The following is a 52,739-nucleotide window of genomic DNA, read 5'->3' on the forward strand; positions in this document are numbered from 1 at the left end:
CTTCAGAAGGAAATTTACCTCATTCCCAATCCGAACTAAAACCCATCTCAATGTCGGTGCCCACAAGGTTATTCTGCTTTCAACAAGGTATGGTAGTATTAAGTCAAGACATAATATGCCAATGAGCTTAGTGCAAACTAATGTCAGTAGAATGAAAGGCATAGCTTCATTAGCATTCCAACAATGGAAGGAAACTACCCAACCAAATAACCCAAGGTCGAGACCTTTCCTAGGTCGAGACCCTTTACTGCCTCAGGCAGGGTCACCAAGGTGTTTTAAGGCTTTGAAAGCATAGCCATGCCAGATTAAAAAGTATCAGACACGATAAACCGAGTCAGGTTATCATGGTATCTTAATAAACCCAATTCAGTACACAAGTGGTATGACCTACATAGTAATCAGATTTTCCTTATGTTCCTTCCTTTACTAAGAATTCAGCAAAATGTCAGTAAAAAAAACTATATCCAACAAGTATACCGCATCAGCCAGGCATGTTACTAAAAAACCAACATGCATACCTCATCAGCCACTAATGTAGACTACTGAGCTCTATTTGTTATCTTCATAAGTAAATTTACCGCATTCCCAATTCGAACTAAAACCCATCTCAATGTCAATGCTCACAAGGTTATTCTGCTTTCAGCAAGGTAAGGTTAGTATTAAGTCAAGACATTATTAGCCAATGAGCTTAGTGCAAACTAATGTCAGTAGAATGAAAAGCATAGCTTCATTAACATTCCAGTAATAGAAGAAAATTACCCAACCAATCAACACAAGGTCAAGCCCTTATACTTAGGTCTAGACCCTTTACCGCCTCAGGCAAGGTCCACAGAAGTATTCAAAATTTTGAAAGCATAAACATGCCAGCCTAAAGAAAATGTCCAGCTTTTGACATTGAACAACCCATCAATTTATCATGGTATCCCAAAAAACAAATTCAATAGATAGAATGGTAGTACGTGCATAATGACCAAGTTTTACTAAATATTCATGCCTATCCAGCATGCCTTTTAGGATTTTTTAATATAATGATGTCACCCATCCAATCCTTATTGAATAATACCAAATAGATATAGTTTCCAACCTTTAAAGCCGTAAGTTTCCATCATCATATCAGTTTATACCAGAATCGCCCATCAAAACTGCAAGCAGGCCGATGCATATTACTACACATTGCAACATTTATTTTTAGGCATTAATATAATTACTCTCTCTTACAAATTTCTTTTATATATATGAAACCATACAAACCCAAGAAAAGCCACTACCAACAAATGTCCAGCATGTAAACCGTATCAGCCAAGAATGTATTATCCTGAGCTAGATTAGTTAGTTTACGCAGGAAGTTTTGCTCAAACTAAATTCATCCTTATATCAATATGTGCCTTGTTATCATGCTTTAAGCAAGGTAAGGTTAGCATAGGTTGAGACCTAGGTATCAAATGAGTTTAGAGTAAAGCAATGTCAATGGTTGGAAGAATCGGTTTCACTAGCATACCAGCAAAGGAGATCCAACAGAAGGAAATTTCCTAGCTAATCATCACAAGGTCGAGATCCTATGCTTAGGTCGAGTCCCTACAATGGCTCATGCAAGGTCTATATGAGAGTTTGATAGTAAGCATTCAACTAAGGGACCATCACCTTCCAGCAAGGAGCCAATATAATACCATCTGGTTATTAATTCAACCCAAAACGTAGCCCCATATCAGCACCATAACCAGTTTCGGTCCAGAAAGCCATGTAAAGTAAGCTTTTTAGATCTAGACTAAGGAGTCAAATGAAACCAGCCTGTTTAGTAAGAAGTAAACAAAGATATATCCATTATCAATGTCATATATTTGAAAAAGCCCAGGAGTTTTATACCTAAAGTCGAGCTTATGTAACAACCCTTAGAACTTTAGCAAAAAGCCAGTACAAACCATATCCTTAGCATACTAGTATTTGAAGAAAAATACTCGGCCAAACAACCCAAGGTTGAGACCTTATCCTAGGTTGAGACCCTTTACTGCCTCATGCAGGGTCACCAAGGTGTTTTAAGCCTTTGAAAGCATAGCCATGCCAGATTAAAAAGTATCCAACACTATAAACCGAGTCAGGTTATCATGGTATCTTAAGAAACCCAATTCAGTAAACAAATGGTATGACATGCATAGTGATAAGATTTTTCTTAAGTTCTTTCCTTTACTAAGAATCTAGCAAAATGTAAGTAAAAAACTATATCTAGTAAGTATACCGCATCAACCAGGCATGTTACTAAACAACCAGCATGCATACCTCATCAGCCACTAATGTATACTATTGAGCTCTATCTGTTATCTTCAGAAGAAAATTTACCTCATTCCCAATCCGAACTAAAACCCATCTCAATGTCAGTGCCCACAAGGTTATTCTGCTTTCAGCAAGGTATGGTTAGTATTAAGTCAAGACATTATTAGCCAATGAGCTTAGTGCAAACTAATGTCAGTAGAATGAAAGGAATAGCTTCATTATCATTCCAGCAATGGAAGGAAATTACCCAACCAAATAACCCAAGGTCGAGACCTTTCCTGGGTCGAGACCCTTTATTGCCTCAGACAGGGTCACCAAGGTGTTTTAAGGCTTTGAAAGCATAGCCATGCCAAATTAAAGAGTATCATACACGATAAACCGAGTCGGGTTATCATGGCAACTTAAGAAACCCAATTCAGTACACAAATGGTATGACCTGCATAGTAATAAGATTTTCCTTATGTTCCTTCCTTGACTAAGAATCCAGCAAAATGTTAGTAAAAAACTATATCCAGCAAGTATACCGCATCAGCCAGGCATGTTACTAAAAAACCAGCATGCATACCTCATCAGTCACTAATGTATACTATTGAGCTCTATCTCTTATCTTCAGAAGGAAATTTACCACATTCCCAATCCGAACTAAAACCCATCTCAATGTCAGTGCTCACAAGGTTATTCAGCTTTCAACAAGGTAAGGTTAGTATTAATTCAAGACATTATTAGCCAATGAGCTTAGTGCAAACTAATGTCAGTAGAATGAAAAGCATAGCTTCATTAACATTCCAGCAATAGAAGAAAATTACCCAACCAATCAACACAAGGTCAAGCCCTTATACTTAGGTCTAGACCCTTTACCGCCTCAGGCAAGGTCCACAGAAGTATTCAAAATTTTGAAAGCATAAACATGCCAGCCTAAAGAAAATGTCCAGCTTTTGACATTGAACAGCCCATCAATTTATCATGGTATCCCAAAAACCAAATTCAATAGACAGAATGGTAGTACGTGCATAATGACCAAGTTTTACTAAATATTCATGCCTATCCAGCATGCCTTTTAGGATTTTTTAATATCATGATGTCACCCATCCAATCCTTATTGAATAATACCAAATAGATATAGTTTCCAGCCTTATCCGTAAGTTTCCATCATCATATCAGTTTATACCAGAATCGCCCATCAAAACTGCAAGCAGGCCAATGCATATTACTACACATTGCAACATGAAATGTTTTCAAACTTCCAAGTACCATTTTGAATCTTAACTCATCAAGCAAAGGAACTTGACGTGAGAAGAAGAAGAATCCAAAGGGTGGACTTCCAGGACCTGTTGTTTTTCCTTCCCTTTTGCCATTGTATAACACACTCCAATTACAATTACTCAGGCAACTAACCCTCAGTTATCGACAAAGAATACACACGCATACCCGAGCTTGCTAAGTGAGGGAGACCCTCACCTTTATAGCCTTTTGTGGATCCGGCTGAGATTTTGAAGCCCTAAATACAATCCAGTGGCTCACCATCGGCCATGCATTCAGTGGAAGAAGCTTGCCATAAATGGCCATGTGCACAACCAGCAAATTCCCTCCATAAACGTGATGATACCCGACTGCTCCGCCCAAAGTTCACGCACTACAAAGAAAGTACCATATCGACTGATACTTGTAATGAGTCATACCATATTCCCCAATTTTAGTGATGTCTATCGAGTGAAAACAAAAACCTTTAAGGATTTTTTTTGCATGGCTTCATAACAAGGAAGCAATATTTCCTGCCAAGGGAAATCATATCATGCCCCTAAGTCAATATTCTCTGGGATTTGTGTGTGTGTGTGTGTGTGTGTGTGTGTGTGTGTGTGTGTGTGTGTGTGTGTGTGTGTGTGTGTGTGTGTGTGTGTGTGTGTGTGTGTGTGTGTGTGTGTGTGTGTGTGTGTGTGTGTGTGTGTGTGTGTGTGTGTGTGTGCACGCACGCACGTGCGCGTGCGTGTGTGTGTGTGTGTGTGTGTGTGTGTGTGTGTGTGTGTGTGTGTGTGTGTGTGTGTGTGTGTGTGTGTGTGTGTGTGTGTGTGTGTGTGTGTGTGTGTGTGTGTGTGTGTGTGTGTGTGTGTGAGAGAGAGAGAGAGAGAGAGAGAGTGGCAACAAAAGAAAGAAGAGGAGAAAATGAAGAATGCACATGTAGTTGGTTTACAAGATCCTTACAGTGTAAGGTAGTAGGCCATTAACAACGGTCAATTTTTCAACCACTCTTAGCACAATTTAGTACTTTTGAAACTTGTGATAGTGGTCGCGTGTACAATTCTACGTTCCACACACTATTGAGCTTAGCAAATGTTGGCTTATCTGAAGGTGTGTATCTTTTTTTTGTCTTGTGCACGTAGCTTCTCACTAGTGGCCATTGTTACTTGCACATTGCCCATGCCTTTTGTTAGGTTATAAATGCCTCAAGTTCAACATAGTATGCCTCTTGAAGATCCAATTTTTTTCAATGATCAAAATCACATTGCATTGTGGAGAAAAAGTGTGTTGGTAGGCCAAAAGCATGTCAAAGCCTAGAAAGCAATAGTAGTGACTCTATTAGACTTTATTGCTCACTTTATTACTGATACTTGTAGCAATTTCTCCTAGGAAGCTTAAATGCTCTTTTTAAACCTCAATTAGAGACCATGATTGTCAACATTTTGAGTCGTGTTTTCCTTTTAAGAGAAATGGCTCTATTGCTGGAATTAGGGTTGCAGAGAAACGCACACAGACGAAGACGCAAGAAGCTCAAGGCACACAACTGAGAGTGTATTACTTAGTGTGCAATGGAAAGATAGATAGCCCTAGAATGAATGGGCATATATACAATGCACGGGGGAAAAAACCTTCTAAAGAGGGAAAAAATGCCTCGATGGTCCTAGTGTGTTCACACACATCACTACCACATGTATATGGTAACAAATCCCCCTGGAGTGATGCGGTTAATGAGAGTTGGCACATGAGTAAAGGGAAGTGCCATGCCCTGAGGACATGATCAGTCCACAAAGGGGAGTAGGCCCAAAGCTTTGCGAAAAGTTATGAGCTTCTCAGGAGACAATGCCTTTGTTAAAAGATCTGCAAGGTTGTCTTGTGTTGGCACATAAGCCAATCTATCCTGCTGAGAGCCTCTCCTTGACATAGTGGTAATGCACCTCAATGTGCTTTGTGCGAGCATGAAAAACTGGGTTCCTTGCAAGGCCAAAGCACTCTAATTGTGAGTGTAGATAGTGTTGGCAGTGTCATGTCCAACACACAGGACACAATCAACCGTAGCTGTGAAGACTGCCCTGTACTCAGCCTCACAACTCAAAGTGGCAACATTAGGTTTCTTCTTGCTCAACCATGATATACATGAACTGCCAAGCATGGAACAAAAACCACTTATGAACACTCACGTATCAAAACAACCAGCCCAATCTAAGTTCGAAAAAGCATGTAAGTCTGGCGGCAATGATCCCCCCTTGGGATAAAACAAGCCAAGATGTAAAGTGCCACTAAGGTAGCGAAAAATCCTCTTGACAGCCTACCAATGCTTAGACCCTAGGCTATGTATAAATTTGATGATCTGTGAGAATGCAAACTGAATATCTGGCCTCATGTTTCATACATAAATGAGGCAGCCAACAGCAGTTTGGTAAAGCGTAATATTAGCAGGATCGCCAGCATCATGTAGACTCAACTTCAAACCTGTTTCCATGGGAGTGGCAATAGGTTTGCAATCCTCAAGTCCAAACTTACATAGCAATGTCTATATGTAACTTTTCTGCCACAAGGCAATACCACCATCACACCGCTTAAACTCTATGCCCAAATAATGATGTAACAGCCCCAAATCTTTCATCTTGAAAGTAGCATTCAAATCAGCCTTAAATTCAGCAATATGTCTCTCATTGGGACCAGTGATCAGAAAATCGTCCACATAAAGAACAACAATGAGAAGTACATAGCCCTCACGCTTGACATACAATGTGATTTCTCTTACATCTGCACACTTTGTCCTCTTGTCTTTTCTTAACAAAACCACGAGGCTGCTTTACATAAACTTCCTCAAATATGTCACCATTCAAGAAAGCAGTAACAATGTCTGATTGAAGTACATCCCAACCAAAATGAGCTACCAATGCACAAAGAAAACGTACGACAAGTGGGAGAAAATTCTCTTCACAATCTATGCCTTTTTGTTGTGCATAACCCTTTGCAACAAGTCGAGCCTTATGGCGATCAATCTCACCATCCGGCTCGCGTTTTAACTTGTAAACCCACTTTGTACGAATGGCCTTTTTTCCAAGAGGCAAATCACATAAAGTCCATGAGTCATTTTCTATAGGTGCATCATATTCTGATTGCATGGCAGCCATCCAATTTTTTGAATTTTGTGCTTCATCAAAAAGACAGAGGGTCCTCAACATCATGCAACCTAGACACGGCCAAAGCATAACAGTTTAAAGCATAAGATGCATGGCAAGAGCGTGAACAAGTACGACTAGACAAAGGTGCATCCAATTTACTGTCATGCAAAGTATGCACCAGCCATTTTGGAATACCTCTAGCCTGCTCATTTTCAGCCCTTTCCTCATCAAGTACATCATGTACATCTACATCAAAATAGGTTGATCTGTAACATTTTTGAAAACCCCCATAGGCTGTACATTTGCCTCATTGAATTTACATTCGAACTTCCACCACTGAAAAGAGGTAGCAAAGTGTCATAAATGTCCTGTGAGCTTACATTATTGTCTCTAGTACATGACAGCAATGACAGAACAAAATCTTCCACAAACACTACATCGCGTGAAACCAAAATACGCTTTGTTTGCGGATGATACAATCTGTAACCTTTGCTAACAATGTTAGGAAATAAGACATAGCTAAATAGATAATTGAGTAGATTACTTAATGGAGAGAGACAGATTTATATACACGAGATTATAGAGTAGAGAGAGAGAGAGAGAGTACACACGATATACGTGGTTCACCCAATGTGGGCTACGTCCACGGGAAAGCAGCCACTCAATGGCTTTAGTACTTCAAAACAAGAAGTAGTTTACAAAGGGATTATACCCCTAATGGAGCTCCCGCCTTGCTTCACTCTCACCACCTCACACTCACCTTGTTGCATCAACTTCACACTATGAAATGTGTGTAGAAATGGCCTCCTTTTATAGGCCAAAAGGGCTGCCCTCTCTTATGAGAGACAGCCATGTGTAGCCGCCCTTGTGCGAATAAGTCCAAATCGGACCCTCCAATCTGCCCATGTGTGGCCACCCTTGAGAAGACAAGTCCGCTTTTGAATTCAGCCACCGGCCATTGAATTCGGCCACCGGCCACCGGCCATTGACTTTCGACCACCGGCCATCGGCCATTGACTACCGGCCACCGGCCAACCGATCGGTTGTTTTCCGACCACTTTCCGGCTGCCGTCCGGCCATAATATTCCGGCGAAAAAGAATATTTCGGCGAAAAAAAAGTCTCGGGGGCCTCCGCTCCCGAGGCCTTTAAAGTTGCCCCTGATTCTTGTCCGTGAAAATTTTGGTTTCCGGTGAGTGATTTTCCTTCACGCACGATGGCTTCTCCTCATAATGGGGGCCTTACAAATGTGTGCTTTTACCACAGAAAATTACAAGGGTAAATCAGGCTCCATACTTAACAATCTCCCACTTGGAGACTGATCTCCAAACCAAACCTGTGACTGCTTTCCATTCTGGATTCTTATCCTTGAATGCCGATTGAAGATGAGCAAAAGCTCAACTTCTCCTTGTTGACCACCTTTGTAAACATGTCTGCAGGATTTTCACTTGTATGCACCTTTCCTAGCTTTAGTTGTCCCTCTTCCAAAAGAGTGCGTATGAAGTGATATCTCACCTCAATGTGCTTTGTCCTTGAATGAAAGGCTGAGTTCTTCGCAAGATGGATAGCGCTTTGGCTATCACTGTACAAGACACAATTTTCTTGTTTGAATCCAAGCTCTTCTAAGAATCTGTGAAGCCACAGAATTTCTTTGCTTGCCTCCGTCATTGCTACATACTCTGCTTCCGTGGTAGAAAGTGAAACCACTTTCTGCAGCTTTGAAGCCCAGCTTACTGCTGTGCCTCCAACCGTGAACACATAGCCAGTAGTTCTCCTTCGAGTATCTTTGTCACCTGCCATATCTGCATCAGCATACCCTTCTAGAAAAATATCAGTTCCTCCAAAATACAAAGCATTTGTTGTTGTCCCTTTTAGATACCTAAGTATCCACTTCACAGCTTGCCAATGCTCTTTACCTGGGTTGTCCATGAACCTACTCACAACTCCCACTGCATGTGCAATGTCTGGCCTTGTCCAGACCATAGCATACATTAGAGAACCTACCGCTGCAGCATATGGAACTTTAGACATATAGGCTATCTCCTCTTGTGTCTTTGGACACATATCCTTCGTTAGTTTAAAATGACCATCCAAAGGTGTAGAAACTGGTTTTGCATTTTGCATTGCAAAACTTTCTAGTACCTTCTTGATGTAATCTTCTTGAGATAGCTTTATTGTCTTCTTCGTCCTGTCCCTTGATATTTTCATACCAAGTATCCTCTTTGCAGCACCTAAATCTTTCATTGAAAAAGATTTGGACAGCTCCTCTTTTAGGTCTTTGATGTCCTGCATGTTAGCACTTGCAATCAACATGTCATCAACATACAACATTAGGATGATGAATTTCCCATCTCCCAAATTCTCCGTGTAGACGCAGTGATCCGAGTTGCATCTTGTGAATCCATGATCCAACATCCATCGATCAAACTTCAAGTACCATTATCTTGATGCTTGCTTTAAACCATACAAGCTCTTCTTTAATCTGCAAACCATTTTCTCCTTATCTTTTACTTCATACCCCTTTGGTTGAAGCATGTAGATTTCCTCCTCTAAGTCACCGTGAGGAAATTCCGTATTTACATCCATTTGCTCGAGATTTAGATCATGAGCAGCCACAAGGCTTAAGACAAGCCTAATTGAGTTCATTTTTACAACAGGAGAAAATATTTCATTGAAGTCAATACCTTTCTTTTGAGAAAAACCTTTTACCACAAGCCTAGACTTGTACCTTTTCTTCCCACCTTCTTCTTCCTTTAGCTTGTACACCCATTTGTTTTGAAGTGCCCGCTTACCTTTAGGCAACTCAACCAACTCCCATGTTTGGTTGCGATGTAGTGAGTCCATCTCCACTTGCATGCTCTTCATCCATTCTTCTTTGGATTCATGTTGCATAGCTTCTTCATATGATTCCGGCTCTCCAGAATCTGAGATCAAGAGATGGTTGAAGGAAGGAACAAACCTTTCTGGAGGTCTACTTGCTCTTGTAGATCTTCGGGGAATAGGTTGAGGCTCCTCATTTGGTTGACGTTGTTGCACATTGTCACCGTTTGCAGTCCTTGAGTCTTCACCGTCCTCAAGCTCCATGTACTCATCACCTGTTTCTTTTGTTTGTTTTCTTTCCAAGTAATCTTTGTACATATTTTGTTCGTTAAAAATTACATCCCTACTCCTTAAGATTTTACCATCTTCAGGATTCCATAGGAGATACCCAAAGTCTCCTTCTCCATAGCCAATGAAGAAACACTTTTTGAACTTTGCATCTAACTTTGATCTTAGGCTTCTATCTATGTGCATGAAAGCCTCACACCCAAACACTTTGATAAATGCATAATTCACCGGTTTACCTGTCCATGCCTCTTCTGGAACTCCCCCATCCAATGCCGTTGAGGGTGACCGATTGATTAAGTACACAGACGTACTTACAGCTTCCGCCCAAAGCTCAAGCGGTAGGCCTGCATGTAGCCGCATGCTTCGTGCTCGTTCCATGATTGTCCTGTTCATCCTTTCCGAAATCCCATTTTGTTGAGGTGTCCTTGGGGTTGTCCTTTGCCTCTGAATGCCATTGCTAGCACAAAAGCTTTCAAAAGCATGCCTGCAATATTCGCCTCCATTGTCGGATCTGAGGCATTTAACCTTGGTACCTGTTTCATTCTCCACAAAGGCTTTCCACCTTTGAAATATGGAAAATACATCGGATTTATTCTTCATGACATAAACCCATGTTTTTCTAGTCGCATCGTCTATGAATGTTACATAGTACAATGAGCCACCAAGTGATGGTGTACTTGTAGGACCCCAAACATCAGAATGAACCAACTCAAGTTTTTTATTTTTTCTTTCATTTCCTGATTTTTGAAATTTTACCCTCTTTTGTTTACCATAAACACAATCTTCACAGAACTCTAAGTCCACTTCTTTCAAACCTGGTAGAAGCTTCTTTGTTTGAAGGATTTGCATTCCTTTGGCACTTATATGCCCAAGTCGGTAGTGCCACACCGCACTGTCAACTTCTGTAGTTGCTGCACAAGCTGAAGGTTGCGTGCTAACAGTACACAAGTAAAGTGTACCAACTTTTTCACCCTTGGCAACCACCAAAGATCCCTTTGAGATCTTCCAATGTTTGTTTCCGAATGCAATGTTGTGACCTTCATCGTCCAATTGTCCTGTAGAGATCAAATTTTTGCGAAGAGAAGGAACATGCCTAACATCTTTAAGCTTCCATTCATTTCCGTTAGAAGTTTTGACAGAAACTGTACCTTTGCCGACAATCTCACAAGCTTCATCATCTCCCAAGTATACATACCCAAAATTACCTTTGGTGTAGTCTTGGAAATGTTGCTTGTGTGGTGTCGCATGGAATGAAGCCCTGGAATCTACTATCCAGGAATTAGACACATTGTCTAATGAGAGAATTAGAGCATCTTGCTCTACTTTACCTGCCACATTGACCTCCGATGTTGGCTTGTTGTCTTGAGACTCTGTCTCCTTCTTCTTCTTGGACCAGCAATCCTTCTTGACGTGGCCCTTCTTGCCGCAGTTCCAACATTCAAGAACTGACTTTGTGCGTGACTTGCTCCGCCTTGAGCGATCACGACCCTTTTGGTTTTTGAACCTCTCCTTAAGCCTTCCTCTTGTTTCCACTGATAGTGCAGCACTTGATGATTCTCCTGTGCTTCTCCTTCGCATTTCCTCGCTTAGGAGAACACCCACAACATCATCAAACTTAAGAGTATTTGTGCCAGAGATAGAATTACTTACAGCCATCACAAGGTTGTCCCAATTATCCGGTAGAGATGATAGTATAAGAAGAGCTCGCACTTCGTCATCGAAATTGATTTTCACTGATCGAAGTTGACTTATGTTTGTGTTAAAGTCATTTAGGTGTTCTGCAATTGAACCATTCTCTGCCATCTTTAGATTGAACAAGCGCTTCATAAGAAATACCTTATTGGATGCCGATGGTTTCTTGTAGAAGTCGTCAAGTGACTTCATCAAGTCCTCCGTGGTCTTCATCTCCAAAACATTGAAGGCCACCGTTGATGCCAACCTTAACCGGATTGTTCCCAGTGCCTTTCGATCAAGGACAATCCATGCTTCATATGCCATTGTTGCGGGCTTCTTCGCAAGACCGCCTAGTGGCAAATAGAGGTCCTTCTGGTAGAGATAGTCTTCATCTGCATCTTCCAATGTTGGTAGTTTTTGCCGTTGAACTTCTCAATCTTGAGCTTCCCTTCCTCCGCCATAACTCCCACTCAATTCAAGGAATCCTTTCCTTGAGATAATTTAGCTACGAGCAAACCTTGCTCTGATACCAGTTGTTAGGAAATAAGACGTAGCTAAATAGATAATTGAGTAGATTACTTAATGGAGAGAGACAGATTTATATACACGAGATTATAGAGTAGAGAGAGAGAGAGAGAGTACACACGATATACGTGGTTCACCCAATGTGGGCTACGTCCATGGGAAAGCAGCCACTCAATGGCTTTAGTACTTCAAAACAAGAAGTAGTTTACAAAGGGATTATACCCCTAATGGAGCTCCCGCCTTGCTTCACTCTCACCACCTCACACTCACCTTGTTTCATCAACTTCACACTATGAAATGTGTGTAGAAATGGCCTCCTTTTATAGGCCAAAAGGGCTGCCCTCTCTTATGAGAGACAGCCATGTGTAGCCTCCCTTGTGCGAATAAGTCCAAATCAGACCCTCCAATCTGCCCATGTGTGGCCGCCCTTGAGAAGACAAGTCCGCTTTTGAATTCAGCCACCGGCCATTGACTTCCGGCCACCGGCCATTGACTTCCGACCACCGGCCATCGGCCATTGACTACCGGCCACCGGCCAACCGACCGGTTGTTTTCCGACCACTTTCCGGCCGCCGTCCGGCCATAATATTCCGGCGAAAAAGAATATTTCGGCGAAAAAAAAGTCTCGGGGGCCTTCGCCCCCGAGGCCTTTAAAGTTGCCCCTGATTTTCCTTCACGCACGACGGCTTCTCCTCATAATGGGGGCCTTACAAATGTGAGCTTTTACCATAGAAAATTACAAGGGTAAATCAGGCTCCATACTTCACAAACAGCACTATAACCAACAAAAATACATTTGACAGCCTTATCATCCAATTTTCTGTGATTTGTTTGTGGCACCAAAGCATATGCCAAACAGCGAAAAACTCAATAGAAGGTTTTATATCATGCCATGCTTCATATGGAGTAATAGAATGTAAAGCTTTTGTAGGACACCTATTAAGTACATAAGTGGCACCCATGATGGCCTCAAGCCAAAAACAATGCGGCAAAGCTTGACTTTTGACCGTACATCGTGCCATTTTCGTAAGTGACCTATTTTTTCTCAGCAACACCATTTTATTGAGGCGTATAAGGCACTGTACATTGGTGTTTTATCCCACGACTAGCCAGAAATGCATTTAATTCATGAGACATATACTCCACCCCTTGATCGGAACGGAGGGTGCCCATAGTATATTTCGAGACATTTTCAGCTATAGGTAGAAATTGTTTGAAGCACATAAAAACTTCGAACTTCGCTTTAAGCTGAAATACCCATGCATGCCTGAAGTAATCATCAATGAAAGTCACGAAGTATAGGTAATTGCCCAAGGACGGAGTTTGCATGGGCCCACAAACATCACTATGCACAAGCTACAACCTGCATGTGGCCCTAACTGAACCATCCTTTGGAAACTTAGAACATTGCATTTTACCCAGAATACAGCCTTCACAAACATGTTTGGCATGTGCTTCAAGATGCGGCAAAGAAGCAACCATATCCGATTTGTGCAAACGCAGCAAACTTGCGAAATTCAGATGACCAAAATGTGCATGCCAAAGTTTTTGCATCTAAAATATCCCTTGAATCTGCAACTGCATTTGGAAAATTTCTCCACACTTGTCATACAAAGTGAGCTTATACAGCCCACGACACAAAAGGCCAGATGCAACAATTTCATCACCAAAACTGAGATCATGAATTGTACATCTATCATCCACAAATTTGACTACAAGTCCAAGTCTAGCAAGTGTGGATATAGACAAGAGATTCTTCTTGATCCCAGGTACATAAAGTGCATCAAGAAGTGTGAAGGAACTGGCACTTGCATTAGTAAGCACAATCTTTCCAACTCCCTAAACCGGATAAGAGGCATTGTTGGCACAAGTGACTGAATCCCCCCATGAGGGATAGACTCAAGAGAGGTGAACAATTCACGATGTGAGGTAATATGCTTTGTAGCACCACTGTCAAAATACCACACATGTGAATCTGCAGCAACCTACATGCATGCATCATGGAGAATATGATTGTAAGTGCACTCTGCATTAAAAGCCTATTCTGCATCAACAATAGCATCATAGTCTCCTTTCACAGAAGACTGAACAATGGCTGCATTTGTAGTGGAACTAGCATTTGCATTGGAACCACCCTCTTTCTTCTTGGCCTCTTTGGCCTTCAACTTAGAACACTACTTGATCAAGTGATCATTAGCTTTACAATAATGGCAATGCATCTTATTTTTGCCCTTATCACCACAATTTCCAGACGAATTGCTGTCAACGAAAGCATTAGGAACAGAAGTTTTGCCACTCGCAGCAGAACCATAAGAAGTGGCTGCATTGTTGTTACCACCCTTTCTTTGAGAAGCAATAAAAGGCTATTTAACTACATGCTGCTTAGTCCTGTTTTTTCTGGAAAGTGACTCTTGCAACAACAATGTGCATAATGCATCAAACTTGACAACTTCAGGATTTCCTTGGGTCATAAGTCTCCAAGTACTAGCAAAAGTCTGGTAAGGCATCAAGAACAGTCTGCACAAGGGAACTGTCTGAAATGACTTCACTTGCAAAAATTAGTTGCTCGTTGATATCCTTGACACAAGCAAGGAAAGTGTCCATATCATCTTCCTTATGCATAATCTTTGATTCCAACTCTTTACGCAGCAAAGCAATTTTAGCCTCATTGTGGCTTGCATAAAGACCTGCTAGAATATCCCAAGCCTGTTTTGCAGATTTTGTTGAACGAATGTGAGGAACAATGGAGCGCTTCATAGACAACGCAATCAATGCATGAGCTTGCGCATCCTTTACATCCCAACGAGTTTTTTCTACCGTAGGCAAAACAACTCTAATAGCAGCAATCCTTGCAGCAAGACCTACAACATCCTCAACATCGCCTACATCCTCAGAAGTAGGACGTACATCAATGCCTTGCACAATATTCTAGACACCCTTTGACACAAGAACATGTTGCATCATATAAGCTCAACCTATAATGCTCACACTCTCTAAATGCTCACACTCAACCTATAATGCTCACACTCTCTAAATCAAGACTAAAGGTACTCAAATTGCTACAGAACTCATAGGGCACACTCTACTTACCAAGAGGTCACTACCCTATAGACTCTAACCCGATATCTAGCATGTAACCACTTCGTACAGCACAATGTATGCAGAAAAATAGTGTATTACAGGTTATCATTTTTCATCACGTATGGTCCTAACATGTAGCTCTACTCACCGTGAATCCATCGATATAAAGAACTCGAAACAAACACATGGTGTCGTACTGTGGCACGTACATAGTGTGAAATAAAAACATTCACCTCACTTTTGACACTTCTCGATGCATGGAAAAGAAAAGAAATAATGTACATATTGTGATATATACTAAAGCGACTACTGCAGTCGCTATCATGTAGATACCTATTCGGGGAATCGTGGCCCTGGATGTGGTGTCTTTGTGCGCTCTCCTACTTGATAAGATTCTTAATTTGGTTTCACAATTTACATGTTCCAATTGTTTCATGGTGACACACTCATTTTGCCTATAAAGTCTAATGCAGGCAAAAACTCTCGAAATTAGCAGCCAACTAATGTCGTTGCAAAATTGCATGGAAAGTGACCCACAATGATATATTGATGAAAAATGATGCAAATCTATGTTTTTTATGCTTATACAAGTGATTCCACAAATTTACGTATTTTTTTTACTCCATTTGGGATCTTTCGCATCAAAAATTGCATTTTTTGGATCAAAAATGAGCTGAAAATGACCTAGTTTTGGTCCAAAGTGGAAAAATGGCCCAAAAATTGACACATCAGCTCATATTGCCATGGGGAAGACAGAGAGGGCTGATTTTTACAAAAAAAAACTGCAATTTTCTTCTATTGTGCAGCAATAGCTTCCATGGTTGCCCAATCTTTTTTGTGTTGCAGTCCCGCCTCTTTGCAATCTTGTATCTGAGCTTGTGAGGGAGTGAATTCGGGTTTCCCCTTATCAAAATGGTGTGTGGGCTTCAACTTAGAAGCTCTTAAATCTCTACAAAATCAGAAAATCATCACCGTGAAGGTGGAAGCTCGTGCATTCCTTTCAACTGTTTGAAGGTACGACTATGTAATTGGGGGCGAGGCTACATGATACCATGAAAGAGATTTGGGTTTTGATTGAGATTTGTGCTTGTATGAACATTGAGATTTCATGGCTAAAACTTAAGTGTTTTTAAATTGTCTTTTTAAGTGAAATTGAATGTGATAGGGTGATCCTCTCATCATAATCTCAACTACGAAAACAAGCAAATTCCATGCACAATAGGACAGAGGGTTTGTGACTTTGATGTCACAAACGCTCTTAGATTTTCAGTCATCCTTAAAAAGAGGATTGGTGATTTTACATAAACACTTTTTCTTAAAGTGTTTGTGACTCTCATCATGAACTCTCACAGCCAGAGGTCCTGCCACCTTCCCAGCTAGACTGCACTCATTCCGACATTTTTGGTGAACCCGACGCGAAGCAGCTGGGGTGAGGATTTGTGATGAAGTAAATTTGGATGTAGATGATGTGATTTTAGAAAGGGATAGAAAATAGAGTCAAACAAAATTCAGCTAACCAAAGTGATGTAGATGGAAGAAACAGTGGGGATTGCATTGGGTGCAGTGTATGAGAAATGTAATGTCTTTGAGGGTTATGACCCAAGAGGCTTTCTTGAGTGCTATGCAATGGAGATGAGGGTTCAAGAGGTTCCTGAAAGATTGATGATTATGTCCTTTCAACAGTTGGTGGCTCCAGATTTCTATCAACAAGTACAAGAGATTGCAAAGGTATGTGGAGACAACTAGGATTCTTTTCCAAATTCTTTTACACAAGAAACCTTGGGCTTTATGGAATGGGAAATGGAGCGCATTGCTTCTACAAAAGTGGATGTTGTGCATGATGTTAAAAGTAACAAGTTGATACAAGTAGCATGTTGTACAATTAATCACAATAAAATCAAGGAAAGCTGGAAGCTATAATAGATGAGTGCCTTCTACAAGACAAAACATTCTTACATGCAAAAGATGAGGATGTAGTCAAAGTTGTTTATGCAAAACTTGGTGTTTCAGTTTTGGCACATGATCATTGTGCTTCCTTGTGTGATGCTATGGAGTTTGCACATAGACCTATGGTTGAAGATACTATGGATGGTACTCAATCTGCAAAAGATGCTTATGTGAGCTCAATTTTTATTGGGGATTCATTGGAATGGATTCCTTTTTGTGATGCTTATTATGGTGCTTTTTGTGAATTGGTTATGCAAAAATTGTCATGTTGTGAAGAAAAGGATGATAAAGATGTTGTAAAGCATGTGGTAGAGCATGGATCTAGCCAAGCAGATGTAAACATGCAAAATGGTATGACCCAGGATGACATAGAGTATTGTGATTTGGAAGTTGGTTCATGCTTCAAAGAGGTTCACAAATCTCCAAATGAAGGTAATACTTTTTGTGATTCCAATGCTCTTCGATGTGATACACATGCTTGTGGATTGGTGGATGAGATGTATCTCAAAGTTGTATGCTCTTGTTTAGAGGGGATGCAAGTTGATATGCAACCACCCACTCCTACTAATAGTGGAAGGGTTAAGATGATGAAATGGAGAAAAAAAATTGACTTCTATCTTTGTGAAGCATACTGATATTTGTGAGATTGAAGTACAAAGGTACTTGAAACAAGGTGTGATGGTAGAGAAAAAGTGTGAATGGAATATGGCCTATGTGCATACCACATGTGATGATGATCCACTACAACATGGGATATGCTCTCAAGAGGGTCCCATTGAAGAGGATGTTATGTATCTATTGGATGAATCTTTGGATGGTTTCCATGTCACATACAACAAGGGATTTAAAATATATCAATCATGTCATGAATTGGGACAACAAGAACAAGAGGACATGGAGCTTATGGGGAGCTTATGGCTCTTATAGATGATGCTTTGGACGAATTTCAAGCTTCTTATGATAGGGGTTTCCAAAAGTACGATGAGGTATGTGACCTACAGAAAGAAGGAGATGAGCATGAGGTAGATCTTATGATATTCTTGGATGAGGTCCTACATGATTTCATGCCTACAAGAGAAGTTATGCATGTAGCTTATGAGGCACCAAATGAGGTAATGGATAAAATGGAGCTTGATGATTCAAGAATGAATGATGAATTTTTGGATACTAGAGGGACTGAGGCAAACTCACCACAAATTCATATGTGGAACTTCTTGATGTTACCATATGACCCAGGAGGATATTATAATGATTATGGTCTTTGTTGGTGTAATTATATCCCCTTTGATAGAGGGAAATGCTTTTATGTTCTTGATGTATGTCCCTGTAACTTTATGCCTATCAATCCAGGGAATGCATTATTATCATATGGTTGTGCTCTTATAACAAAAATATTGTATGCTTTCCTTTTGATCCAAGTGGGAACTATGTGCTTATTGTGTCTCTCATTGGATGTCTACAATCGAGGTGTATACAAACAAAGAAGCAATCAAGTTGGCACATCCCAGAGGATGTGCAAGTTCAGAGGGGGTGGATGTCGTACCATGGCACGTGCATAGTGTGAAATAAAAATATTCACCTCACTTTTGACACTTCTCAATGCATGGAAAGAAAAGCATTAATATACATATTGTGATATATACTAAAACGACTATTGCAATCGCTATCATGTACGTACCTATCCGAGGAATCGTGGCCCTGGATGTGGTGTCTTTGCGTGATTTCTACCTGATAAGATGATTAATTTGGTTTGAGATTTAAGGCCAATGACCATAACGAACCATAACCATAACTTAAAACTATAACCATAACCGACCAGTACGAAGTACGAAGAAAACACTAGACAAGTACGAAGCGTCGATATTTTGGCGCCTTCATAAATTGGTTGACGTGCCAACTTCCTCAACATGTCTTCAGGAGATAGGCGTACGGCTTCTGGTGCTGCTTCGTTAGCGTTCTCCTCGCTTGTCTAGAAGAAGGCATCCAGCATCTCCTCCATGCTGTCGTCTTCTGTCTGTGAGTCCTTTTCTGCTTCCATCCTTAGCTCTATATTGGTCGGACCTTCACGCATAATCCTTTTTCTCTCTCTCTCTCGCATGTAGGTGCTATGTCGCAAAAATCAATGTCCGTTCCGTAAGAGTCGTATCGTAGATTCTGTACGGTTTCTTTAGCAAACTCTCCATACTTGTGTACATGCTCATTACATATCCTACGCTTGCGCAGGCTTTGATGCTTGCAGAGCGTGCACGAGCATGCAATCTTTTCCTCCATGTTAGTTGATGATGTTGCCATCTACAATGATTATGAATGTTGTTTTAATATATATACTCCTCACAATGTAAACTACCTCGTATTCTCTAGTCTTGCCCAATCTTCGTACACCTCGGTCCAGAGGTGTACGGAGATCAGGACCACCGGGTCAAAATCTCGTCTTTATTGATCAAATCCTATATGGATAGACACATACGTGCACTCCCAGGTGTACATGGCACTGCATGTAGCGGGCAAAACCCCTTTGCCTCTTTTAGTTCCATAGTTTCTTCAACATCCTACGGCTACCTACCGCTTGTGTAGTTGACGTTAATTCAAACCCATTGACCTACGGCTTGGCATACACGCTCTTGACATTCCCTAAAGACTACCTAATCGTCTACGGATGGTTTCAGAAGGCATAGAAGCCATTTCCTAAGTTCGTTTGCGTTTTTCCGTAGAAAAACGCAACCGGATTTGACCTACGGCTTGTGTATTTGGCGTTTCTTCTATCTGTTTGACCTATGGCTTTCCATACGCGCTCTTGACATTGCCTAAAGACTACCTAATCATCTACGGATGGTTTCAGAAGGCATAGAAGCCATTTCCGAAGTCCGTTTGCGTTTTTCCGTAGAAAAACGCAACCGTATTTGACCTACGGCTTGTGTATTTGGCGTTTCTTTGATCCGTTTGACCTACAGCTTGCCATACGCGCTCTTGACATTGCCTAAAGACTACCTATTCGTCTACGGATGGTTTCAGAAGGCATAGAAGCCATTTCCAAAGTCCGTTTGCATTTTTTCGTAGAAAAACGCAACCGGATTTGACCTACGGCTTGTGTATTTGGCGTTTCTTCTATCCGTTTGACCTATGGCTTGCCATACGCGCTCTTGACATTCCCTAAAGACTACATAATCGTCTACAGATGGTTTCAAAAGGCATAGAAAACATTTCCGAAGTCCGTTTGCGTTTTTCCGTAGAAAAATGCAACCGGATTTGACCTACGGCTTGTGTATTTGGCGTTTCTTCTATCCGTTTGATCTACGGCTTTCCATTCATGCTCTTGACATGGCCTAAAGACTACCTAATCTTCTACGGATGATTTCAGAAGACATAGAAGCCATTTCCGAAGTCCGTTTGCGTTTTTTCGTAGAAAAACGCAACCAAATTTGACCTACGGCTTGTATATTTGGCGTTTCTTTGATCCGTTTGACCTACGGCTTGCCATACGCACTCTTGAAATTGCCTAAAGACTACTTAATCGTCTACGGATGGTTTCAGAAGGCATAGAAGCCATTTCCGAAATCCGTTTGCGTTTTTCCGTAGAAAACCGCAACCGGATTTGACCTACGGATTGTGTATTTGGCGTTTCTTTGATCCGTTTGACTTACAGCTTGCCATACGCGCTCTTGACATTGCCTAAAGACTACCTATTCATCTACGGATGGTTTCAGAAGACATAGAAGCCATTTCCGAAGTACGTTTGCATTCTTCCGTAGAAAAACGCAACCGGATTTGACCTACGGCTTGTGTATTTGGCATTTCTTCTATCCGTTTGACCTATGGCTTGCCATACGCGCTCTTGACATTGCCTAAAGACTACATAATCGTCTACGGATGGTTTCAAAAGGCATAGAAGACATTTCCGAAGTCCGTTTGCGTTTTTCCGTAGAAAAACGCAACCGGATTTGACCTACGGCTTGTGTATTTGGCGTTTCTTCTATCCGTTTGACCTACGGCTTGCCATACGTGCTCTTGACATGGCCTAAAGACTACCTAATCGTCTACGGATGGTTTCAGAAGACATAGAAACCATTTTCGAAGTCCGTTTACGTTTTTTCGTAGAAAAACGGAACCAAATTTGACCTACGGCTTGTATATTTGGTGTTTCTTTGATCCGTTTGATCTACGGCTTGCCATATGCGCTCTTGGAATTGCCTAAAGACTACCTAATCGTCTACAGATGGTTTCAGAAGGCATAGAAGCCATTTTCGAAGTCCGTTTGCGTTTTTCCGTAGAAAAACACAACCGGATTTGACCTACGGATTGTGTATTTGGCGTTTCTTTGATCCGTTTGACCTACAGCTTGCCATACGCGCTCTTGACATTGCCTAAAGACTACCTATTCTTCTACGGATGGTTTCAGAAGGCATAGAAGCCATTTCCGAAGTCCGTTTGCATTTTTCCGTAGAAAAACGCAACCGGATTTGACCAACGGCTTGTGTATTTGGCGTTTCTTCTATTCGTTTGACCTACGGCTTGCCATACCCGCTCTTGACATTGCCTAAAGACTACCTAATCGTCTACGGATGGTTTCAAAAGGTATATAAGCCATTTCCGAAGTTTGTTTGCGTTTTTCCGTAGAAAAACGCAACCGGATTTGACCTACGGCTTGTGTATTTGGCGTTTCTTTGATCCGTTTGACCTACGGCTTGCCATACGCGCTCTTGACATTGCCTAAAGACTACCTAATCGTCTATGGATGGTTTCAGAAGGCATAGAAGCCATTTCCGAAGTTTGTTTGCATTTTTTCGTAAAAAAACGCAACCGAATTTGACCTACGGCTTGTGTATCTGATGTTTCTTTGATCCGTTTGACCTACGGCCTGCCATATGCGCTCTTGACATTGCCTTAAGACTACCTAATCATCTAGTGATGGTTTCAGAAGGCATAGAAGCCATTTACGAAGTCCGTTTGCGTTTTTCCGTAGAAAAACGCAACCGGATTTGACCTACAGCTTGTGTATTTGGCGTTTCTTTGATCCGTTTTACCTAAGGCTTGCCATACGCGCTCTTGACATTGCCTAAAGACTACCTAATCGTTTACAGATGGTTTCAGAAGGCATAGAAGAAATTTCCGAAGTCCGTTTGCGTTTTTTCGTAGAAAAACGCAACCGGATTTGACCTACAGCTTGTGTATTTGGCGTTTCTTTGATCCGTTTGACCTACGGCTTGCCATACGCGCTCATGAAATTTCTTAAAGACTACCTTATCGTCTACGAATGGTTTCAGAAGGCATAGAAGCCATTTCCGAAGTCCGTTTGTGTTTTCCGTAGAAAAATGCAACCTGATTTTACCTACGGCTTGTGTATTTGGTGTTTATTCTATCCGTTTGACCTACGGCTTGCCATACGCGCTCTTGACATTACCTAAAGACTACAGACTTCGAAAATGGCTTCTATGCCTTCTGAAACCATCCGTACAAAAACGCAACCGAATTTGATCTACGGCTTATGTATTTGGCGTTTCTTCAATCCGTTAGACCTACGGCTTGTCATACGCGCTCATGACATTGCCTAAAGACTACCTAATCGTTTATGAATGGTTTCAGAAGGCATGGAAGCAATTTCCGAAGTCCGTTTGCATTTTTCCGTAGAAAAACGCAACTGGATTTGACCAACGGCTTGTGTATTTGGCGTATTTTCTACCTGTTTGACCTACGGCTTGCCATACGCGCTATTGACATTGCCTAAACACTACCTAATCGTCTACGGATAGTTTTCGAAGGCATAGAAGCCATTTTCGAAGTCTGTTTGCGTTTTTTCATAGAAAACGCAACCGGATTTGACCTAAGGTTTGTGTATTTGACGTTAATTCAAACCCATTGACCTACGGCTTGCCATGCGTGCTCTTGACATTGCTTAAAGACTACCTAATCATCTACGGATGGTTTCAGAAGGCATAGAAGCCATTTTCGAAGTCCGTTTGCGTTTTTTCGTAGAAAAACGCAACCAGATTTGACCTTCGGCTTGTGTATTTGACATTAATTCAAACCCATTGACCTACGGCTTGCCATACGCGCTATTGACATTGCCTAAAAACTACCTAATCGTCTACGGATGGTTTCAGAAGGCATAGAAGCCATTTTCGAAGTCCATTTGTGTTTTTCCGTAGAAAAACGCAATCGGATTTGTCCTACGGCTTGTGTATTTGGCGTTTATTCAAACCCATTGACCTACGGCTTGCCAAACGCGCTATTGACATTGCCTAAAGACTACCTAATCGTCTACGGATGGTTTCAGAAGGCATAGAAGCCATTTTCGAAGTCTGTTTGCGTTTTTCCGTAGAAAAACGCAATCGGATTTGACTTACGGCTTGTGTATTGGACGTTAATTCAAACCCATTGACCTACGACTTTCCATACGCGCTATTTACATTGCTTAAAGACTACCTAATCATCTACGGATGGTTTCAAAAGGCATAGAAGCCATTTCCAAAGTCCGTTTGCGTTTTTCCGTAGAAAAACTCAACCGGAGTTAATCTACGGCTTGTGTATTTGGCGTTTCTTTGATCCGTTTGACCTACGGCTTGCCATAGGCGCTCTTGACATTGCCAAAAGACTACCTAATCGTCTACGGATGGTTTCAAAAGGCATAGAAGCCATTTCCGAAGTCCGTTTGTGTTTTTCCGTAGAAAAACGCAACCGGATTTGACCTACGGCTTGTGTATTTGTTGTTTCTTTTATCCGTTTGACCTACGGCTTGCCATACGCGCTATTGACATTGCCTAAAGACTACCTAATCATCTACGGATGGTTTCAAAAGGCATAGAAGCCATTTTCAAAGTCCGTTTGCGTTTTTTCGTAGAAAAATGCAACCAAATTTGACCTACGGCTTGTGTATTTGCTGTTTCTTCTATCCGTTTGACCAACGGCTTGCCATACGCGCTATTGACATTTCCAAAGGACTACCTAATCATCTACGGATGGTTTTAGAAGGCATAGAAGCCATTTCCAAAGTCCGTTTACGTTTTTCCATAGAAAAACGCAACTGGATTTGACCTACGGCTTGTGTATTTGACGTTTCTTCTATCCGTTAGACCTACGGCTTGCCATACGTGCTCTTGACATTGCCTAAAGACTACCTAATCGTCTATGGATTGTTTCAGAAGGCATAGAAACCATTTCCGAAGTCCGTTTGTATTTTTCCGTAGAAAAACGCAATCGGATTTGACCTACGGCTTGTGTATTTGGCGTTTCTTCTATCCGTTAGACCTACGGCTTGCCATACGCGCTCTTGACATTGTCTAAAGACTACCTCATCGTCTACGGATGGTTTCAGAAGGCATAAAAGCCATTTCCGAAGTCCGTTTGTGTTTTTTCGTAGAAAAACGCAACCGGATTTGACCTACGGCTTGTGTATTTGGCATTTCTTTGATCTGTTTGACCTACGGCTTGCCATACGCGCTCTTGACATTGCCTAAAGACTACCTAATCGTCTACGGATGGTTTTAGAAGGCATAGAAGCCATTTTCGAAGTCCGTTTGCGTTTTTCCGTAGAAAAACGCAATCGGATTTCACCAACGGCTTGTGTATTTGGCGTTTATTCTATCTGTTTGACCTACGGCTTGCCATACGCGCTATTGACATTGCCTAAAGACTACCTAATCGTCCAAGGATGGTTTCAGAAGGCATAGAAGCCATTTCCGAAGTCCATTTGCGTTTTTTCGTAGAAAAACGCAACCGGATTTGACCTACGGCTTGTGTATTTGGCGTTTCTTTGATCCGTTTGACGTACGGCTTACCATACGCGCTCTATACATTGCCTAAAGACTACCTTATCGTCTACGGATGGTTTCAGAAGGCATAGAAAACATTTTCGAAGTCCGTTTGCGTTTTTCCGTAGAAAAACGCAACCGGATTTGACCTACGGCTTGTGTATTTGACGTTTCTTCTATCCGTTTGACCTACGGCTTGCCATACGCGCTATTGACATTGCCTAAAGACTACCTAATCGTCTACGGATGGTTTCAGAAGGCATAGAAGCCATTTCTGAAGTCCGTTTGCATTTTTCCGTTAAAAAACACAACCGGATTTGACCTACGGCTTGTGTATTTGGCGTTTCTTCTATCCGTTTGACCTACAGCTTTCCATACGCGCTCTGGACATTGCCTAAAGACTACCTAGTCATCTACGGATGGTTTCAGAAGGCATAGAAGCCATTTCCGAAGTCCATTTACGTTTTTTCGTAGAAAAACGCAACCAGATTTGACCTACGGCTTGTGTATTTGACGTTAATTCAAACCCATTGACCTACGGCTTGCAATACGCGCTATTGACATTGCTTTAAGACTACCTTATAATGAACTACGGATGGTTTCAGCTAGCTGTTTTTGCTGCTTAGTCCACACCCAGTAGTTTAGGATTCCATAATATGTTATTTTGTCATTTTGTTATTCTAACCTAGTATCAGTCTACCACATTGTAACTTTCTGATCTCATGGGTCACTTTGGCCTTTTGAAGAGTTAACATAATATTTTATTTCATTTCTTTCTTTAATTTTAATTTTTTACGCAAACCATAACGCTCTCTCTCTCTCTCTCTCTCTCTCTCTCTCTCTCTCTCTCTCTCTCTCTCTCTCTCTCTCTCTCTCTCTCTCTCTCTCTCTCTCTCTAGTTTTAATTTCCTACGCACATTTTTCGCTCTCTTTAATTTCCTACACGTACACACACTTCTCTCTCTCTCTCTCTCTCTCTCTCTCTCTCTCTCTCTCTCTCTCTCTCTCTCTCTCTCTCTCTCTTTAATTTCCTACACGCACGCACACTTCTCTCTTTCTCTCTCTTTCCTACACACACACACTTCTCTCTCTCTCTTTCCTACACACACACACCGCTCTCTATCTCTCTCTTTAATTTCCTACACGCACACACACTTCTCTCTTTCTCTCTCTATCTCTCTCTTTCCTACACACACACACTTCTCTCTCTCTCTCTCTCTCTCTCTCTCTCTCTCTCTCTCTCTCTCTCTCTCTCTCTCTCTCTCTCTCTCTTTTCTACACACACACACCGCTCTCTCTCTCTTTCTCTTTCTTACACACACACACACCGCTCTCTCTCTCTCTTTCCTACACAAACACACACACACACACCGCTCTCTCTCTCTCTCTCTTTCCTACATATACACACACACACCACTCTCTCTCTCTCTCTTTCTCTTTCCTACACACACACCGCTCTCTCTCTCTCTTTCCTACACAAACACACACACACACACTGCTCTCTCTCTCTCTTTCCTACATACACACACACACCGCTCTCTCTCTATCTCTTTCCTACACACACACACACGATGTGGGGAGAGAGAGAGAGAGAGGGGTTAGGGGGCGGAAGAGTGCCATAATACCTCGCAGCAGGTTTCGGCCAAGATCTGAGAACGCGCGCGTTGAGGGCGAAAATGGCCCCTTCGCGCGGGTTCGGCTTTTTTTTTCCCCAAATTACTTCCGTCGATACCTGCGTCGATATACGTGTGGGAAAAATGACCTTTCGACGCGTATATCCACGGTCATATCGACGGGCATATCGACGCGTATATCGATGGACGGTAAGTACATCGATATGAACGTGGAAAGGCACGGGCGTCGATATATAAAGCGTCGATAACTTTGGGTTATGTTCTAGTGTGAGGAAGTGAATTAGGGTTTCTTCTTATCAAAATGGTGTGTGGGCTTCAACTTAGAAGCTCTTAAATCTCTCAAAAATCAAAAAATTGTCGCCGTGAAGGTGGAAGCTCGTGCATTCTTTCAACTGTTTGATTTTACGACTATGTGATTGGGGGCGAGGCTACATGATACCATGAATGAGGTTTGGGTTTTGATCGAAATTTGTGCTTGTATGAGCATTGAGGTTTCATGGCTGAAACTTTATAGTGTTTTTAAATGGTCTTTTTCATTGAAATTGAATGTGATTTGGTGATCCTCTCATCATAATCTCAACTACGAAAACAAGCAAATTCCATGCATCATAGGAAAGAGGATTTGTGACTTTGTTGTCACGAACGCTCTTAGATTTTCAGTCATCCTTAGAAAGAGGGTAGGTGATTTTACCTAAGTGCTTTTTCTTCGAGTGTTTCTGACTCTCATCATGAACTCTCACAGCCAAAGTTCATGCACCTTCCCAGCTAGAGACCGCACTCATGCTAACGACGATCTGCAAGAAAACTCACTCAGAAGCTCGTGGGAGCTCGCCTTGCGACGCAGCCGAAACTTCGCAAGCTTGGCGTTGGAGCATAGCCCTCATCATTGTGAATTTTTTGGTGGTGTCGGCTTTGCAATGGATACTCTGTAATACGCATAGCAAAGGGATAAGACCTCTCTCTCTCTCTCTCTCTCTCTCTCTCTCTCTCTCTCTCTCTCTCTCTCTCTCTCTCTCTCTCTCTCTCTCTCAGTCTCTCAGTTACGCAGACACGGCATAGTGAATGCAATAGTCTGATTAATTTGAAAGTTGTTTTAGGCCGGTGACAAAAATTGGCTTATAGGCAATCCTCTTTAGAGGCTCGTTCCCACCAAAAATGATCTCTTACCCTTCACAAAATTTCCTTGCTTCTCATCAAATTAAATAACACAAAAGTGGTGTAGCTTTCTTGTGTTCGGTTGTCTACACTCCCCCACTCCATGTCCATGTTGTCCTTGACATGACGGGTCTTTGTCTTTGTAGGCTCTTCAGTTAAATCTTTGCTTGATAGAATCTTGGTGGCTTAATCATCTTCAAGTATGATTCATATCTTATATTGCTGATGCTCACCGTTGGCCCAAAAACATTTCTTTTGTGAGTGAAAAAGCCTATATAAAATTCCTCTTCACAGGCCTGAATGTGATAGCTTGGTAGGAACATCAATCTTTGGTAGAAATGATGTAGCACTTGTGACGATGGTTGGGTGGAGAGGTTGTAAGCTAGCTTGAGGAGGGTGTTGCCCGTTGACAGTAGAATTGAGTCCGTAGCTTTATGCGGCGTGAACACTTTGATGCAGGCTAACAATGTTTTGCATATTTTTCTAAGCATTACACATGTCAAGTCAGAAGAGCCAATGAAAAGCTTAATGGTGCCCGTGAGCGTTTTCACCATATAAGTTCCACTTGTCCTCTCTCCTTCTTTGGGTGGTGGAAGCTTAGGATAATTAAGCCAATTGGGATGTTTCTCCAGTAATCTGGAGTGATCCCTCCAGGTTCTCATTCTTGGCACACTGCAAAAGGAAACATCAGCCCGCACTGATTTTGGTGCAACACCCAGACATACAAGGTATGTTGGGTACTTTTAGAGCCAATCTTTTCTCCATTTGGGCTGTGAGTCTAATATTCTTTTGGATACCTCTTAATCTTTGATATCATCATCAAAGAGAGGTGTTGTCTACTCTATCTTGATGCACTTCTTCATTGTAAGCACTTCATACTTAATTAAAGGGTAGGGTAGGGATGGCTGCATCCATTCCTCTCTGATCACATTTGTATCAATCTTTAGGACTCCTATAGAGTGTAGCATCCGTTGCTCCCATTCTATTGCGGCTTTAGCACTATCTTCAGTGGCTTTCTGTATTAAACTAAGGAGGCGGGTCTCTTCTTCTTCCACAGTAAGCACATGTCCTTCTTCTTTGGATCTGTGGAGGCATCTCCGCCAGTACGAGTTCTTCTGAACGTTCTGGGAGCTCTATAGGCTCTTGTTGGGCATTGACTCTAGAGTTTCTTGGATCCGGGTCTATAGGTTAACCCCGTGCGTGCCCACTCTACCTCTTGTCTTAGATCTACTAGTTGTTGTTGCACCACCTCATCTCTTCTTGTTGCCTCTTCTGCATTGTTGAGCAGTAGCTCCTCCATAGTCCAATTGTTCCTTTAGCTCATCGTTCTCTTTCTGGAGCTCTTGTTGTTGTGCTTTTAATCTTTCTTCCACTGCCAAAGACCCTTCCACAATGTGGATTCTTTGTCTTTTCTCTAAATTTAATTCCCTTTGTAGAGCTACGATCTGGGTTTCCAAGGCTTGTACAACCTAGTTATCTGCTCTTGCGCTTGCTCCAGCGGCTCTGGGGTTCCTCTCAGCCTTTGTATGGTAATCTCTTGGAACTCTAATTTGTCTTTCAGCTCCATAATCTCGTCTCTAGCTGATTTCAGCTCATTCTCAGTCTTGTCTTTTTACTCTTGTAGCTTTACAATTTCCTTTGACACTTCGGCTATTTGTAGTGTGAGGGTGTCTCTTTCAGCCTCAGCTTCTTGTAGTGTTTTCCTTTGTGCTTCCTGCTCTCTCTCAGGACTTTTTTCTCTCTAAATATATCTTTGCAGTGCTCTTTCAAGGTTGTTGTGCTCTTTCATCATGTTCTCCTCTTCTAAGCATACTGTACTCTTCAACTACAGAGAGGGATCTTGTTCTGATTTGGTCTAAAATCTGTTGGGGAGCTCTAACATCTTCTTCAGGAGCTGCCACCACACTCATTTGTTGCAAGCCCTGGTAGTGGTCGAGCTAAGGGGACTCAGTGGCCCATGCTTAACAGTACTCCTATTGAAGGGGGACACCATGGTCTCTCTAGGAGTCTCCATTACAGTACTGTCGGGACTGGCACCATCCCTGGTTACCTCGGGCAATGATATATGCACTTCAGGTGCCCTTTCTTGTGTACTTCGGTCCTTAGACTTCTCCTCATCTTTGTCTTCTTTATTTAATGTCCATGATAGGTTAGATGTATCGTAAACAGCCTCAGAAGCATCCTTGGCGGATGTGTACCTTGCTTTGAGGAGATCTTCATAAGTGCATCTTCTGGTCTTTTCAGTTTCTTCTAGCATTGGCTCAGGTTCTGATTTCATCTTTGGTAGATCCATTTGTTGGGATGTTGGGGGTTTCGGTCTTGGTGGTCGGTTGAATTCAGGGGGAGATGTTGGTGGTGTCTCACTTCCTCCCTTAGCCTTGGTATGTCCTTCTTATTTTTCTTTCTTTGCTTCTCTTGTTTTTGGTTGATCTTGTAGCTTCTTCTTAATGTCTTGGACTTCCTCAGCGGTGAATGGCTCTAGATTTTGTTGTTCAATCACCCGCTTGGTCTCTTCATAGGCCTTGATATAGTGGTCAAATTGTTCCTCCACAAGTCGAGAGGAAGTGCCGCCCATTTTCTTTGGGTCTGGCACCCAATACTCTTTGAAATCCCCTTTCAGTGTGCTCGCTCAGTCTTGAACTTCTCTATTAACCTTTCAATACGGGCCACCTTCTGATTGTTAGTTTCTTTTGGTCTTTCCTCCTTGGTCATTACAATTTTTCCCTTTTTCTCTGGTGGCTCCTTTACCTTTTCTTCTTGCACTTTCTCAAGCTTTCTTCGAAGCCGTGTAACTTGCAGGTTAAAAAAATAGGGTCAAAAAATGGTTTTTTTTATATGCATATATGTTGCGAAAAAGTTTCAAGCCAATTTTTTGCCCTTTTTTTGCTGATGTGGCCACACTCCTTTACTCCCTTAACTTTCAAAAAGCTAGAGAGAGAAAGGGACCTCCTAGGTCCACATCCTACATGTGCCTTAAAAAAAGGCTAGAAAAGCCTATTCAAAACTAGCTTCTAGAATGCCCTTGTCCCCTTAACCCTACACAACATTAACCTTAGTCCCTAAAAATTAGGATTCCTTACAAGTCCCATGCAAAGTCCATATTTTTCCTAATGTGGCAATTGGGAAATCCCCAAATTCACTAATATGGTGTTACCAACCATTTTGGCATACCTCTAGCTTGCTCATTCTCATCCATTTCCACATCATGTACATCTACATCAGAAATAGTTTGATCCGTAGCATTTTTTGAAACCCCAATAGGCTGTACATTTACCTCATTATAATTTACATTCAAGTTTTCACCGTTGAAAAGAGAAAGCAAACTATCATAAATGTCCTATGAGCAACATCTCGTGAAACCAAGATACGTTTTGTTTGCGGATGGTACAACTAACCTTTCCTTTTAGTACTATAACCAACAAAAATGCATCCACTAGCCTTATTGTCCAATTTTTTGCGTTGCGCTAGTGACACCAAAGTATAAGCCGAACAGCCAAAAACGAGCCAAAAACACGCATGTGATCAATAGATGGATTCTTAATATGCCATGCTTCATAAGGATTCATAGACTGTAAATCTTTTATAGGACACTTATTAAGTACATAAGTAGCATATTGATAGCCTCGAGCCAAAATGAATGTGGAAAAGCTTGACCCTTGACCATACATCGTGCCCTTTCCATAATAAACCTATTTTTTCTTTCACAGCAACACCATTTTGCTAAGGTGTATATGGAACTGTACATTGGTGTTTTATCCCACGACTAGCTAGAAATGCATAAAACTCATGAGACATATACTCCCCCCCTTGATCTGAACGGAGTTTAGAGACATTTTCAACCATAGCCAGAAATTTCTTGAAGCACATAAACACTTCGGACTTAGCTTTAAGCGGATACACCCATACATGCCTGGAGTAATCATCAATGAAATTCATGAAGTAAAGATAATTTCGCAAGGATAGAGTTTGTATAGGCCCACAAACATCACTATGCACAAGCTGCAATCTGCACGTAGCCCTAATTGAACCATCCTTTGGAAACTTCAAACATTGCATCTTACCCAAAACATGTAGCCTTCACAAACATGCTTCATAGGTGCTTCAAGAGGTGGCAAAGAAGCAACCATATCATATTTTTGCAAATGTAGCAAATTGGCAACATTCAGATGCCCAAAACATGCATGCCAAAGTTTTGCATCGAAAAGAACCTTTGAATCCACAATTGCATTTGAAAAATTCTTCCCACACTTGTCATACAAAGTGAGCTTATACATCCCATATCACAAATTTCCAAATGCAACAATTTCATCACCAAAATTGAGTCATGAATTGTAAATTTTGCAACAAGACCAAAGTGTAGCAAGTGCAGATACAAACAAAAGGTTCTTTTCTATCCCACGTACATAAAGTGCATCAACAAGTGTGAAAGAACTAATGTTCACAGTAGTCATCTCACAATCTTTCCAACTCCCTTGACCGGATAAGAGGCATTGTTGGCACAAGCGATTGTATTCCCATGAGAGACAGACTCAAGTGACGTAAATAAGTCCCAATGTGAGATAATGTGCTTTGTAGTACCACTATCAAAGTACCACACATGTGAGTCTGTAGCAAGTGACATATATGCATCATAGACAGAAGGATCATAAGTGCATTCTGCACTAAATTCCCACTCTGCATCTACATCAGCATCACAATCTCTAATAGCTACCCTTGTAGTGGAACCATCTTCTTTTTTCTTGGCCTCTTTTGCCTTCATTTTAGGACATTGTTTAATCAAGTGATCATTGGACTTGCAATAATGGCATCTTCTTTTTGCCCTTTTCACTAGAATTTCTAGACAGTGTTGTCAGCAAAAGCATTAGAAACATGTGCTTTTCCACTCGCGGAAGAACCATGAGAAGTGGCTACATTGCGGTTACCAACTTTTCTTTGAGCAGCAACAAAAGCCTATTCAATTGCATGTTGTTTAGCCCTGTTCTTTCTTGAAAGTGACTCTTGGAGCAGCAATGTGCATAGTGCATCAAACTTGACAACAGCAAGATTTCCTTGGGTCATAAGTCTCCAAGTACTAGAAAAAGTCTAGTAAGAATCTGGCAATGCATCAAGAACAATCTACACAAGGGAACTGCCTGAACTGACTTTGCCTACGAAAATGAGTTGCTCATTTCTATTTTTGATACCTGCAAGAAAAGTGTCATCTTCCTCATGCATAATCTTTGACTCCAGCTCTTTACGTAGTAATGCAAATTTAGCCTCATTGTGACTTGCATAGAGACCAGCCAGAGTATCCCATGCATGTTTAGCTGATTTAGTTGAGTGAATGTGAAAATTAATTCTACACTTCACACATAATGCAATTAATGCATGAGCATGCGCATCTGTAACAATTCAACAATCCTGCTCAGTTGTAGGCAAAACAGCCCTAGGAGTAGCAATACTGCCACCAAATTCTGCAACATCGCTTGTATTCATAGAATTCAAACATACATCAATGCCTTGCACAATATTCCAAATGCCCTTTGACACAAGAACATGTTGCATCATGTAAGCCCACATTGAGGTAGTTGTCTCCATCCAATTTATCATCAGCAACAGCAAACGTCTTGTACACAATTGTGTTATTGTCAACCATGGCGAGTGCTTGCACCTCATGTGAAAATTGTGTGAAACAAGGAGAAACAAAACATGATAACTCGTGTGATATAGCACAACCCAAAGAAGACTGTAAGGGACTGTTATGCAAAAAACTTCATTGACAAAAAATATGTACAAAAGGATAAAATTACTTGCATAATACTATATGTAGTGGAAATGAAGGCCGTATTGAGCTCGAATGGAAATTTTGAGCTTTTGAAAATCACCAAAGCTCATCCAAATCGAAGAAAGTGAGCAAGCAGGTGTTGGCGACGCTAACGACTATACTCGAGAGGATGCAACTACTCTATTACCAATTATTGGAAGTAGGGCTGCATGGGAACACACGCAGCTTGAAAAAGATGAAGAAGTTTAAGGCACGCATGAATAGAGAGTAGTATTTATCAATGCACATTGGAAAGATAAGTCTCGGCGGGTGCACTATGTAATCATGTTAATATATAACGTGAGTTCGAAAGGAGGGGTTTTAAAATGCAAAAATTTTAGGCAATTTACCAAAGATACATTAAAATAAAGGGTTTTCATATTCAATTTTGGAAAAAAATCCTAAAATAAGGGATCATTTTATTCATTTGTACATGTTAAAAGAGGGTTTTTTTAATACCCCACGAACGCACGTTATATAGGGGGTACTGAACAATGAACCCCCTGAGAGATAAGTTAGCCCTAGAGTGATGGGCGTATATACAATGCATGGGGGAAAAAACATCCTAGTGAGGGAAAAAAAGCCCTGACGGTCCTAAGTATGAGATTGAAATACAAGAAATTGGCAAACGTCATTTTCTATTTAGGAGACATACAAATTACCCCACTTGCAATTTTGGAAGATGGGCTCAAGGCTGACATGTCATCTTGGTCACTTCCATCATCATATGGCATACTATTGTATAATTTTTAGATATTTCAGTTGACAATCTAAATAGGTTATGGAATCCAAGGATAGGTTGATCCATGGGGCATATGGCTTTTACAAGATGGGAGTATATCGTCACTAGAGGTGTCAAATCCAATAGGGTATATGTATATTGGTACTCTAGTAATTTTTGTAGAGCTCAACTTATCACATCAAAAGATTCCAAGTTTGAGCTCAAGCTTTCACATGAAAACATTCCAAAAAATTTAATTAAAACTCATGCATTCACAACAGTAACAAACTTCATAGTAGAGAGTACCAAAATAGCAGTCAAATCGTACGGTTGTGTACTATCAAACACATAAATGGTACTGGCGGTCGGTTTTCGAAACCGCGACCGCGAGAACCAAACCCCAAGAAGGGGAGAGCATATTACCTAGAGAAAAAAACGATAAAAAACAAATTTTTTTAACATTCACCACCCCTCTAGGCTTAACCACTGGCGGCATGCCACCAATTTAGCCACATCTCTCCATTATTGTCAGAAGACAGAGCCCTCTCTCTCCTGCTGATCGGCTCCGCCAACTCTCTCTCTCTCTCACTTACCTTGCTTCTGCATCGCCTGGCCCAATGGGCGCATGAAACAGAGTGCCATTGTCTATATTCCCTTGGCAGGCCGGCAAGCTTTTGCAAATTCTCTCTCTCTCTCTCTCTTTCATTATTCACAAGCTCTCTATCTCTCTTTCTCTCTTACCCCTCCTCGCTCGTCCATACCCCTACCCAGCGGGCCGCCATACCTCACCGCTCCCCCTTCCTTCTCGTCCACACTCCCTCGACCTGACTCTCCCCTACCTCTCTCTCCCTCTTGTTTTCTTCCCACCGGTGGGTCGTCGTTCTCTCTCTCTTCCTCACTATCTCTCTCTCTCACTCGGTGTGTAGAGTCCGTGATATTTCCAATCACCGTTGTCTGCGTCCTAGCCGCTCAAAGCTAGCTGGTGTCCACTGTTTGCTTCATCGTGACTGGCTTGCGGCGTGCATCAGCTCCCGGCATTTTTCGAGGCCTTCGGAGTCCGTGTCGCGCTTTGTGCTCGTCATTTGGTGCCCCCACGGAGGAGGGCTTCTCGGAAACCCTCAGTTTACAATGCTGAAAACAACTCACATCATCAATCATGGACGAATGGCTGAAAGAATTCTCTAACTGGAGAATGGAAGAGGAGGAGACTAAAGAGGCACTAACCGCCTTCATTGAAGTACTACTGCCAGGCTGTAGTGTCATCAGTATTCAAGAGGTAAGCTCCCCATCTCGTGTTGCTCGTTCTAACCGCAAATTGAGAGCATCATGTGGGAAGTTTATGAAGTCCCATCACTTCTCTCAACCAAAGCACACTGTCAATGAGTGCCAGCAACGAAGGTAGCGAAGGGGCTGAAATCATCTACATCGACATTCACCATGAGGAGGTTGTCCATATCAAGGGAGGAAAGAAAATGGTAAGGCCTCTCTTTCCTAAGGAAACTGCAATCAAAGATATAACCTCTACTCCAAAGTGGCCAAAACGGGCTACTCGAGCCAAAGGTAAGGAAGGGCTAAGCCAGTCTGAAAACACATGACCCCAAAGGAAGAAGCATCTGGCCACGCGAGTGCTTCAAGTTCAAAAAGCCGGGTCGTACCCAGTTTGCCAAAAAGAAGGTCATCCGAGGCTAAGCGGTGGAAGGTCGCCTATCGATTCACATGGCGCATGCGAGTACTGCTAGTCCATTTTGACAATCCTGAAGGAGAAGTGGTAAGAAGGTTTCCATGCCCTAAGGAGGAGTGGTTCGGCTACTGCTCCCATTGTTTTGGAGGACGGGTAAAAGGTCTTCCTCCTCTCCCCGTACAGCTCATCCTGAAGAAGCTCTCCACCATGGGTGAAACCCGGTGGGCTGGAGACGAGTTACAACTGAATGGAGTGGAGTTCATGCAACGTGCCGACTACGATAATTACCTTCAGCTGCTGCTAGCTAAAAGGCTAGGAGTAGTCAAACGTGTCGCCATCACCCCGTACGTGCTCAACGATGAAGGAAAAGTGGAGCCTATGAAAGGAGACGACCTCCTATGGATGTACCTACTCATCAACACCAGCACGGTAAGAGTATAAGTAAGTGCTCCACCCTCTGTGCATGATGGAAAAACGGGCCAACAGCGTTCCCATTTAGATTTCTTCAGCACATACATGTGAATATTTATGTAGATAGGAAAATCTTCTACCAACAGAAGATTGTGTATCTATTTGGTGCTGCGGTGCTAGGAGAAATTCTTAGCTCCCTAAACCCTATTATTCTCCCCATATTGGATTACCACCACTCCTTCAATGTTTCCATCTTTATCCTGTTTTAATCTATCCACCCAACCCTGTAAAAAAACGCTATGAGCCGCTACTATCATTAATCTTATTTTTAAAAAAAGTTTGTAATTTCTTGAGTTACTACCATGGCAAGTGTTTCTTTCCCCACGTTCAGTGGAAAGAAGGGAGAAGATGTCACCACCGACTTTCTAGATGATTTCGACATCGCTTGTGTGGTTTCCAACAAGGATGACGACGCCTCACGGCTACGAATTTTTTCTCTATTGATGAAAGTAGAGGTCAAGTCTTGGTACAATGCTTTGCCTCAAGCTACCAAAAATGCATGGGATGCACTACGTGCTGCCTTTGTGAAGAGGTTTGGTGGAAGCACAACCTCAGAAAAGTTATGGTAGCTGCTGACGAAATTAAAGCAGGGAGGTATGCTAGAGTACGCCACCTACGAGTCCAAGTTTATGGATTTGTGGGAGAGATGGGTTGCCTCACTGGAGGAAGGTGAAGGAGCGCCTAATTTCCTGAAGAAGGACCGTTTCATTGTTGGCATGTGGTCACTGCTTAAGGAGAAGGTGAAGGGGAGGTTCCCTGCAACGTATGAGTTGGTAGTGGAAGTAGCCCGCCTTAAAGACAAGAAGATGCGCATGCAAACAAGAGTTAACGAGTCAAAGGAATCGAGATCAGTCCGACTAACCCCAGTGACTGCAACAGCCGTTCATAGAGCCCAACCACAAGAGGCATCAGAAGAGCAGCAAGACGTGTTGAGTCGCATCACTACCCAACTCGAGAGTTTATCCGTGCATCTGGTGCAGCAAGGGCATGCACCTGTTAGAAATCCAGAACAAGGGAGAGGACAACAAAGGAAAAACAAACAGTACCACTGCTATAATTGCGGGGAAGACGGCCATGGCATGTACTACTGCCCACATCTAAGAAGACAGAATTTCAATAGAGGAGGAAGACAGAATCATATCTCTCTGCCAAGGGCAAGAACACCACCACCCAGCAACCAGGGCCAATTCCACCGGTCCAAATCCTTCAAACACCTGTACAATAACCACCACCACAACCTCTTATTCCACCGCTACCCCCACCACCTATTGTAAACCAAGCAGTGAGTGTTATTAGCTTGGAAGCTAAAGGGAAGGCAAAGGTAGAAGAACTAGTTGGAGAGAAGCACAAAGGGAAAGCAAAAGTAGAAGAAGTGGATGCCATGGGAGTGAATCATGTCAGGCACAAAGAAGCCTCTCAAAAAGAAGAGAAAATGAAAGAAGCTTCGACGGAAGATCGACATTGTGGATTTTTCACTAGGTGAGTATGCTAAACCATATGACTTAGTTCAGGATGTTTTGATGCAGGGCCCAAAGATAACTTGGCCCACTTACTCCATCTTGCACCAAGGATGAGGAGGCAATGGACGAAGATGGTAAGTACAAGAAGATCAAGACCAAGGATAGCTGGGGCTATCTGTGGGAGGGATCTTGACGACATCCTACCAACCATGGATGCCCACATCAAGGGGCAACGTATCTCAAACGTCTACATAGATGGTGGCGCATAGATATGCGTCATGAGTGAGAAAATGATGCACCATCTAGGCCTAGAGGTGAGTAGGCCGGCACCCTACCGATCCAAAATGGCAAATAACGTAAGAGTGAAATGCGTAGGCATTGTGAATGCGGTCAAAGTAAAGGCATTCACTACCGAAGTGGAGGTAGACATTTTTGTCATGCCATACAAAGGGGAGGGCTACCCTATCATTCTTAGAAGACCCTGGCTCATGGCTATGGAAGCTAAGCAAGACTGGAGTACCAGAATGATTCAGATGAAGGACAGTAAAGGGAAGTCCATATTCTACGATATGAGGACTGGGAAGCAATGCAACATGATCTTGGAGGCTTCAGAACATGAGTCCACCAGTGACTATTCGTCCACTTCAGGAGAAGAGACAACAACAACTGAAGAAAGTGACAGTAGCATCAAAGTGATGGGGGTCATCCTTAAAGACCCAAAACAATTGACACAATCTAAAGCACCACCGACAAACCAAGAGGGACCATCAGGTATGCAATCCTTAGAGGATACAAGTAAGTTAAATCGGATGCTCTCCAATTTTGAGTTAACCGATGAAGAGAGGAAGGAATATGTCTCCATGCTAGGTAACTTCACCACATTGTTCATTGATGGTTATGATAAGATCACAGGAATCACATTAGTAAACACCGCATAAGACTCAAGGAAGGAAATAAACCTATAGTGCAAAAGCTCAAAAGACTTGGGGTAATCCAACAAGAGGCACTACTCAAAGAAGTGAGGAATTTGCTACAAGCAGGTTTCATTTACCCCATCGAAGACTTGGAATGGGTCTCTCCAGTAGTAGTCACACCAAAGAAGAATGGCAAGTGGAGAGTTTGTGTGGACTATAAACCTCTCAATGCATCCACAAAGAGGGATCACTTTCCCCTCCCATTCCAAGATAAAATTCCCAATGAAGTGGCAGGTCATGAGCGCTACACAGTATGTGATGGCTACTCAGGATACTTTCAAATTAGTAATGCAGAAGAAGACCAAAAAAAGACAACTTTCATAACACCTTGGGATGCTTTGCTTATAGAGTGATGCCTTTTGGCCTCACCAACGCTCCGGCCACATTCCAGCGCTATGTCACTTTTTTCTTCCAACCATACTTTAGAACGTCAATACAGGTCTTCATAGATGATTTTTGCATCTATAGTTCACGCTCCCTCCATTTGAGCAAAGTCTATGATGGCCTAACCAGGCTGCAAACCTTGGGTGGTCAGCTCAACGTGGATAAGTGTCACATTGGTGAAAGCAAAGTCACTCTCCTTGGCCATGTAATTTCAGCAAAAGGGATTGAAGCTAACCCCCCGGGGGAGTCACTCTCTATACAAAATGGGATGCCACCTGCGAGTGGACGACTTTGATAAAATCCCTATTTACGACTTATATTAGGGAATATGACTCCCTTTTCTACGTTTATACAATAATCAATGCAAAAAACTATCATACCCCTACCTTATATACAAAATTTAGGCCTCACATGATCTAACTGAGTAAAAGTAATCAAAGAGTGTTTAACATAGTGATTGGCAACGTACAAGGGAACCACTTATGTTCATAACCAGATGTACCCTCAATGTGTCTTAGTTTGACTTTCAAACTATGTGCCCGTTCAGCCTGCACTCTAGCTACTCGTCCAATTTGGACCCATCTAAATTACTCAAAAAACATGGTTATAAATTTGTGTTAGGTTCTCCGTTTAAATATGCATCTATACAAGCTCTTTATAGCTTTCATCCCTCAATAAATGAACTTAAATCACAAAACAAGCAATTGATACAAAGCAATGTTAGTTCTTGCATGTATCTTTGTAGCTATTGACTCATAAGTTTGAGCGAAGACTCCTTTGGGAAGCCATGATTTGGAAACACAAAAACTCGCTCCCCCCCCCCCTCCCACATAAATATGATACCCTACCCCTCCCTTATTTTTAAGCTTGGGAGATAAATTATTGGGGGCCTGTCTCTAACTTATACGCTTATGTAACTTGTAGAAAAACCCCCCTCCCCTGCACTTACGTGGTGCGGTAAGTTTTCCATGGTGAATCCCCCGGGGCTGACCCTAGCAAGATTCAAGCTTTGGTATCTTTGTTATCACCCACCACAGCTAAGCAGTTGGTCTCTTTCCTCTAGAAGGTAAGATACTTAAGCAGGTTCATTCACTTGCTATCTCAAGTGGTTCTCCCTCTACGGCAAGTCACCCAGAGGGATGTCTTCTCATGAGGTGAAGAAAATGAGCAGCAATTTACCGAGGTGAAGCAAATCCTAGCCACGCTTCCCACCATTTCACCCCCCAGATGGGACGAGCCATTTTATGTGAACCCCATTGTAGGAAGTGATACACTTGGAGCCGTACTAATGCAAAAGGACCCCCAAAATTCTTTCATGTGTCCTATCTACTTCTCTAGTCGTGTCATGACCCCATCAGAAAAGGGATTCACCACAGTAGAACACATGGTGCTCGCACTAATGTTTGCTACTACAAAGTTCCGCTCTTATCGACTACCTAGACCCTTTGTAATTTTGACAATGGAGGAGTTTTTTTCATATGTGATGCGGCAGATGGATGTCTCATCTAGGATCTCTAAATGGCTAGTTAGATTACAAGAGTTTGACTACACCATGCAAGTAGAAAACTCTACCAGGGCTAGTCTAACAGGTACTCTTACTCATCACCACTATGAGAAGAAGCTGAAGGTCAACACGGAAGCAAAATAAGAGACACCAATGGTAGAAAGTCCTAAGCCAGAAAGAGCTCACTCTCTTTTCTTTGACGGAGCATACAAGAGAATAGTGGATCAGCCTGCAGCTAGCATCGTCATTTTCAATGAGCAACAGGAAAGGGTATTCTCCATCGGGTAGTTATTACACTCCCACTCCAACAACAAAGCAGAGTATACAGCTTTAACTCTTGGGTTAGAACAATGTATTTTGCAAGGGATTCAGCGCCTAAATACATTGTTCTAACCCAAGAATTAAAGCATACTCTTTAATTCTGTTTGGCGATACTCTGCTTTTGATAAAACAGATAAACGGCACGGGTTTGTAAAAATCAGGTTTTACTTGGTCAACTAGGCCAAGTTAAGGATCTTTTAAGAAAGTTTAAAGCAGTGCAATTATTTCATGTCCCCAGGACAGAAAATCAGGAGGGAGATGCTCTAGCCAAGGAAAGAATACAAGACGTTCCCATAGGAGCAATTAAACTAAAACTACCCCTCTTTCAAGGTAGTGATGCTATGCCTGATATTGTCAGCTTCTTAGACACAGGAGAATGTCCTAAAGGGTACACTAAGGGCCAAAAATAGTGGCTGGTAAGGTAGGCTACAAGATACCGCCTTGTAAACGACCACTTGTATTGTAAAGGCAAGGATCAGATTCTCAGGCGAGTACCAACCTCCAGTGAGATCACAGAGGTAATTTCAAGTTGCCATGATGGTGTCTGCGGCGGTCATTTTGCTTTAGATATCACCAGTAGGACGATTCTATAGGCAGGATACTTTTGGCCTAGTCTGAACAGGGATGTGCATCACTGGTGTAAAACATGCAAGGCCTGTCAAGTGGCAAGTGATCGCACACTAACCTATGAACCACAGACTCCTATCATTTCATACGGTCCGTTTGAGAAATGGGGAATAGATGCAATCAGTCCTCTACCAAGGGCCCAATCAGGTAAACTATACATTCTAGTTGGTGTAGACTACATGACCCGATGTGCGTAAGTAGCAGCCACCACCCGCATTACAGCCCAAGAGGTAGCAAAGTTCATATTTGAGCACATTTGTTGCCGTTTTGGCACTCCTCTTGAGATAATATCTGATAGGGGACCAGGTTTCAGAGGCGATCTGGTGGGAGAACTGATGAAAAAGTTAGGCATTTACACGCCGACATTCCACACCATGCTATCCACAGTGCAATGGCCTAGTAGAAAAGGTGAATGGAATGATCTGTAAAATCATCACAAAGCATGTGAATAACCACACAAGAGACTGGGATAAACATCTCATGGCCGCTCTATGGGCCTACCGAACGACGTTCCGAACATCATTAGGTTTCACCCCTTTCCATCTAGTTTATGAAAAGGAGGCAATTCTCCCATTGAGGTACTGATAGCCAGCTTACGAGTCATGGCTAGCCAATTGCAGCGCACAATTGTAAATCTCCGCAACCACATCCTGGATCTAGAAAGGCTCCAACTAGATAGGGAAGATGCAATCAATCACTATGCAACGCAGGCAGAGCGACGCCGGCTCACCTTCAATCAAGGGCTTAAGGAAAAGGGCCTAGAAAAAGGCATGTTAGTATTGAGATACGACAACAGATTTGACACTAAGAAGGACAAGAAATTTCCACCCCAATGGGAAGGACCATTCATTGTCAAAAGACGCTATGACAACGGTAGCTATAAGTTGATGGAAGCAGATGGGAGAATTCACAAGGCTAGAGTCAATGGATGGAGGCTAAAGAGGTATTTCCTTAGGTTTGATCCAGAGTTCATGCTAGATATTCTAGAAGAGGGAGAACCCTCCAACTCCGCGACTAAAGAATCAAGCATGAATGCCTCTAGCCAGACTGGAGGGCTAATGACAGCCGGTTTTCGAAACCGCGACCACGAGAACCAAACCCAAGAAGGGGAGAGCATATTACCAAGAGAAAAAAACAATAAAAAACAATTATTTTTAACATTCACCACCCCTCTAGCCTTAACCACTGGCAGGATGCCACCAATTTGGCCACATCTCTCCATTATCGTCAGAAGACAGAGCCCTCTCTCTCCTAGTGCTCGCTCCGCCAACTCTCTCTCTCACTCACTTACCCTTCTTCTGCATCGCCTGGCCCAATGGGCGCAAGAAACAGAGTGCCACTGTCTATATTCCCTTGGCAGGACGCCACGCTTTTGCAAACTCTCTCTCTCTCTCTCTTTAATTATTCACAAGCTCTCTATGTCTCTCTCTCTCTCTTACCCCTCCTCGCTCGTCCATACCCCTGCCCAGCGGGCCGTCATACCTCACCGTTCCCTCTTCCTTCTCGTCCACACTCCCTCGACCTCACTCTCCCCTACCTCTCTTACCCCTCCTCGCTCGTCCATACCCCTGCCCAGCGGGCCGTCATACCTCACCGTTCCCTCTTCCTTCTCGTCCACACACCCTCGACCTCACTCTCCCCTACCTCTTGTTTTCTTCCCACAGGCAGGCCGTCAATCTCTCTCTCTTCCTCACTATCTCTCTCTCTCACTATCCCTCCCACCATCGATTTCCTCACTCTCTCTCCCTCTGAGTAAGTGGCCCCGCGGGCATGGAATAGAATAACTCTCTCTCTCTCTCTCTCTCTCTCTCTCTCTCTCTCTCTCTCTCTCTCTCTCTCTCTCTCTCTCTCTCTCTCTCTCTCTCTCTCTCTCTCTCTCTCTCTCTCTCTCTCTCTCTCTCTCTCCAACCACACACCCTTACTCTCTCACCCACACACCCTCACTGGCCCGCTGCTCATCTCCATCCCCCCCATCCCGTTGACCTTACCCCCGCTGGCCCAAGCTCCCTCTCTCTCTCCTTCTCCCTCTCGCTCTCGATTCAAGCCCACGCGGGTGCAGCCAGTCCACAGGACCGCACTCTCTCTCTCTCTTGCCCACACATTCACTACACACACACACACTCACACACTCCCGTTGTCCTGAGCTCTCACTCTCTCTCTCTCTCTCTCTCTCTCTCTCTCTCTCTCTCTCTCTCTCTCTCTCTCTCTCTCTCTCTCTCTCTCTCTCTCTCTCTCTCTCTCTCTCTCTCTCTCTCTCTCTCTCTCTCGCTTTCTCTCCCGCTCGCTCTCTGTGTCGAGCAGCCCACACGGGCGCAGCCAGTTATTAGAACCGCTTTCTCTCTCTCAACACACACACACGTCTACACACACACACACACACACACACCATCTCGTCCTCACTCACACACCCTCCTCGCGTTCTTTGTAGCAAGCAACCGGAAAAAAAATTTATAAGTGTATATATATATATATATATATATATATATATATATATATATATATATAAATAGCTTACACTCCCTCGTTCCCATGCACACACGCTCCCGCCTACACACACACATTCGGCATGCATTTACACACTCACATATATACACACACATCTACACACACTCACATACATACACAAGTACATGGCACGCACACCCACACAACCAAACATGCACGCATATGCACACACACTGGAAAAAAATAAAAAAACACAAAGGACATCGACATCATCAACGACAAAAAGAAAAGAAGACGGCCAAGTCGCGCGCCACTGACACCGAAACAAGCAAAGACGCCGAAGGGATGCCTCGGCCGACCCTGAAAATGATGAATGCGCTAAACCGACGCACCAGCTAGGCCGCCATTCACCGGCATTGCATCCACGACACCCTCTTCAGTAAAATCCGTAGGTTGTCGTCATTTTTCCCAGTTTCAACCCAAATCTTGTAAAAAATCCCAATTTTGTAAATTCTCATCTCTCTCTTGGTGATGGTCACAAAGGCCCACCTAGAGGTTTTCCTTTATAATATTTCCCAAGACAAAGCAAGGGTCAACCACCCAAGGCCCACCCCCTTGCTTTTTCTCCCTTGATTAGAACCCTAATCTAATCAGATTACCCTAATCTAAAGCAGCCAACACCTATAAAAAGGCACTGAGAGGTCACTATCAGGGGGGCCAAGTTCATCAGAGGTCAGCACTTGGTAGTATTTTGGTGGGAGGGATTGGCAACATTTGCATCACGAGAGAGGGGACTTAGTGTAGCGATTTTCTTTGGGAACTTGTACTATGTAAAGAAGCTATGTCTACATCTCAACTCCAATGGTCGATACACACGCACTCATGTTAGCAAGGTTTTCGTGTCGGTGAGTCATCTTTAGAGAACGCACTAGTAGGCTCATTATCTCTCCCTCTATCTCTCTATCACCATGATTGCCACCTCGCCGGAAATAAGGTTGCTGTCAACATTGCAACAAAATAGTTCTCCCTCACACCCCAAGGATTTACATCACCTACCATATTCTCTCTCTCTCTCTCTCTCTCTCTCTCTCTCTCTCTCTCTCTCTCTCTCTCTCTCTCTCTCTCTCTCTCTCTCTCTCTCTCTCTCTCTCTCTCTGTGTGTGTAGAGTTTGTGATATTTCCAATCACCATTGTCTGCGTCCTAGCTGCTCAAAGCTAGGTGGTGCCCCCTGTTCGCTTCAACGTGACCAGCTTGCGACATGCATTGGCTCTCGACGTTTTTCGAGGTCGCCGGGGTCTGTGTCGCGCTTTGCACTCGTCAGCACTTCAACGTTTTTACTTGGTACCAAACTACGATAGAGTGCCAATTAGGTAGTATACATTACCAAAGTTGGTACAAAGTACTAATTTGGTAGCATCTAGCACCAAATATGTGCATACTATCAGATTGGTAGTATGCAGTACCAAAATGCCACATAGTACCGAATTGGTACATAGTTTCAAACTGATAAATAGAACCAATTTGGTACTCCTTAGTACCAAATTTCATTTATATTTAAGATGAGACCACCAAAGTTGGTACTGCAGCAAGTCTTGGGAACTATAATTGGTACAGTAAAGCATCTAATTTGTTGGAGTATTACAGACATTGATACTATATAGGATTCTATAGGTACTCTTTGCAAACATTTTGGTAATCTAAAATTCCATTTTCAAGCAGGAGACTACCAAAAATGGCAGTATACATTTGATCATATAGTAGTCCTTCATTCTTTTGATATTGTTTAGAGTCATTGCTAGGCAAAATAGTGTCAAATTTGGTAATGTACAAAGGCTTGGGTACAAGTGTTGGCACTTTTGGTTTTGTATGTGACTTCCACTATATAATTGATTTTAAAATTTAGTGTTTGTTGGGTACTAAAGAGTGTACTACTAAGCTGTAGAGAACCCTCTACATATATAAGATTTCCAAACTCCACACTATTTTTCTCTCTTGGTAATGTATGGAATGGTTTTTATGCATCATACACCCATTTTGGTACTCTTGAATGGCTTGGGTAACGTACCTAGCTTTTTTGGTAGCATATGGAAGCCACTTCCCTATAACAAATACCAGATTTGGTAATTTCTCATTGTATGAAGTATTACTCTACAACAGATGAGTACCAATTTGGCTCTTTTGGTAGTGTATAAAACTACTTCTTTGCAATACAGTGCCAAATTTGGTACTATCTAGAGGATATACCATCAAAAAATACTCTACTTGAATATCTATCCAAATGAAACAATGGGAAATAATGACTACAAGAATAAGGTGTTACCTGAGAGTCATCAAGAAGATGTACGGGATGTTTGACAACAATTTTTCTATCATTTTGTTGCTTACATGTGTCCTTTTTTTTGTGAAACTCTTGTCTTTGATGTCCAAAAGGCATGAACCAAATCTTTAATTTCACCTATGATAATGCTACATTGACACAATTCTCTTTGACAAGCACCCGATGGCAACACTTCCTTCTCATCTTTCATCTTGAGCCAAGAACTTTCTCTGCACCCAAGAGACTATCAATTCTAAATTGATTCATTGATGTTGTGCTATGAGTATTGTTCAAGTTCATCATCAAAGAGGTTCTCTTGACAAAAAGCTCTCTTTCTGAGTGGGGGACCTTCAACTGAGTCAATGTGTTAGAAACACCAGAGACAAGATTTGATTCATGGCACATTCTAGAACTTGGAGAATATTTTTAATGGTGCATGAGCTACTAAAATATTTCCTTTTATCCATATATTGCGAGCCGTTGAGTTTGCTTGCACCAACATCGAGCCACAGCCCAACATATGTACTTTCTTGACTTGCTTTTTGGCAGTCAGCTAACTTGGATATCGTCCTTGTTTCGTTGTTCCAACTTCTTTGCTACACAATTCCTATGGATATAAGCTTGTTTAGCAGAGAGGTTTGCTCAGGGAGGTCACTACAACAGAAAAATGCCTATCATGTGGGTTCGATAGTAGAAAAAAAAAATCTATATTTTCTCACATTTTCGCGTACACATGGGCGTTGAGAAAATGATATTGAAAAAAACAAAGATACCAGTTTGAATGGAAAAAGGATCCCTTTTATTGGTGAAAATTTCATAGCTAAGAGAGTTTATAATTATTCCTTGAACGCACACGCTATAAAAGTTTATCATATAGTGGCCACTCCAATTTCCATGGCATCCATTGTATAGGTCACTGAGTCAACATGGCTGAAGAGGCTTGTCGTATAGAGAGAGAGAGAGAGAGAGAGAGAGAGAGAGAGAGAGAGAGAGAGAGAGAGAGAGAGTTATTGCAATGAGCTTCAACATTGCCATGCTATTGCACACGATCATGGTGCCAAGGCAAACAGTGATTCTGCCCTTGCCACGTTGTGAGATCCACCAAATATTCATTCAAGGACCCAAACATTTAGACTTTATTGTGAATGTTATACTTAGCTGAGACTGTGAGAGAGAGAGAGAGAGACTGGCATAACTCATATATATCAAGCAAAAAATAATATTAAAAAAGTAGAGGCAATAAATAATAATGGCTAGCAAGGGCAGTGCCACGCCGAGAGGTTGGATGGTGCCATGCACCGTGCAGAGGATGTGGGAGGGTGGAGGTGGTAGCAGAAGGATCTGAAGTGGTTTGGCAAGAGACTTGGAGGCAGGATCTGCATAGGAAGGGGGTGAGGGGCAAAGTGGTTGGCTATTGTGATAGTGGGGACGGGTTCGACAAAGGTGCCTTGGAAGAAGAGGAGGAGGAGGCTCTTCTCAATATCCACTCTAGCTTTCTGCGATGCTACTCCCAGGCTTCTCTGCTACACTTGAGACGTGAAGCAGCCTACGAGATTACCTCATTATTCTAGCGTATGGGATCTAGGGATTCCTTATTGTGCTTAGAGCCGTTCTTCCTTTAGCAAGAAAAATAACCTTGTGATTTGATACCAGTGTGAAAGACTTGGGTGTAAACTAATGAAATTAATAATTATTAACCATGTCTTTTCGTTACATGGTTACTGATTCTATCATTCTGCATCGAGCAAGCTAAAATATAGTATTACCTAATTGCTTGAATTATTAATCAATAAGCCTTCCTAGAGGGCATGAGTAGAGCTCTTATGAAAGCAATTGAGATTGAATCACAAGATAGTATTTTTCTTGATTTGCTAGCTCTACACCAGGGGAAAGGATGATCGAGTAAAGTTTTGTGTTTCTGAAGGTAAATCATGGAGCAAACACAGTCATGCCAAGGTGGAGGCCATTCTTCTAAGATTGCTACTTAAGCAATAATGCTCACTTTAGCTCTATTGCCAACCGTATTTATGGATATTGAAGCTTATGAAAACAGACTTGACAAGTGTCAACACAAAAAATTCAATTGAACAAGATGCAAGTCCACAAAGACTAATTATGGCAAAACTTATTGGCTTCACGCTTCAACCAAAAAATGTCAACCAATTGTCGGTTGTCACATGTAGTACAGAGGTGCCTCGTGCCATATCCAACACTATTTGCTGGGCCAGTTACCAAAAAAAAATCAGAGGCAAAGTGATAGCATGTGGACGACGACGTAGTCCTTACTCATGATCGAAAGCTACAAGACGATTGCCCTTCTGGGCGCATATTGTGGTCGCGGAGCGACGGAGGCACAATTGCGCGCTCTTCCTGCATGTTCCATGCTGCTCAAGCGCTTGGCGATGGTGACACGGTGAGATAAAGCTTGCTTGCTAGGCGCCCTAATTATGCGAGCACGGCCAGAGTTTGCGGCCATGGACAGCACCTGAGAGGGATCCAGCACTCGGATGGTATGCTGACGTTTAGCTGCTTGCTCCTGCTCGTAGGCGGTATGGAGTTTACGCTTGGAGGCCTCAAGCTTCTCTTCGTATGTCAGTACAGAGCATGATAGCTTCGCGCTTCCCATGGCCTTGGCCGCACCGATGGTATTCTTATCTGCAGCTGGTTTGGGTGGCGTATCTGCCCTAGTCTGCATGGTCGCCTGCTCTTCGCTTTTCATGATCTTGTCATGCTTCTTCGCCTGCTTCTTGTCGACGTTGTTGTTCTGATGACGAATGAGAGATTCCTTCCAAGCTTCCACGATGCTCTGGGCAAGGGCAGCCACGCGGGAAGCAGGGTGCTTGCGTAGACCTTTCACCAGCTTGCCAAGCTGGGTCTCCTGCAGCAGAGGAAGAACATGCTGGTCCTGGGTCCGAGCCACCACCACCGCCATCATCTCCTCCAACAAGCTCTCCATCAGCGTGGCCTCCTCTTCTTCCCCCCCTAATTCAGCCCCGAAAGCCCGCAGCTCTTGCAGCCTGGATTTCATATCCAGCATCTCTGCGCGCAGCACGTCCAGGCTAGGGTATAAGCTCGCCATTTGCGCCTTCATTTCCTGAGCTTCCTCCCTCCACAAAATGCCTATTTTATAGCCTAGCACACGTCCGTTTTTCGCCATACCGCGTAATTTCTAGAAACTCGCGTTTATGCTTTTTGGTGACGGGGCTTGCGCGATTGGAGTTTAGGATTTTTATTTTTTTTGGGTGAGATAACCAAGGTTCGTTTTATCTTGATTTTAATTGGGATATCTTATAAGCCGTAATACACCGTAAAAGCTGTGCAAAGCCACGGGTCGTGCCAAGTTGGACGAAACGGAGTGCTTGCAAGTTGCAAGCAATACTTTCTCTGCTTTACACCTTCATTGTCTCGTCCAATAAGTTACAACAGATGATTACACCAAGGGGTATGGATACATTCAATTTGGGCTTTGTCATTTTTTGTGTGCAACATGTAGAGAGAGTGTTGCACCAAACATAGCTTGGTAGATTGTCAAAGCATGCAACACATCACATACCAGTGAATAGAAGCAACATACAGCTTTAAGGTGTAGGGAATGGTCGTGCACTGACCATTCCAGTTAATCATGGATGATCGGCCAGTCAAGAGCCCTGATTATTACGAGAATGATCTATGCACGACCATTCTCGGTTGTCAATGGTCGTGGGAGAGGGGGGCCAACACACTACCTAGAGAGGGGTGACAATCACGAAGCTCACGTGTAGATTTTGAATTTTGCGTGCTGATGTAGCACCTGTAGAGCGATTCTCGCTTAGCTTATTACGGGGACTGAGGTGTCACAAGAAGGTAACATTCCGCTTGCTGATATGGGAGGCAATCATTGGTTTGCATGGCTTACATTACCAACGCTAATGCGGCGTGCATTCGACGGCTGCAAAACTGAGTTCTATTGCACGAGAAACAACAACAGATTGATGGTGTAGATCAGCCACCCCCCTCCCCACAACCTTAAAAGAAGGAGGATGCTCTCGTCATGGCCCATGTCGTAGAAGTTCATTTGGTCGGCCGACTGCAAAGAACCTAATGGGTAGACAAGATAGAGTATGAACTTAGTCTTCAAACATTGTAAGCATCAAGCATCTTGCTCAACTTCCGTGCCATGTTGAACTTTATAAAGAGCATATGTTCTCTAGGCCTACAGGTAGGAGTTTAATGCCTAATATGGAAACTTTCCCATGTCATGAAAAAGCTTGAAATAATCAATTTATCACGTGGTGGATGCATGTGTTTTAGATAGAATTCAAAAAGCTACAATGGTGAGCAAATTCATTTATATATATATATATATATATATAAATATAAAGGTGTGGTTGGTGAAAGAGAAACATACCAAGGCATAATATGGTTACCATGCAATCATTGTTTAAAAATTTTATTTTCTTAACCATACACAATTCCTCTATATGCTTCTTCATAATTTAAGAACCATCACTTACTCTTCACCTCATTACCTCTTAGCAAATCACCCTCTATATGTTAAGGAAAGAATAATGAGGTAATGAAGTGAAGATTAAGTCACGGGTCTTGAAGTAAGTGCTAGAGGGGGGGTTGTTGTCAACTGGTAGCCGGCCTCTCCGTTGCACCCACACCCGCACATAGCAAGGATTGGACCACATAACTTATGTTACCATATACATGTGGTAGTGATGTGTGTGAACACACTAGGATCGTCGGGGCTTTTTTTTTTTCATTAGGAGGTTTTTTCCCCCGTGCATTGTATATACGCCCATCACTCTAGGGCTATCTATCTTTTCCATCGCATACTAAGTAAGACACTCTCTAGTGTGTGCCTTGAGCTTCCTTCGTCTTCTCCAAGCTGTGTGCGTTTCTCTGCAACCCTAATTCCAACAATTGGTATCAGAGCAGGTTACGTCCTCCCGGGCTTAGTCGCAGCTGCTCCAGCACATGCCTGCTCACTTTCTCCGATTACAGTGAGGTTTGGCGAGCGCTCAGAGGTCGACAAATTTTTTGTAGAGCTCAGTCTGCTCAACTTTCTGGTTCGGGCTCATTTCGGCCTCCGTTTCCACTACACGCAGGTCTGCACAGGCAATTTTGTCATTTTGTGCAGAATTTCTGTCAGTGCCAATTTCTGCATAACAAGTGCCTTACAATCTTCTACGGTTTGTGCTATATAGCACGTTTTGTTCCCGCTCCATTTCTCCTATTTTCGGGCAGTTTTCACATCAGGTGCAGCATTTACCATGGCTGACAAAAACACAGATGTCTTCAAGATGTTTGCTACTAAGGACAGGTTGGATGGGGACAATTACCCTATGTGGGTTTATATGATGCAACACGTTCTTGTGTGAAAGGCATCCGGAATATTGTGCAGGGCATTGATGTACGTCATGGTTCTGAGGATGTAGGCGATGTTGAGAATGTTGCAGGTCTTGCTACAAGGATTGTTGCTATTAGAGTTGTTTTGCTTACGGTAGAACAAGCTCGTTGGGATGTAAAGGATGCGCAGGCTCATGCATTAATTGCGTTGTCTGTGAAGTGCACCATTTTTCCTCACATCCTTTCAGCAAAATCTGCAAAACAGGCTTCGGATATATTGGCTGGTCTTTATGCAAGTCGCAATGAGGCTAAAATTGCTTTGCTGCATAAACAGCTGGAGTCGAAGATTATGCATGAGGAAGATGATATGGACACTTTCCTTGCTAGTGTCAAGGATATCGATGAGCAACTTATTTCTGCAGGTGAAGTTATTTCAGACAGTTCCCTTGTGCAGACTGTTCTTGATGCCTTACCAGATTCCTACCAGACTTTTGCTAGTACTTGGAGACTGATGACCCAAGGAAATCTTGAAGTTGTCAAGTTTGATGCATTATGCACATTGCTGTTGCAAGAGTCACTTTCTAGAAAAAACAGGACTAGGCAGCGTGTAGTTGAACAGGCTTTTATTGCTTCTCAAAGAAAGGGTGGTAACAGTAATGCAGCCACTTCTTATGGTTCTGCTGCGAGTGGCAAAAATTCTGTTCCTAATGCTTCTGGTGGCAGCACTTCGTCTGGCAATTCTGGTGATAAGGGCAAAAAGAAGATGTGTTGCCATTATTGTAAAGCTAATGATCACTTGATCAAGCAGTGTCCTAAGTTGAAGGCCAAAGAGTCTAAGAAGAAAGAGGGTGGTTCCACTACAAATGCTGGTTCCACTACAAATGCAGCCATTGTTGAGTCTTCTGTGAAATGAGACTGTGTTGCTGATGTTGATGCAGAATGGGCTTTTAGTACAGAGTGCACTCATAATCCTGTTGTCCATGATGCATGCTTATCAATTGCTGCAGATTCACATGTGTAGTATTTCGACAGTGGTGCTACAAAGCACATTACCTCACATCATGAATTGTTCACCTCTCTCGAGTGTGTCCCTCATGGGAATTCAGTCACTTGTGCCACCAATGCCTCTTATCCGATTCAGGGAGTTGGAAAGATTGTGCTTACTGCTGCAAATGGCAGCTCCTTCACACTTGT

General features: G+C 42.5%; 1 protein-coding gene and 1 pseudogene across 1 annotated transcript; one reads left to right on the forward strand and one right to left on the reverse strand.

Moving 5' to 3' along the window:
• The first annotated feature begins 17,309 nt into the window (after positions 1–17,309).
• LOC147440543 (uncharacterized) lies at positions 17,310–18,527 on the forward strand (annotated as a pseudogene).
• Positions 18,528–48,265: 29,738 nt separating this feature from the next.
• Positions 48,266–49,302, reverse strand: LOC147440544 (uncharacterized). Its single transcript, XM_086483536.1, has one exon. It carries the CDS (start codon positions 49,300–49,302, stop codon positions 48,511–48,513), a length of 792 nt encoding a protein of 263 aa, XP_086339662.1. The 3' UTR covers positions 48,266–48,510.
• Between the last annotated feature and the right edge of the window lie 3,437 nt (positions 49,303–52,739).

This window comes from Adiantum capillus-veneris, chromosome 15, assembly GCF_014529385.1.
Source record: "Adiantum capillus-veneris isolate H3 chromosome 15, ASM1452938v2, whole genome shotgun sequence".
Lineage (NCBI taxonomy): Eukaryota > Viridiplantae > Streptophyta > Polypodiopsida > Polypodiales > Pteridaceae > Adiantum > Adiantum capillus-veneris.

Bases quoted from the DNA above. Each gene is read 5' to 3' on its own strand.
- LOC147440544 (XM_086483536.1), bottom strand. From the start codon at position 49,302: ATGAAGGCGCAAATGGCGAGCTTATACCCTAGCCTGGACGTGCTGCGC.